The 72,089-nt window shown below is 29.3% G+C and overlaps 1 protein-coding gene and 3 long non-coding RNA genes across 5 annotated transcripts; 3 read left to right on the top strand and 1 right to left on the bottom strand.

Annotated features, from left to right (window-relative positions):
• The first annotated feature begins 28,486 nt into the window (after positions 1-28,486).
• LOC107448257 (uncharacterized) lies at positions 28,487-37,072 on the top strand. The gene is made up of 3 exons (XR_015433108.1): positions 28,487-28,962; positions 36,363-36,534; positions 36,664-37,072. It is a non-coding gene; the product is annotated as an uncharacterized LOC107448257 (long non-coding RNA).
• A 542-nt stretch (positions 37,073-37,614) lies between these two features.
• On the bottom strand, positions 37,615-41,366 carry LOC147811034 (uncharacterized). The gene is made up of 5 exons (XM_087162201.1): positions 40,653-41,366; positions 40,490-40,517; positions 39,628-39,998; positions 37,771-39,068; positions 37,615-37,669 (listed from the first exon to the last, which is right to left on the bottom strand). Exons 1-5 carry the CDS (start codon positions 41,364-41,366, stop codon positions 37,615-37,617), a joined length of 2,466 nt encoding a protein of 821 aa, XP_087018327.1.
• A 10,309-nt stretch (positions 41,367-51,675) lies between these two features.
• Positions 51,676-55,578, top strand: LOC147811033 (uncharacterized). Its single transcript, XR_015433107.1, has 2 exons — positions 51,676-52,546; positions 54,723-55,578. It is a non-coding gene; the product is annotated as an uncharacterized LOC147811033 (long non-coding RNA).
• A 2,556-nt stretch (positions 55,579-58,134) lies between these two features.
• Positions 58,135-65,396, top strand: LOC147811032 (uncharacterized). 2 transcript variants are annotated; one of them, XR_015433106.1, is made up of 3 exons: positions 58,135-58,310; positions 60,947-61,033; positions 61,950-62,055. It is a non-coding gene; the product is annotated as an uncharacterized LOC147811032 (long non-coding RNA). The 2 variants fall into 2 exon arrangements; XR_015433105.1 differs by lacking the exon at positions 61,950-62,055 and adding an exon at positions 63,574-65,396 and having other exon boundaries at positions 58,140-58,310.
• Positions 65,397-72,089: the final 6,693 nt, after the last annotated feature.

Genomic DNA, 72,089 nt, shown 5'->3' with positions numbered 1-72,089 from the left:
GTCGGACCGAGCAGGAAAGCAGACACAGGATTTAATTAAATCTGAGTAACTTTTATTTGAACATTCTTAGTTGAGTGAGAGCGAAGAAGTGATGTTTACTCCATCAGCAAACAGTCTTTCTGGTAGGGAAAATCTTGCAAAAAATCCTAAAATGTCTCTATTTAGGGAAAAGAGGGAAATCTCAGAACTTACAATTGGTTAATGAACTTGCTCGAGTGATTCCCACGGCTTAAAAGGGAAAAAAGATCTTTATTTAAATATATGCATACTTTGGCTAAAAATAGATTTAGAAACAGGATGTGGCTTTTAAAAGTGTGAGAAAGTATTTCAAATAGAATAATTAATTAGTAATAAAGTAGGAGTTGTTTTATAGCAAAGAAACTAACATAAAAAGATTAATAAAAGCTTTTTATGTTACATATATATATATATATATATATATATATATATATATATATATATATATATATATATATATATATATATATGTAACATAAAAGCTTCAATTAATCTTTTTATGTTAGTTTCTTTGCTATAAAACTTCATCCTAATTAATTATTCTAATCGAAATACTTTCTCACACTTTTAAAAGCCACATCCTGTTCTTAAATCTATTTTTGGCTCAAGTATGCATTTAATTAAGAGCAGGACATTTTTTTCCCTTTGCTCTGTGTGGGAAACATTCGATCTATTTCATAATCCAATGGCAACTGCTGAGATTTCCCTCTTTCCCTAAATTAAGACATTTTACGGATTTTACTTTGCAAGATTTTCCCTAACATATAACCAAGGAGCGCAACTTTTCATGTGCACTTTTACTCACTCTCATGACTGCTGTTGTCTAATAATTAATAAATATATTTTGTACCCTCCTTCCCGACCTATGACCTGTTTTAATCCTTCCACTCGGCAACGACGTTATATATATATATATATATATATATATATATATATATATATATATATATATATATATATATATATATATATATATATATATATATATATATATATATATATATATATATATATATCATAATAAATAAAAACAAAAAAACACGAAGAAAATTACTAGTTGATGTTATTTACACACTCCTCTCGTTAGTTCTTTAAAAAACATGATTAAAAGAAAATTAGGTTTATAATACCCTTAATTAAACAAGAGTAACAATTGTTACAGTTTTTACAATACTTTTTCAACTCTGACACTCTTTTCATGAGATAACTTCCTTTGCCAACGATTTTGTCCCTTTTTTTTTGTTAGTTGAAACCAGCTTACGCATTCTTGTAATTTTTACATTTTATCTTTGAAATTTCAATCTCGAAAGACATGCATGAAGTGACGCCTAGTCCAAAGAATCTAAGTTAAATAGTTGTAAGGCCGATTATTACGAAAACAATTAACTACTCTGGTTCAATGAAACAATTACAGTAAAACTTGTGTAAGTTGACCACTTCATGTGCATTGTTTTAGTGGCCAACGTAGACAAGTGGTCAACTTATAGAAGGGGTGGGACATTGTTTACTTTTTCGTTTCTTACAGGTTGCTATACATTTAAATTTTTTATTTTACTTGACTTAAAAATTTGATTTAGCAAATGGCCAAATGAATATCTCAAGAAATGTGTTTAAACCTAAACGAACTTCAATTTGTTACACAGAAATAATTTTAATATTTAACTAACTTTTTAAAAAAAATTATTTTGTTAGTTATGCATGTGAAGTGTTTAATAAAAATAATTTCTTAAAATATCAGAACACGAAAACATTGAAAATTTTAACAAAACAAAATTATTTTAACACTTTAAAATTTATTCTGTTATTACTACACATACAAGCCTATTTGCTCACTATTGCAACTGGAAGAGCAACTTTTCAACTAACACACCTGTTTTCAATGAATGAATGAAAGAAATGGTCAAAAGCTGACTCCCTACAGTTTCCCCAGATGGTCAACTCACAAAAAGGTTTAGATTAGCTTTTTACACTATTTCACCAAACAAGTGAAATATTAACATACATTGCAAAATGACAGAAAATTTTCTGAATTTTTTTTTCTGGTCAACTTATGAGGGTTTTAGAATAGAATTTCATAATACTCCTAGACAAAATTAACTTATTTCAGTGGTCAACATACAAGATAGACAGGTGGTCAAGTTACAAAGGTTTTGCTTCTTTATTATGTAGGAAAATTTCCGTTCTTGATAATTGAGGTCAACTTATTCAGGTGTAAAACTTACAAGTGTGGTCAACTTGGCAGGTTTCACTGTATAAATAAATCATTAATATTTTTGTTTTTTTATTACGAAATATTAGGAGAAATTTGTATACATAATTTCTTCAAAACGTGTGTTAAAACTATGATTATAAGTTATTTAAGAAGAAAAAAGTCAAATGGAGTAAAAGAACAATTTTTGAGATGATGATTCTGAAAATAGCACGCTTTTCAAATCTTTTTACAATTTTTTATTTTAGTTGTTGTTTAACAAAACAAGGCATATCGAACATTTTCCTGATATAGCAATATTTTTTTGAACTGTGCAAAAGTTGAGAAATCATACAAACAACTTTTAAAGAAAATATTTTCAACTTTTTAAGACAAAAGGGTAACTTAAAAGGGTTAGCGCACAAGATTAACTTTGAATGTTGAATTAAAATTGCATGCCCATAGTTTTTTGTTCATTTAAAAAACAAAACAATCTGTTAAATTTTTCCCCTGTGCGCACATACGCATTTACTTTTCATTACTCGAATAAATAAGAAGCAATAAAAAAAATAAAATTAATAATTTATCTTCATTTTTCGTAAACAATAGTATTTTTAGTAAATAGTCAGCTGTTCTGCTTCGAATGATATTGTGTGTGATCAGTGGAATATTTTTAATTTCTTAACAAGATTTAATTCTCAGATAGCTGGCAATAATTCTAAGTTTTCTTTCAATAAGAACTTAGCAATAATTTAAAAAGTAATTTTATTTTAAAGAAAAACATAAATTAAAGTACTTAAATGATTGATTAGTATATTATTGGAAAAAAATATACATAATAGAATTTAAAAAAAATTGCATTAAAATTCAATAAAAAAGTTAGAAAAATAATTCTGCGAAACACGCACAGACAGGTAATTTACAAATTTATTTTAAGATTAAGGCGATATATAAGATGTAAAGAAGTTTTAAAAAACTCTACTCTAAACTCAGCTGCACGACAGCCCATGGAGGGCCAAGGCCTACTGTGCCCACCTCAGTTTTCTGGACCTAGGGCTCTGGGGTGCAGGAGCAGCTGTTCCGGTCAGGTGGTCAGCCGAACGCGGAACCCCCAGTGTTTAGTTCCCAATCATGCTTGGTATTTATTTATCGACCCACTGAAGGGATGAAAGGCTGAGTCAGCCTTGCCCGGCCCGAGGAACGACATCGCGAAGCGCTACCGCTCAGCCACCGGGCGAAGTTTTAAGATGATTAAAAATGTTGACTACGCATTCGTATTAATAATTATAAAATATATATTCAAGAAATTGATAAATATATTATTCCAAATCTATGCATACGTATGTATATTATTGAAATTGTATCAGTTATTGAAAAAGAAAATCAAAAATTAAAAAATAATCACATTAAGTAAGCACAATCTGGTGCATAATCGTATTCTATCAGATGCACGCCTTTATAAAACTAGACATTCGTTGAATAAAGTGTTTTTTATTCAAAATGTTTTATTCGTAATTTCTTTACTGAATTACAAATAAATTATTAAATGACTAAAAAGAAACATCGTATTTTATAATTTGAAAGAAATAAAAATAAAAAGATTAGCAAACGATTATTAGCGAAAAAAATATGAATGAAATTTTACACTACGCGCGCGAAGTCAAGTTCCTCGCAAGTTTATCACATTTTAATATTAATCACCCCATTTAATCATTTTTTTATTGTCGCCAAATTATTTTTTTAAAAATAATTAATTTTAATTTTTTTCATATTCTAATAAATAAAAACAGTTGAAACTTTAGATTTTTCAATTGAAAAATATGTAGATTAATATGGTATAAAAAAATTCATACCTTATAATTCAAAAATTTTTCATCCTCACTTTAATTAAATAATAAAAAATAATAAATAAATATTAAAAACTATTTTTTTCATGAAATTATCTTTGGGTAAATGAGTTTTATGAGTGGGTACAATTTTTTTTTGAATTGCTTCATTAGTTTTGAAAATATGACTGAAAACGCAAAAAGCGAAATTAACATTAAGGGATACGAACTTTGGATCGCTCTCCTGACCAAACTATGGGGACCACATTTCCCAGATTGCGGCTACCCCCTATATTTTGAAGGTCAGGAATCCAAATATGTAAAAAAAAAATACATGTTTATTCAGAGAAAGTACGTTTTTGTGTCTGATTTCGTAACTTAATTAATAGTTAGCACTAATTAATTAGCATATTTGAGGTCACCCCCGGGAACCATTAAGATTGACACTTAGATCGTGAAAATCCGATCATTAGAACAGAAGTTATTCAGGGTGATATATTTTTTTTTTTTTTGCTGACTGTACAACAATCAATAAATTCCTAATATGCAAAAAAATTATACAATGTTTGATCATTAAATGAAAATTATGACACTTTTATGCACTCCTACTTTTAACAATTTTCACAGAATTTTAAATTGTCACATCGAAGCTATGAGGAGTAAAAGTCTCACTCTCTTTTTTAACAAAAGACGCAAAAAATTTTTTAACCAAATAAAAGGATGCCAATTTTCAGAATATTTTACAGAAAATTTATATCCTTACAATCTTTTAGTATTAAATGTAAAAATATATGTATATCTTGACAAAAAACTGACAACATTTAACAAACTTTAAAATGCACTTGAAAGACTGTGGGAATCGCGAATCAGTTGCTGAAGAGATGGAATCGGGACTTTTCTGAAAGTCCAACTTACACATTGTTGAAAATTTTCACAATTCTAGGAACATATTAATTTAATAAGAATTTTTAAATTTTAATTAATCTTGTATTAATTTTTATATATATATATATATATATATATATATATATATATATATATATATATATATATATATATATATATATATATATATATATATATATATATATATATATATATATATATATATATATATATATATATATATATATATATATATATATATATATATATATATATATATATAATATATATATATATATATATATATATTTACAATATTGGTGAGAGGTAGTACACAGCAGAACTCTTTATTATGCCTAGTCTCTACTGCCGTCATTAAATGGCGGATAGTCATAGGAGTATGTTAGTTTCTATCTTGATTTTCAAATCAATTTTGTTTAAATGTGAAACTCAAAAGCGCAAAAAATATTGAGAAAATTAAAAAAAAAAAAAAAAAAAACATTTTTGATAGAACAATAGCAATAAAAGTGTTATGGTTCGAAAAAAAATAGCATCATATACACCGAAGAGCCATTACATTATGACCACACTCCATCTATAACTGTAACAGTGAGAAAATCATATAATCAGGTTAGGTTAACATAAATTGAATTTTAAGGTATTAGGTATTATTAAAGAGAAAGGGGGGGGGTTAAAACTAAATTTACGTTAAAGTGGATTTGAAGGGAAAGTTCAGGGTTAGGCGGTGAAGTATAGTGGTAGTAGTTTTAAGTAGTACCGCAAAAACCGTGATGGACTCTTAAGGTCAATTAATAGGTTGACTAAAGCAAATAACAAAAAGGACTAAACATATTATGGGGGAGGTGTGTGTGATGAGAATCAAAATATTAAAAAAAAAAATGGAAAACAATAAGTTATTACAACTGAGCTAGATCTGGAACAAAGTAAAAAAAAATACAAGAGGAAATTAAGTTACTCATCCATTATGGATTGCTGAGGATGTTGGAGAATCAAGGCATGAATATGAAAAAACACGGCAAATGGGGGGGGGAGATATAAAAATAACTAACACACTAAAAAAATGAAAGCTGACCACATATTTTTGATGAGATCAAACAATTAAAGTATCTTTTGTATAAAACAAATCACAAATTTACAGCAGCATTATTTTTCTTTGAAAAAAAAAGAAATTCAAATATCTCCATTATAAAGAAAAGAGACGCCAACACTTTTGACGCAAAACTAATCAACGTGGTAAATAGTACATTATGCCAAAAGAAAAATTACATCTACTATAAGGCATATAATTCAAGGGAAACTAAAATATTAAGTTTAAAAAAAAGGAGGGGAAGAAGCAACAGCAGGGCGTATGAAACTTAGCAAAAAAAAAAGGGGGGGGGGCGAAGGCCTAAAAAATAAAAGTTGTGCGGACACATAGGATCAGTCCGAAAGCCTCCCCAAAGGGGAACTGAGAAAAGACGCTTTTGAAAATTAGAAATTTTGAGAGGAAACTGACCAATAAGGGTCCAGAAAAAGCCCTAACCGCAAGACGGGAAGCCCCGTTTAAATTTAGCGAGAAGAAAAACTTTAAAAAAAAAATAATAATAAAAAAAAAACACGATGGCTAAGCAGCCAAAAAGTAAAACATGGGGGAAGTTAATTAAAAATTGAATGGCGCTTAAAACAGCAAATCAAGGTAGAAAGAGGTGGTAAAAGGCTTAAATTAAATGTAAAAGAATCGTTAAACTAAATAAAATACAAGGAAAACAAATTAAAGAAGAATTAAATTAAATTTAAGGATAAAAAAGTAACATAATATATTGTTAAAAAAAACGATGTCACAGAACACTGTGACATATTACCAAACATCGCTGGAAAAAAATTTCGACGAAGGAGGAAAATTTTTGGAAAAAAAATTAAAAATTTAACTAAGAATGCTTAACTTGAAATCTCGCATTTACGAGGAACGTTGCATTACAATAAATTTTTAACATATTTAATTTCAACATTACTTATCACCATTTAGTACTAATGTCATAGGTGGTTTTGAAGAGAATATAACAGATGTAAAGTAGACCCGGCTTACAAAGTTTCTCAAAGCTCGTAACAGTTCATGTTTTGAAGAGGGGGGTGGTTCAGTTGCACAAGGAGGTGAGGCTAAACACTGTTGAGTACAACAAAGCACGATAAATAGTCTACAGGTCAGATCACACCGAAAACGTAAACTTGGGAGCAGTTAACAGTTCGATGAAAAATGGTATGATTTGAAACAAAAATTTTTTTGGGTGAGTAGATGTTGGACGTCGCTAAGGCGTTCGACAGAGTATGGCATACTGGTCTTATTTGTAAAATGATACAGCAAAATATTCCTGACGATCTTGTTCATATTATTAATAATTATCTAATCAATAGAACATTTCAAATTAAAATTAATGACCATTTCTCTACAAGGAGAAAAATACAAGCAGGCGTACCACAAGGCTCTATTTTGGGGCCCATTCTCTTCCTCATATACTGTTCAGACTTCCCAGTTAACAGGGGAGATATAAATATTAAAACAGCCTTCTATGCGGACGATACCGTGATTCTCAGCAGATCCATAAATGTAAATACTAATGCAATTAAAAAACTACAAAACAACGTAAAAGATATTGAAACCTGGTGCAGCAGGTGGAAGGTTAAAATCAATAGCTCCAAATCAAACCTACTCATTATTCGTAAAACATATAGAAGGAAAATTATCAACTACGAAAAAATTTTATTATTCAACGAAGAAGTTCCCAAAGTCTCCAAAGCAAACTATTTGGGTATCACTATAAACTGCACCCAGCACCCTAAATTGGAAATATCACGTCTCCAATATACTTAAAAAAGCTGAAGCTGCTTAACAAGCTTTGAAACCCATTTTAAATAGCAATAGCAAAATGGCCTTAAACACGAAAAGGCACATTTATCTAATGTGCATAAGACCGATACTCAGCTATGCATCCCCGGCCTGGGGGACGCTTACAAATGCACAAAGAAAGAGACTCAGGGTTTTCGAACACAAAACCCTAAGACGAATCACCGGGGCTCCCTGGTTTGTCAGAAACAACACCCTTTATAATGACCTCAAAATCGACAAAATAGATGAGTACCTTTTTAAACTCAATGCATCCTTTTTTAAAGTTGCCAAAAATTGCTCAACTTGCGAGTTCAATAAGTTGTTAGACATCGATTTTATTGATATTAATAAGAATTTCAGCCCGATAACCGCCTTTGTCTTAAGCGACTGTGCTCTCTCTAAGCATTTCGGATAATCCCCACTGCCCTAGATGAACTGTGCACTCTACACCAATGAAGCCCGGCTACCGGGGGGGGGGGAGGCGAGGGAGTGCACAGGGAGCCTTCCTCTTTTGTAAATAGTGTATATATTTTTTCATTATCTTCATCTTCAATTTGTTCCCTTTATTACGAGTATGTATCAACTTGCGATTTATCTTAAGGTATAACCCAGACCTGATTTTTTGATTATCAATTATTGTTCCATCTGAGATTTAACTTAATGTTAACGCCTCCCTTCCCTTCCACCACATATTCTTCAATATAGATGAAAGAGCAGATATCCATTCCTGGATGGGTACTGTGGAAAACTTGATTAGTTAGTAATGTATAAAGCGAGCAAAGAAGCTTAAATTACTTTATCCAGTAATAACATAAACAGCTCACCTTGAAACATTTTCATGATGGCTGGGATAAGAGTAGCTATGCAATCAGTTACAGCAACAGGGCTGAAAGCCCATATAAATCAAGACTGAAAAAAGTAAAAACTGGTAACAAATAAATTTCATTTTTTAGCTTTTTTCGGGAATATTAAAAATCCATAACTACCATTTGTGTTTAACGGATGCAATTTTAATATTGAATTTCTCCCCGAATATTGTAATAGTTCTCATACCAGTATTTTTTCTTTTCAGTCTCACTTTCAGGCCTGTACAGCAACTAAAAGGTCAGCTGACTTAAGCGTATAACCTCAGTTTTTTTAAAAGTACATGATAGATAGAATAAAGAGATGCCCAAATAGTTACCACTACTAGGAAACCATTTATATTAGACAAGTCTTACACTTGATCAGTGTTCCAATCATGATGTTATCATAAAAGCAGAAATTATATTCATTTATTATAATTTCTGTAAACAGTTTTATATTAGTTAACTGTTACATACCTGCCAACTTTCACACTTTCTGAGAACGGATTTTCGAAATACTCAGAAACACATTACTCAGAAATACATTTTAATTTTAACCAGATTGGAATCCTCTATGGTTCATATGTTTGTATAATGGTGGTCAGTTATAAAAACATAAACAGAAATATTATGTTTTTATATATTTCTTGTAATTATTTATACATAATGGTGGTCAAACTAATTACTAATTATTACTGTAATAAAACAATTTTAATGAAATAACATGAGCTTCGATACCACTTGAAATATGAAAATAAAATCTTCCGGCGAAACCGGAAGAGTTGGTGCTATGCTATTATAATAAAATATCATAATACATCGTAAGGAAAGAGATACAAATGTTCTAAATACAGTTTAAATATAAAATTTTACGTAATGTTTGAATCATTAAGTAATGCTGTGATGTAAAATATTTTGAAATCAAGTTTATTCAATGAAAAAATAAATTGAAAAGTATACTAATGTATACTTTTCAATTTATTTGGCATAGCAATGAAAAGATGTTCTGGGTAAAAGGGAAAACTCGCAGATATCATACATATGATGTTAATAGGATTCGTAGGGTCCTTGAAAAGTTAAAAAGTAGTGACACTCTCATTGCGCGATTAGGATAAAAATGTTAAAAAAATTTATAATTAGCCTACACTTTAAAATTAAAAACCTCTTATTTCACAGTTATTACTTGAGAGCCGCGTTTGCTTAGGGGATAGAGCGTTCGCCTTCCAATGAGGTTGTAACGTAACAGTGTGACAACTGAGCTAAAAGCATCAATTCCTCGAGAGGTAATGCTAAAATGATGTTGCTTGAGAGACACACACGAGAAGTGATGTTCTTTTTTTGTTGTTGAAGAAGAGAGTTTTTTTTCTGAGAAGAGATATTTCGTTTGGGTAATATTTTGTGATTTTTCGTGTGAATGTTTAAATAAAGTGTTTGGTACAACTCACGTCTTATTTCTGGTTGTTGTGACACAACAGAATTTTACTGGTGGCAGCGGCGGGATATAGTAAGAGTAGTTGATTTAAGGTAGTCAGTGATTGTATATGTAGTTTTTTATCAGTTGTAAATTATGGCTTTTCTTAATAAAGCGAAAAAAGTGGATTTGATAGAATTGGCCGACGAATTATGTGAATCTGTTCCACCTCAAGCAAATGTTTGTGAAATTAAAAAAATAATTCAAACTAGTAAACATTATGAGGTTGAGGATGTAAAGATGTGTTTGACTCGTATAACGGAGGAGAGAATTAGGCGAGAAGAACTTGAAAAACAAGAACGGCGAGAAGAACTTGAAAGAGAAAGACAAGAACGAAGAGAAGAACTTTAAAGACAAGAACGGCGAGAAGAACTTGAAAGACAAGAGCGGCGAGAAGAACTTGAACGGCAACATCAATTGGAATTGCGTAAACTCGAATTAGAAGCAAATTCTCAAATTCAGCACCAAAACAGACCGGTATCAGGTGAAACAAATCATAAAATACAGATTTTACAAATAACACCAAAATTTAATGAAGGTAAAGATGAAAAGTCGTTGTATCTGATAAATTTTGAACGTCGAGCAGAAATTGCACAAATTCCTAAAGATGAATAGGTGCCTTACCTATTGAGCGTAGTACCACCCGACATTTCAAATATGTTGGCGAGAGAGTCTCCTAATGATGCCAATAACTACGACTTTGTAAAACAATTGATTCTTAAACAATATAAGCTTAATGCAGAGGAACTCAAACAAAATTTTTATCGACATTTTAAATCACCTGAAAAATCTTGGCGAAATTTTGCACAAGAATTAAATTGCTATTTTAGCGAATGGGTTTCTGAAGTAAAAATTACCACTTTCGATGATCTTAAGAGTTTGATGGTTACCGAGCAAATGAAACGTCATGTACCAAATGACATGAGAGATCATTTTCTTGAAGATTGGATGGAATTGAATTCTTATTCCAAATTAGCCGGAAAATTGGACGACTATGAAAGTTTAAAAAACAGTTTCAAGGAAAAGTCTGTGTCTTATAATCGAAGTAACCTTGGATAAATATGATTCTTGGCGATCTCTGAACCAAAGTGATACCAGAACTGAAGAAAAGTTGACTTGGCAGAAAAATAATGTTAAAGAAAATGTTCGCGAAAGAGAATTTGAAAGAAGAAGACAGCTTAGATGCTATGAATGTGGTTCTTATGATCATCTACGCCCTCAATGTCCCAAGGCGAAAACAAATTCTGAAACTGTGGCTTCGCTTCACGTTTCGGAATCAAGGTTTCCTGATATAATGACACCATATACGAGCATTGGCGTGGTAAATGGCGTTGGTATTTCAATACTACGAGACACTGGCGCAACCTTGGATTTAATTCCTAGGAGATTTGCAAAACCTGAAATGTACACGGGTGAATCTGTTTGGATAAGAACTCCAATACAGGAAGAATCATTTTGTTTTCCATTAGCCGTAGTTGAATTAAACTGTAAGTTAGGAAAAGTGGTTACTAAGGCAGCTGTATTAGGTGATTCTCTTGATAAAGGGTATTATTTATTGGGTAACAAAACGGCTGCTCTATTGGAAAATTCGTTTGAAGTCCCAATGATAAGTGCTGTAATGACTCGAAAACAAGAAAATATGAATGAAAGGAGGGAAGTAGAAAATGAAGATAATGTACAGCTCGGTATAGTCGATTCCAATGAACACGTCGTTACTTCTGATCAAACGGCGAAAAACGATGACTTACTCACTGAAAAGATTCGTGACTCCAATTTTCCTGTTCATTTTCCTGTTTATTTTCCTTTACTGTTTTATTTGCCTATATACCGATAAACAAAACAGTTTTATGTCAACCTATATAGATCAGTTTTGACAAAATTTTATGTATGTTTTTTTGCCATTTCCTACTTTTGCAAAGAAAACTCTGTGGAAGGGAGGAGTTAGACTGTAACGTAACAGTGTGACAACTGAGCTAAAAGCATCAATTCCTCGAGAGGTAATGCTAAAATGATGTTGCTTGAGAGACACACACGAGAAGTGATGTTCTTTTTTTGTTGTTGAAGAAGAGAGTTTTTTTTCTGAGAAGAGATATTTCGTTTGGGTAATATTTTGTGATTTTTCGTGTGAATGTTTAAATAAAGTGTTTGGTACAACTCACGTCTTATTTCTGGTTGTTGTGACACAACAAGGTGAACCGGATTCTAATCCCAGTAGATACGAATTCTGCAGCCGACTTGCACCGACCACAGTGCTGACGTGAAATATCCTCAGTGGTAAACGGTTCATGGGTTAGTGTCCCCTTGCCGTCAGGCAAACAGTGGGAGATTCTCGAGGTCTTCCGCTCATAACGCTAATGTGGGTTAGTTCCATCAAAACCTTCCACAGTTAGCCTGACGGCAAGGGGAACCCATAATTAGTTTACCACTGAGAATATTTTACGTCAACACTGTGGTTGATGCGAGCCGGAAGCAAAATTTTTATTAACCAGTCATCGCTAGGATTCAAACCTGGGTCATCTCATTGGGAGGTGAACACTCTATCCCTTTGAGCCACCGCGACTTTTTGATTTTAAATCAAAAAATGTTATGAGCTAAAATGAAAGCAGTTTTCATAAGGAATTTAATGAAGAAAAAAAATTGCCCGGCACTTTTAAAAACATGAGTTATGAAATATTTCCCACTGTTTATTAGCCTCCATTTTACTTAGCAAGTTTTTTATTGCATTTTCAATTAATATAATAATCTAAATTATTTTCTATTATTATAACTATCAATGATTAATAATATTATGCTAATTCCAATTTCTATTTAATTGGAAATTGTTTTTTTAAGAAAATTATTTTTACTTAAGTCGAAACACATAAACCCTTTTTTAATGACCACTTTTTAATCTGTTATCATAACAAAAAAATATTGCGACTGAAAAATTTTCAAACACTTGTGTTCTTTTTAAATGTCGGATGATTTTTTCGTCATTAAATTCTTGTATAAATTCTTAGTTTAAAAGTAATTTAATTTTACTTCAGCATGAGGAAGAACATTTCTAATTTAAAATTAAAAAATTATTTTACAGAATTATTATTTTATTTATGACATTTAATAGCATTCCTTTATATTTTCTCTAAAAATAACTTACTATTTCACATAATACTTGAAGTTTTTGTTCAATCTCCTTTAATGCATCTTGATATATTTTCTTCTTTTGATATAATAATATACATAATTTTCTACTGTTATTATCTATGATTAATTATATTATGTAAATTTCAAACTTCACCTGTTTATAACTAATTAGAAATTGGTGTTTAAGAAAATTATTTTAATTCGTGTCTACACACATAAAAGCCTATATAATGAGCACTTTTTAATCAGTTACCGTAACAATGCCAAATTGGGAGAAGTTTATGGGAGGTGTAATGGGCGTTAAATTACCAAAGAATTTAATTTTTCTTTTTTGCAAGCTATTGCGAGAAAAACTACTTTTTTCGTAAAAAAAAAAAGCATTCAGCATTGAAAAATATTTAAAAACTTTTTTTTTCTTTTCAAATATTGGACGATTTTTTTTCTTCGTCTTTAAATTCTTTAATAAATTTTCCATTTAACTCTAACTTCATTTTACTTCTGCGTAAGAGAGAACAGTTTTTATTTTAAAGCTTAAAAATTCTTGTCATGGTATTATTATTTTATATATAACATTTAATAGTTTTTATAATTTCTTCAGCTACCTCAAATATTTTTTCTATTTCCATTAAAGCATCTAGAGTTATATATATATTTTTTTAGGAAAAAAAATTTTCAAAGAAATTCAACAACTTGTAACTAGTGAATTTTTTTTAAAAAAAATTTTTAGATCATTATTATTCCTAACTTAATACAGATACTTATGTTAAAAAAAACTATTAACTTTCATATTTTCCTGTTGCGGTCGAGAAATTTCAACTCAGCTATTAAGATTAGACCTCTAAAATCCATCTATTTTTTTCCACTTTTGCTGGCCCTGTTTAAATTCTTTAAAGATCATATGAGCTGTGTATGAATAAAAATGTTAATATAAAATAAGTTTTGTTGTGAGGTTTGTTTTTATTATCTCGCATTTATAGAAATAATTAACATTCCTATCCAGAGCCGGATTATACCTTTCGTAGGCCCTAGGCATTACCGTTTTTGGGCCCTTCCCCCACTCCTCCCTTCTTTTCAAAATGCTAAAATTTTCTTGCATATTTTTTTTTTTTTACATTTTTATTAATATGGATTTTAATTTACGAATTTGTTTATCGAACTTTATCTGCAATACCGACATACTGCCGATATTGCAGTTGATATCGATAATACCATTATGATTAGTTCGATCGATAACTATGTAAACACTTCACGTCAACAATACAACAACAAACCAGCAAAGAAAACAGTGAAATTGATAGTGAGATTAATTACAAGAAATATTTATACAGTAGAGAACCAATTATCCGGGATGCTCGGGACCATCGCTATCCCGGATGTCTGAATTTCCCAGTTTTCTGGATCGACCAAAAAGTGTCGTTAATCGATGTTTTATCGAACCCGAATTACAAGGAAAAAGTGTAATGCATAAAGTAAGAGAAAAAAGAAAGGTACTCCTAACTTTAAAGAGAAAAAAAAAATGGTAGAAATATAACATTTAAAAGAATAAAAAATTTTACAATTTTAGACAAGAAAAACAAGTTTAAAAGATACAAAGTTCTCATATTTATTTTTTAAAAATAATAACAATTCCTAAATTAACTAATAGAAAAAAAACCAAAGATTAAATAACGCAATATATTTCATACCTAATTATACGGGGAGAAACAATAAAATAAAAGGAAAACTTATTAATCTAAATAAAAACACTTGAAAATTATCGAACCGAAACGATAGTTAAAATAGGCACTAGCATAAATATTAAAATCCGGAACAAGGCAAGATCAACGGAATTTTAAAAAAAAGACCTAATGATAAAATTTATGAATAAAATGAATTTATTGAGTGCGAAATTTATCGTGAAAAGAAAAAAAAATCAAACGTAGTGGAATCAGAAAAACAAAACTGCAATCTGCTTCATAAAATAATCCTATGTTTAAGTTAATAAACAATTCTCCTTCTATTTTATTTTTTTTGTTGATAAAAACAAGATTTTTAATTACAGCAGATGTGGGTGTTTCACCGAATGTCTCTGCTTCCCCCTTTTTATGGGCGTGGGGATGATCAATCACCGTATTCTCAACCAAGTCTAGGTTTTTATTACCTACTAGATTGGCACTCTTTTTCGCCCCAGTATATGCCAAATGATGATCGCTAAAGGGGAAAGTTTAGGAAGGAATGGCTCTTTCTTAAAACACAACCGGTATATTCGCTTGTAGGTATACCGGTATACCGGTATATTTGCTGATAATTTCAATGGTTAAGACAAAAAAAGAAACTAAAGCTCAATCTGAAAACTTTCTTTTAAAGTTTGTATCATGAGCCCCCTTTTACCTTTTTTATTAATTTATTTTTTTAATTAATTTATTTTATTGTACTTGGTTTTGTTTGTTTATTACTTAAAAAACAAGATTTTATTTCTAAAATGACATTTAAAATGTTATATCTTAAAAACAAGATATTACGCTGATCAAGGGTCCTCTCCACCCGATTTGATTGATTTTTGTTTCTTGACATGAAAGTTTATTTTTTTATTTTAAGTTAAAACCATTCACTTTGTAACTTCTTTGCAGACATCTTTGTTTCTGAAGAAATATAAGTATTCTCCTGTTTCATTTCGTACCGGTAATGAGCTTCCTAACCCGAATTAGCGCACTTTATGAAATAAAGTTTTCTGTATTTTTTATTCAATTTATTTTTATAAGATTCTAAATAGAAACAATATTTAATGTGCGTAAACATCTTGGCTTAGCTATTAAAAAAAGCATCAAAAATAGACTTGTTTGAAATTATAACAATTTTAAGCAATATTATTTGAATAATATTGCTTTTAAGCGTATTCAATGTCGCAGTTGATTATTGTTAGAAATATAAAATAATTACAAAAAACTTTTATCAGACTCTAATACTTTCACTTCAGATAACTCAAAAAGGAAATTGATTTAACTATGGTTAAGGAAGTGAAGGAGGAATTATGGAAAACTGATTTAATTATTCATAGTTGCAATTTAAAGTTTTCTACACATGAAAATCTTGCTCTGAGTTTAATAGAAAGAACAATTTGTCTATTTAGAAATGAATATTATTCCTTATTACAAATTAAAGAAAGCTGATATTTAATAAAAATAATTAATTTCTGCTAGTTTCTGACTGTAAACAATCTGAACAATCAATAAAATAAAATTCTCATGATATAATAAATTACCCAAAAGAGCTCAAAACGAAAAGTCATGACCAATTATTGCTACTAGGTAAAAAGAAAGTAGGTAAAGAATCAATAAATCACAACTGAGAAACACTACGAATTCATTCTCTAAACTGGAAAACATATCGACACAATTAAAAAGCTTAATGGAAGAACCAGGTAAGTGACATTTTTAGGAGAAAATAATGAATGAGAAAATATAACAAAAAGTTGTTGCGTCAATATGAATAGTGGTTGCTTAAAGGATTCGTTTTAATCATCAATCAATTTTTTTAAACTTTAATTTTAATTTTCGCATCACTCAACCACATAAGTTTTTAGTATACTTACAAGATTTTTATTTCAAATATAGCGCAGGTAAATAAAATAAAGTAACGAATTTTATCCCGGATTCTAATAAAAATTGGTGATGAAATAGTTCGGATGCAACATTATTATTATTATTATTATTATTTTTTTTTTTTTTTTTTTGTTATAAGAATATGATTTACCTCGTTTTTCCACCTAAGTTTTTCAATAAATATAGCTTTTGTTTAATAATACATCCTTATTGGTGGCTTTACGTTATGAAATAAAAACTCGTTTTGTGTAGTTCATTTTATAAGAATAAAAAAAAAATGCATTCAGCATTGCTTGGTGTGATGCTGTTCTTCATGGCTAACTCATAATCTTTAAAATTTACCTTTGTCAAGTAATTATCTTCGATATATGTCCCTTTCGAGGGGAAGTAAACCACTTATTTCTAAGGTATCGGTAGTAAAGCTAATTAGCATTGGTGTTTTAATACTCACCAATTATATAAGTATAATATTTTATACATATATTAGCATATTTAGTACTAATTACTTAACCCTTCATAAAATAACCTTTGGATAAACGAATATTATAATTCAATGCATTTTTTTTTTATTTTATTTAAAATGGTTTCGAGACATTTTAAAATACGCATAAAGTTAAAGTACGTACAAGAGTCCAACCATATTTACGAGATAGCGGCTACCTCCTTTTTCAGGGGATCAAAAATCAAAATCCGTCAGAGAAAATGTATGTTTATTTGAAGAAAAAATGTTTTTGTGCTTGGTTTAGAAACTTAAAATATCGTCTGCCCTTATTAATTAGCAAATTTGAGCTCACCCTTCAACCGAGCCATTTAGGTTGAGTCTTAGAATATTAAGATCCGACTATTCGATCAAAAGTAATTCCGGGTGATGGTTTTATTATGCACTGCACATATGCATATTTATTTTTATATGCATTTAAATATAATTGTATTCATAAAACTTAAAATAGACAAGCAGTTTTTTAAAAATAATTACCGTGATCTGCACTGACTATGCTCATGACTAACACAGCAGAATTTTTTAGATTATTAAAGGACCGTTTGCACTGAATGCGATTTTTTTCGGATCACATCTTTAATTAAAATCCTCAACACTCACTAATCACGTTGCCGCTCGCGTGCAAAAGTGCATCCAGTGAGGATGCCGTTGTAAAGAATAGTAAGGATACTTTTAAGAATTTTAATTAAAGATAGATAAAATTCGTAAATTAATTTTCCTGCTGGATGTGAATAATGAAACATTTAGTTTTAAAATCGTTATAGTTAAAAATGCACATTAAGGACACATTTTTTTTAAACAAAATACATGCAATCGTAAATTTGTTAAATTTTCCGATATGATAATTAAAAATAAAAATCTTTTTCATGAAAAAAATAATTATTCGTAGCATTTATTACGAATTTATATATATATATATATATATATATATATATATATATATATATATATATATATATATATATATATATATATATATATATATATATATATATATATATATATATATATATATATATATATATATATATATATGTAGTATCTAAAATACTAGCTTAATAAAATTAAAAGGATCTTTTGAGACTAAACTCAAAAAGAATTATATCTATCTGCAGATAAGCTTATCTGGTCTCTGAGAACATTAAATTTCTCTTTCACATACTTAACTTGACTCTTCGCGTATACATTTAGTCCCGTTGAATGGCGAGGAAATCTTTATTTATAAAATGAATCCGCACCACACTGTAAAATATCTTAATTGAAACCGAATTCCCATAAAAATCAAGACGTGTTGAGATATTAGTTCATCTCCATCTGGTCTTAAGATCTTCCAGACGCCGGTTCTAACATCTGGATTATTTGGGTCACATGACATGAAGGAAATTATATGTAACACGTAAAAAAGTGTACACTTATCTTTTAGATATGAAACTGTAAGCATCTATCCAGGAGGCGATATTCCACTATGACTAACTCTGGGGCACTTCTTCGCCAAACTGCGCGATAACTGCTTAATTGTTATACGCGCATATCTACGAAAGAGTCTGTGGCAACCCTTCACTGTAAACAAGGAACATCGTCTTTTTAAACTTGATTATCGTTTTTATTTTTACTATCGTATTTATTTTTATTTAATTTCCCCCTTCTATTTGAGCTTAGTGTTGATAAAAGATGCAAAGAATAATTGTTTGGTTGAATACCTGATACATGCAGAAAAGATGCAAGCAAATATTTGGTAACCAATTGCGACTCGTAAATTCTATTTCGGCCAAAATACTATACATTGATTATAGTTTAAACAGGTTTTTAAATTAAAGCATTCTATTTGCAAGTTTTCCAAAAGATATTAAGTATAATTACCACTTTATTATAAATGTTAAATTTTAATAACGTAAGAGAATATACCTCTTAGAAACAACTTTTTACCATGCTATTTCTTTTTCCATTTTTGCACATTTTTTCCCACAATATATAAATATTTATTATAACATTCGGAAAAGGAAATCAGATGGTTATCAAATTTATAACTATATTTAAAATTTAATTAATTTAATATGCTTTTATATTTAAAAATTAATAAACACTAAAAATTTATTATGCATAAATACAACTGTAAGATTACCCACCACTAGATGGCGCTACGAAATATGAACGAAACTTAAGAATTAATTAAAAAAGAATCTCTCTCTCTCGTTTTGGGAACGAGAGAAGCGTTTTTGACGATGTCATTTACAATTATTTTTATATACTTAATTTTATGTTTGTGATGTAGCATAATTAGGTGTTTAAATAAATTTGTTTTATGCCAAGAAAGGTTTAGCGTGAAAATTATTTCACACTATGAAAATTGGAAAAAAATCTGCAAGTTTTACTACAACCCATGGATTTTGTTGCTCAAAATACATCAATTGATATCGAAATGTATTTATGTTCGACCAAATCGAATATATTTGGTTTTTGAGGCAAATAAGCAAAATAATTTTTGCATTATTACTATTAATTCTAATTTACCATATCTTTTTCACTTCATAAATTTTAAAAAAATTGTAGTTTCTCAGAACATAATCGAAGACAAATGATTTCAAATGTGTTTTATAATTAAAAATTCAAGATAATCTAAATAAATGAAAAAAATTAAAAAAAAGCACTTTTAAAAGAAATATATGTGCATGAAAGAAAAGAATTCTCATTTCATTTAAATTTTAGTACATAATCATTAAAATAAAATGTACTCATTGAATTGCAGCATATTTAGTATTTTTCTCAACATTTTGTGGTTGTCTAAATGCTACACCATATAATTAAGCAATATATTTAATTTGTGAATCAAGTTCTGTTTAAAAATGTTTACTCTTTAAACAAAATTAAACGTGATCGCACCCTAATTAGTGTATAATTACAATATTTTATGTTTCACCTAAAGATTTAAAAAATGTGACTGACCCAGTTTGAACATTGTAGGTTAATATATGGGAACCATACTGCCCAAAACAGAAAATATTAGTTATAAAGCAAATTCACTTAAGAAAAAATGCTCAAAGACTGCTTACAGGATATTAACTTTCTACTGGAATGAAATTTTGATAATTTCATATTAAAACGGTGAGACTATACTAAGAATCGATGGGTTTTCTTTTCGAGGAGAACCATTGTTTCTTGCTGGTAAAAAAAGTTGGTCGAAATTAAAATAAAAACTAGGCAAAATTTAAGACACTGAAAGTAACCATAGCGAAATAATTCGTTATTTTTCTGTATTGAGTTTTAAATTAAATTAAAATAAAAATTATTACTAAATGTATTAGTTTATCCTTATTCACCATTACAGTAAATTGGATTGTATTTAACTCATTTTGAAGACATTTTTTATTCAGATTTTAATTACTTTTTATTATTAATATGACTAGTAACTAATAAGTAAATATTTAAATAATTGGCATAGATAAAATTGTTCGTATTAATTCAGGTCTTATTTTTGATATTGATGAGTTATTTTTTAAATTGCAAAGAAGAAATCAAGAATAATTTTCAACAACTGATTGAAATATGGATATATTAGCCGTAATTTTTTATAAAAGGTATGGTAATTGTTGTTTAGGTTTAGTGCTAAACTTCTTGATATTAATTATTTTTGTAGCAAATTTATAAAAAAAAAATTCAGCATTTAGTTCTAAGCGGAAATATGATTCTATAGGTGAAATCATAAATGGTAGAAATGTTTATTTATAAATATAATGAAATTGCGTTGCGCCACGTAAATACAAACATATAGTTGTATAATTAATTACTGCTCCATTTTTACGTTACTTGAATTAAAAAAGAAGTTTCGTTATATGAAACAATTAACGTGAAACTAAAACATACGAAAAATACAATTTATATATCTTAAGTAATTTTATTGTTCATTTAAATTAACAAATTTTTGTACAAATGAGTTCCACCGATCATTCCATAAACAAACACTACTTGCACTCGTATAAAAAAAAAAATAATAGCGGTTGAAGTTTAATCTCGTACGATTCGAGAAAGCGTGAGATTCATTGATTTGGCGGGTTAAGAATTCGCACACCAAACAGTGCCAATTGGAGTGCCCCAGAGTTAGTCAAAGTGGAATATCGCATCCAGGAGCTCTGCTCCCTGTATATATAATTTGTAAATAGATTCCTTATTCTTAATCTCAATAAAAGCATAGAAAATGCATTATGTTGTCATCCTTATATAAAAGATATTAAAAATATTAAAATATGACTGCGAAAGTTGGAATCAGCAATATAATTCATGAATGAAAGCTACGACTAAAGAGTTTACGAGAAAGAACGAGAACGAGCACTACATCAAAGCCGGCAGGATTTCTCTCTGCCCAGAACCCAATGGAATGGCAAGCGAATTTAAAGATTATTGCAAAGAATTTTTGCTTTGAATGAATGAACTGGAATTAAGAGATGCAACATTAAAAGTTTGATGAACTCCCGTTATCGGCCCCTTCTCTGCTTGGGACGGAAAGTCGGAGGTTCCTTTTGCCCCCCTGAAGCCCGATGGAGATCCGATGATGAAATTCGCCGCCCCTATAGAGATCTGAGGGTGAACTTCGCCGAAGGAGGGATGACCTTACTCGCTAAGTATGCTCGCTAAGTGATCTTCGCCGCCCCTGTTCTTGATGCGCCCTAGGAAAAAGACTGACTCTCGCAGGAGAAAAATGTTGAAGAGTGAAGGAGGAGGAGAAAGGGACTGTTTATTGTATTTCTAATACGGTGCGCTCGCGTTGTTGAACAGATGAAGATCGGTAAGTTTTGAAAATGATTTTGTTGAATTAAGTGTATTACAAATAATAGTTTTATTACAATAGTGAAGATAGTTATAAATGGAAATTATATTTTATTATGGAGTGTGTTGCAATTTTAAAAAGTATATAGAGTGTGTTGGTATTTTGAAAATGTAATACTTTGATTTTCTTTTCAATTGATTTTGATTTTCATTTCTCTTATTGCAAAAATGAGTATCTTATTTTTAAGTTATTGATAATTATTGTTGTGAAAAATGGCATATTTATGGAAATTAGTTAAATAGGAACTGGTAATTTTAGCGAATGAATTAGAATTAGATGTAAATGAAAATAACACAGTTCCAGAGATAAGAAATAAAATTGTAACGCAAGATAATTATGACGAATCTATAACTAAAGAAATAGTTAATAGAATTTTAGAAGAAAAACGGGAGAAATCAGAATTACAACTTTTAAGAGAAAAGGTTTTAAGTCTAGAAAATAATGACAAAGATATATCCTATTTAGGTAAACTAGTAAAAGCTGATTTAATTGTTTTGGCAGATGAGTTAGGAATATTAGTAAGTGATACCGAACCAGTTTCCGAAATCAGGAAAAAAATAATATCAGATGAGAATTACAATGGTGTTTCTACTGTTTAAAATGGTTTTAAAGACGTATTTCCACTAGTTATGTTGTTAGATATTTTTCTTAAATAAATCTTAAACGCAACTTAAAAAAAAAAAAAAAAAAAAAAAAAATTTAAGGTGCTTTGGTTATAATTTTTTTTTACACAATCACAATTTTTTTTTACAAGTTATGTATTTTGTTCTATTATTCTACATGAAAAATATTTAATTTTGAACTAGATTAATCAAAGTTTCTATATTGATGGACTAAGTCCTAAATTTTATAAATTTTGTTGTATGCTGGCCATACAAAAACTGAAAAGACGTCTTCAGTAAGTTTTCAAAATTGCTACTTTACCCATCATTTGGATCTTTTTTTGAAATAGTTCAAAGTTTTTTTTTTCAAACTACACTGGTTATCATAAATTAAGGAAAAATCACAAAAATAGCGATAACTCTTTCAAAAGTAAGCCAAACCGTGCAAAATTTGCATATGTTGTCCACTAAGAGTAGCTGAGTAAAATTGCAATATGCAAATTAGTGGCGCTGCACTCGGCTTACGTCATCTGCCTGGAGCATAAAAGTCCAAGTTTGAGAGAAAGCACACAAATTTTACTGTGATTGCGACATTGAAAATCTGAGATAGCCAATTCGTAATAATGACCTCTAGGCATCATTTACCTGAAGAACTACGATGGAGAGCCATCGGGAGACTAGAGGCAGGGCAGAGTCAATCAGAAGTGGCCAGATGGCTAAATGTGAGTCCATCTGTGGTTCATAGACTTTGGAGGCAATTTCAAACCACAGATTCGGCATCTAGGAGGTTCAGTCAAGGACGGCCAACTGTTACGACCAGTGCCGATGACCGATATTTGACATTAAGTGCACGCAGGAATAGAACCGCTACTCCGACACATCTTAGATCCTCTCTTGCTGCAGCCACCGGAAGGTTGGTGTCAACGTCAACTGTGCGCAGAAGGCTCCACGAAGGTGGTCTGTATGCGAGACGACCAGCCATTTGCGTGCCGCTCACATCACGCCATAGGAGAGACCGTTTGCAGTGGGCCCGACAACATGTCCACTGGACGTCAGATCAATGGAGGCCTGTTCTCTTTACGGATGAGTCCAGGTTTAGTCTAGAAAGTGACAGTAGACGTTATTTGATATGGAGAGAACCTGGGACCCGTTATCATCCATCAAACATCCGTGAAAGAGATGCATACGGAAGAGGCAGTGTCTGTGTTTGGGGAGGCATATCCTTAGGAGGGCGCACATACCTCCATGTCTTTCCAAGGGGAACCGTGAATGCTCAGGTTTATCGAGACAACATCCTTGATGCTTATGTGCGCCCATATGCCGGGGCAATTGGTGATTGCTTCCTGTTACAGGACGATAATGCAAGACCACACAGAGCTCGCATTGTTGATGATTATCTTCAACAGGAAACAATTACTCGCATGGAGTGGCCAGCTCGATCCCCGGACTTGAATCCTATCGAGCACGTTTGGGATGCTCTAGGGAGGCGTGTATCTGCCATCAATCCGCCCCCTCAGACCCTTGCCACGCTTGCAACTGCTTTACAAGAGCAATGGCTCTCACTTCCTATTGAACTGATAGACCGCATAATTGAAAGCATCACACATCGCTGTTTGTGCTGTATTGCTTCTAGAGGCAATCATATTCCATATTAAAGGTACTTTTTCTATTGCAAACCGATACTTCCAATTTGTTTATTTTATACATGTGCTAATTTCTATACTACTATTAATGTCTGATAATTTCTTTTTATGTTGTTTAATACCTTACTATGTGTTGTATATTGTGGGTAAGTTTCATAAAATTCCATGTGTAATTTCTTGAGTTATCGCGATTTTTGTGAATTTTCCTTAATTTATGATAACCAGTGTATTCTAATTGTTTTCTTATCTAAACGTAAATTTGATTTTTTAGATAAAAAAAAAAGAAATAATTATAAATAAAAATATTCACCATAATTGTATTTATACGTGATCTTATGTATATTAAGAATTAGAAAATTTCATGATTAGGTTATTTTGGTTTTACTATCTACTGGCTAAACTATTCTTTTGGTCAATTTTCTTAGTTTTTTTTTTTACAAACAAAAAAAAAAAAATTTGTTCGTCTTTCCCAATTTTTATTATTTAATGTTCTCAATTTTTGTGAATTAATGTTTTGATATAAGATTTGGCAGGCTTATTTGATTGGTTTTGTTACCATTTCCCTAATGGAGTATCTGATAATTTAGTGTTTATTTGAATTATTACAAAAAAAAAAAATATTTAGGATAGTGAATTTCCTGAATCGTGTCTGGTAATACAGATGCCTCAAAAGTTTATTTGGGATTACTTTATTAATATAATTGGGATAAAATATGTCCTGATTGCTCTGGGTAATACCTGAGCTCAACGATTTTTCGGGAATGATTTTTTAAGAGGTTCTTCCTGATGTTTAACTTTGGTTAATACGATAGTATAAATGAAGTACATTGCATCATTGCAAAAGCCCAGGTTCAAACCCTGGTCCACTGTTAATTAAGGTTTTATTCATTAAGGAATTTTCGTCTTACTTTTTACTTTTTTTGCTGGTAAATTAAGCCCGAATTTTTTTTATTTCTCCCTGGTCAAAATAGAACCAGAAGTTAATTTTGATTTTTATATTCCTGATCAAAAATGAATCAGAAGGTTATTCCTGGTCGAAGAAACCAGATGATAAATTATGATTTCCTGGTAAAAGAAACCAGATGATATATATAATAAAAAAAAAATAATGATTCAAGTGAATTATTAAATAAATTAAATTGTGTAGATGCTCTATGGGAAAAATCATCTGCGTAACCTGTTGAATAATTTAAATATATATACTAAAGTAAATGATTTTTATAATTTACCTTCATTATTTTAAAATAATAATAATTAAGTACCTTTTGAGGTAAAACAACTATTTTTTTGCTTTGTTTGAGAACATTATTTCATTTGTTAAGTGTATTTAAAATTTTTTTTTTTTTAATTTTATGAATATTTTCTTTCGTAAAACAATTTTGTTTGTTACCATCATATTTTTTAAAATTGTTGTTATAATAGTACGTTATTTACAAAATCTTTTATAATTAACGATGCTTTAATTATTTAATGGCTATTTGTATAAACGAATAAATATACAAAAGGTCACATGTTGAACTATAAAAAAAAAATTATTATACAAGATTCTTTGTATACATTTTCCTACTCAATTAATATATAAATTGTGTTAACTAAATCTTTAAATGCATCATCAAATTTATATAATAATAATAATTTCAAATTTAATAAATTAATATCACTACCAATCATTTTTTTACTGTGTTTATCATGAATTTTGCGAATTCTTCGTAAATGTGATTGCTATGAATAATATTCAATGTACTTAGCCATACACTCTGTCTTTACATGTAATTTTTAATATACTTTCAAATCAATTTATCTTTAATTTTATGTTGTATAGAATTTAAAGTACTTGACATTTCATTTTTTTTTTGTTTGTTTGATCACAATCAATATTTTTATATTTTGCATAAATTGCAATAATTTAATGAATGTATTTTTATGATTTATCATTTAATCGCAATTCCTGATTTTGGTATAAATGTTTTCTTATAAGCATTTATGTGTGAAATGGACAATTTCCTATTTTATTCCTCATCATTTCATGCTCTGAGGATTTAGAAAAGAAGAATCTCCCCTCTTATGAATAACTTTTGAACCCCATTTTCAAGTCCCGTTTTTTTGGAATCAAAGACGAGTGTTCAAGGACACTGTCCCTTACGATAAGGTCATAGGATGAAGAAGAAGGCGCTGCAGGGGGTGTCCAATTTGAATTCCCACGCAGCATAAAATTCCACTACTTGTTCTGGAGTGCATCAACAAGATTTTATTGCATCTTTGACAGGATGTTGCAAAGATCCTGGTCGATTCCTGTTTCAACACCATGGCGATTTCGTTAATTGGGGAAAACACCTGCAGAAGGGAAACGCTTCCCCACAATGTCCAAGGTTGAAGGGAGAGTCCTGTGGAGGAAAGGATCGAATGACGAGATAAGATTGTGCTTTTTGTGGAGCCACCTGCAACCGAGAGTGACCATCAGAACCCTGCTTTTTGTCTTCAGTAAGACAGTGTCAAGAAAATCCCCCCACACTTCCTAAAAAAAAGTGAAAGATATTTCTCTCATCTTCCATTTTCAAGCTGAGACGTTTTTTTTTTTGGGAAAAATAGACTTATCAATCACACAGTCTTTAATGTACAATACTTGTTATTCTCAACTTGCAATTTAATTAATTGCGATAATTTTTTTATCAGTAAATGAGATGTTTCTTAGATAAGATGTTCTTTATATATATTTTTTGTTAAACCTTATATTCATGAATATGAGAATAATTCTTAATTTATTTTACTCATTTTAAGCACTTAGTTTTGTGTCAGCAATTTGAAAGTTATATTGCTAATTAAGGAACAAATTTTTTTCTCCAATCCTTTTATCACAATGTCTAATTAATTTTTAATTTTATTAGAGTGTATGGTTAACATTAATTCTGTTTAGCGTATTTTTTGGTTCACATATTTTATAATCAATGAATTCAATGTATGATCATTTCAAACATAGTGCGTTCTAAACGACGTTTCCAATCAAAATATCATAATTATGTTGATATTACTAATTGACAAATTGTTTATTTATTGCAAAAATGCAATCAAATTTTACTTTTGATTCCAATTTAATGTTATAATTCCTTTTATGTCATATTAATTGACAATTATTAGTAATTGTATTTACATACTTTTTGTTTTATTTGGCCTTATTCGTTTTTTTCTTCCTCGCTTTAGTTGCGTCACAATATGTTTGAGATCCATGTATTAAAATTTTTTTTAAACTTTTACTGATGTTTCCAATTTGTTGCCCTTAACAATATTTGCTCACCATATAATCACTTGTTATTAGTGTTGAATTAAATTGTTTATTTTGTGTGTTCATATGAACTATTACTGCTGTTTCTGTGTTTTTCTTTCCAGTGTTCGCGAAAGAGTAATGTGAACACATTGGATTTTCCGCCTGTGACAATTGTTGTTAGCTATGTACAGAAATTCAGAGCTGTGTACAGAAATGGGTGACTCTTTTTACAATTTTATATCTTTTTCTACTTTTACTTTTTAATGCCAAGTTTTGAATTTTATTTTGCGGTCTTATATTCAAGACAAGTTTAAAAAAAAATTTTTTTTTTTCTTTTTCGTTACTTTGTTTTTTAAGCAATTTTTGTCTTCAAACTTTTCGGAAAATTTTTTTTGTTTGAGGAAAATTCTTATATTTTTATTTTTACTTGATTTTCGTTTGAATTAAAATTTTCTTACGACTTCGAAAATTTTATAAAAATTTCCGGTCTGTCCGGGTATTGTCACATTTGCACTTAATGTAATGTGACAATTTAATTTCGAATTTATCTAAGCCTTTAGTTTTTCTTTAAACGTTATTCCTTTTTTTCAATTTGGCAATTTTATTTTTAACTTTCTTGTTGACCTTTCTCATGGTCGTTGCGGTCATCGCACTTCCTGTGGGGAAAGTCAACCAACCCCTCTATTCACGCCTTTCTTTTTCTTCCTTTAATTTTAGGGGGGCTAACTAACCAATCTCTTTCCTTTAAATTTCAAACTCTCCGCCTCTTTAAATTTAATTGGCCGTAATTTTTCTGGTCCTATACCAGTTAAGGAATTTTTAAGTCACTTTTTTTCAGGAGATTCTCTGTTGGTTTTTCCTTCTTGCTGGTTCCTTTTTTTCCGAGATGCGGACTTCGGTCCGTATCGAGGGATTTCTTTTTATATTTTTTCTTAACCTTTATTTTAAATTAAATCCGTAACTGTAATCAATTTCTGTAAAATTTAAAATCAACATTTTATACCTTTAATTGTCTTTAACATTAAAAGCCCTCTCAAATTTAAGTCTTCTTTTCATATTTATTTTTAACGGTTAAATTACTCGTTCTTTTATATTTAACTTTATGCATGACGCCTTTGGTTTCGTTAAATTCTCTTGTCACCCATTTCTATTAAAGGTGTTTCTACTGTTTAAAATGGTTTTAAAGACGTATTTCCACTAGTTATGTTGTTAGATATTTTTCTTAAATAAATCTTAAACGCAATTTAAAAATATGTGTTTCATTTCGTCTTTTCTTGATGATTGTCTTTATCTTGTCCTCCAGTATGTGTGCGGTGAGTACCTTTCATTTATTGTTATGGGCATGCATAAGTGTGATTTATTAGTTTCTCTTATTGGAGACATCAGCTTACTGTTTAAATCATATATATTGTTTGGATATAGCATGACTTTATCGTATTTATCATTAATCTCTTATTTTCTTAGTTTTCACCCTTATTCTAAATTTGGTGATACCAAATTATCCAATTTGTTCAAACCTCACTTTTTGTGACCCTTTGAACCTATTGGGTTATTGTTATCCCACATTAGCATTGTACTACCACTTTCCTTAACGATCACGCTCCCCTTAATTTAATTTAATTACCCTTTTATATGTCGGCCTTAATTTTATTTATCACGACGTTTCAATCATTTAACTATTTTTAATCATGACTATATCAAATTATTAGTACATATACCAAATATTACAATCTATTAATTATAATTCATAAATAACCTTACTATCTTATACGCACCAAAATATAATTTAAATTCAACTCTTACACTCTTCTTATTTTTTGTACTTTTTTTACTTTTTTTTACACAACGCAGGTATCAAAATAACTTGTAATTGAAATAGAGGAGTAAAATCACATTTTGAAAGACTTTTTGAATGAAAATAATTAGAATTTCCATTACGCACAAATGAAAAACAGAAAGCGCTTTTTACAAACTAATTGAACGCTAACAAATAATAATGAGACTATATCTCAACAATTATTATCATTGTCCAATTTCTTGTGCTATGTATGAAATTTAATGTTTTGGGCAGCTCAGATTGCTCACTAAAATTTTATTTATTTTATTTATTTAATTTAATTTATTTATTTTTTATAAGGACATAAATTGTGTTTTTTTTTTATTTCAAGTATTTAAATTTCAGAATAATATAAAGAATTAATTTTTAAGAACATATTAGTTTTTTTTTTAAATTTTAAAGTTTACAAATTATAAATCTCTCAAAAATTCGGAAAAAAAAATGTGTTATAAAATTTGCGAATTTCCGATTTTTCTGCAAAGAGACAGAATGTTATGAATTATTACAACTTATAAAAATCAAATAAAAAAAGGAACAAATTACAATAAAGAAACACCACAACTCACTAGAGGTTGTGGATATAGACTAAAACTAGTTATTAGACCAGTGCTGTCAATACTAGTCACAACTGAACTAGTATTTCGATTTTTGGTTTCGATTTGTTGAGCATGCGCAGCTAATTCGTGTGTAAGAGGGAAGGTGTAGTTTACAAACATATCACTGGCGAGATTTTTGACTTCATATTGCTATGCCAAAAATCAATCTTATGTTAACCCCTGTGCTTGTTTTCGATGTCAGTATACCTACATCAGGAGTTCCTTTCATTCTGTTGGGGTGGGGGTAAAGACCACAGGTGGTATGTTCGGTGAAACACCCCTAGAACCGTGATTCCACACCAAGAAAAACTAGCAATTGATACCGCACTTCCAAAGAATGAGAATTTATTCAAAAGAAAAAGATTTTATTTTTATTAGTCGATGTCAAATAAATATATTTTTCTCTTTTCTTTTTCTGTTCACTGATATGCATGCAAGGCAGATGTCTTATATGTCTCGCCTAAAAGTTTCTCCCCTACCTGAATGATTGATGGAGTGGGCGGAGGGGTTCTATTGAAAAACCGCACCTGTTCCCGTTGACCATTACTCGCCAAATCTTTATGATGCCAACGACGATAAAGGGTCTCAAATGGAAAACTGATTTACCTCGATTTTGAGAGCCATAGTTGATTAATTCTTCCTTTAGTGGGAGAGTGAAACTTGTTGAATTTTTCGGATGCGCAAGGGATTTTTAGGGATTTGAGTTAAAACATTACACGACAATTCCGAGTGTTTTTGTCATGGGTACCGTTCAAATGACGAGGGGGGGGACTCCGATGCTAACTTTTTGAAGATTATCTATACATATCGTGTGTCTTCGTGCATTTTTTATACTTAAATTTAAAGGGCATACTGCATTGCATTATCCGATTGAAAATGCTGGGAATAATCAAACTGTAGCATTTGCTTTTTTATTTATTTTCTTTTGAAACCTCAAAATGATAGTAAAAAAAAAATCAGTTAACCACAATGATAGTTATTTATGGAATTCAAGTGAAGATGCTACCGTTCATAAAAGGTGCTTTATGAATAGTAACATGATATTACCATAAAAGATGCCTTATGATTAAAATTTTCTTACTATGTTATATTCAAAAAACTTATAAACATTAAAAGACTCGATTAAAAAACTTTTTTTACAAAATAATAAAGAAAAGGATTTTAAAAAAAAAGATATTTGTGACACTTGAGTATTATAAAGCAATGCTTTCAATTTTTTTCTTCTTTTTTTTTTTAAAGAATGCTTTCGTTGCTGTTGATTCATTTGTCGTCGTCGTAAAATGTAGGCGAAAAATTACAAAGGTAGCATATTAATAATCTTCTGACGTAGATTCGAGACTGGTGTCCGCTTAAAAAAAAATTTCTGATGCTCTAATTATAAGCAAATATATATTTAGGTATTTTTTAATTATAAAAAACACTCGAATAGTTACTAAAAATTCGTTTAGATTATCAGGAAATAACTTGTACATTTTTTTTAAAAGCGTTATTCGAAAGTTTTTTTTATTTTTTCTAAAATTGTATCAATAATTCTTACTCAAAAGTACATCAATAATTAATTTTGTAATTTCAATAATGAATAATTGTTTTTCAATTTAAATCTAAATATGTGCACATTTGAAGATTGTTTGGATTGTTTGTTGTCATGTTTAGAAAATTTTAATTTTAACGCAGAAAAAACAACGGTGTTTCATGTTGTATTTCGCAATCATAAATTATTAAAATGCTAAATATAATATTTTCTCTTATTTTGACTTCAATTATTCTAAAATAATGAGAAAAATATAAAAATTCCAGTTAAAAAATTAACGATTTAAAATATTGTAGTGTAAAATAAGTGAAAGAGTAAGAGTGAATCAGTACAGGAATCAAAAGTATTAAAAATTAACAAAACAAAAAAAATTCCTTTATGAGCACCTGTTATATTGGGTATGGGTTGATAAGGAGTTGAATTTCCAGTTTTGTTTGTAAAAGAGGGGAGAGATAACACCACTATCTTTATCACTTTTTAAGGTTGGCACCAAGATTTATTTGCAAACAAAATGGCTCAGTTTGAGTACGTCGAATCAATTCGAGGTGGTAAATTAGTTTTATTTAATGAATTTTTATGTCGAATAAGGATGAAACACAGAACGAAAATCTATTATAAGTGTATTTCAGATGATTGCAAAGCTTCCTTAATTCTAGAAAATGATCATATAATACGTCATAAAGCTCAGCATACCCATGCGTCTGACAAGGCGCGTGGGTATGCTGAGCTTTACAACTGTACTGGTTTATCAAAAATTGTATAGCATGTAATTATTAAAAAAAATATATATATATTTCAAACAATGTCAACATCTTTGTTTTTTCATTTGTTATTACATTTTGCTAATGTTCTTTTGTATCGCCATTTTGTTTTCTTTAATGCTCGTCCAGATACTTTATCCTCTTTTAATAGTTCTGATTGTTCCACGCAGTTAAACTTTGTCTGCAGTAATTACTTCCTTATAAATATCAGTTTTTTTGGATTCATTAAATTAAAAAGTTCTTTCAGATGTTCTGAATACGCGCCCGTGAATATTCCCCGATAGGCCATTATTTTTTTAATCGTTTAATAAAAGTCGTCAAGTCAAATTTACCAAATATTCTAAACTTAAAGGGGGGGGGGGGGAATATTGATCCTATGTGGAATGGAATTAATAGTAGTTTACATATTCTTCAGATTATTGATTATACAAGTCAATCAATTAAAAATTCTAAAATTGAAACAAATTACAGTTTGTGTATACATTCAAGACTATTTTTAATGCTTACGAACCTTTACGAATATTTTGTGCATTAGAATAATCTCTAAATATCTCCCAATAGATAAAAATTAAAAAAATAATCAGAAATTATTAATTTTTGAGGTCTTTTAAACCCTTAAGATGGACACTTTGTCAGTGATCATTTGATTATAGTCTATCAAAATTAATTTAATGTGACTTTAAAATATTCTTAGAGATAAGAATGATTTACTGTGGATTATTGATAGACGCTCTACTTCCACATGTTTGTGCGAGTAATTATTCAACAGAGAATACAACTATTGAGTAACAATAATACATACTGCAGACCTGCCAACTTATAATCCCTTCCATTATCATTTTTCCCAGTGGTATTAAAATGGAATTAAAACTTCAATTTTAAGCAAACAAATACGTTGTATTTGAAAAAAATTAAGTTGACAACCATGATAATAACGCATATTAATATATAAGCTTAATTTTTGTAAGAATAGTGGTGATCAAAATCATTTAAAAATTAAATTTATAAAAGAAAAAATAGTATATATTTACTACCACTTTAAATAGGAAAATAAAATCTCCCGCAAAATCCGGGAGAGTTGGCAGGTATGATACTGCCCTACAATGATGGGCGAGACACTTTCAGATTTTGACATTTTTATTAATTTCTCAAGAAATACTAAGATTATTTTATAACTTTAGAAATACTTAGGTCATTCGTAGGGTTTAATTTAGCAATAAAAATTTAGTCGTCCAAGGGCCACATTTAATTGTCATTAAATTTAATATGGTAGACAAATTTTAAAAAAATTGAACTTTACAATTGTATATTTTTTTATAGTAAACATGAAAACTTAACAAAATAATATTAATAGAATTAGTAGTATAATATCAATAGAATTATCACTCAAGTAACGCAAACTCAGTTCTTAAAGACCTTTCACAAAAAAATTAGTTCTGAAATTAAGGGTTTCATTGTCTTCTGAGTTGGCTTCCATGATTAAATAGCAATCATATGGTATATCTTTTCCCTAATCTACATGATGATTAGTTTGGAGTGGAGACGTGATTTTCATTACTTTTTAAAGAATGCATTAAATTCTTAATCACCTGTTTAATATATAATAAATATATAAAAATGTTAAATAAATGAAAATGTTAAATATATAAAAACATTTCTGAAATGAATCCGCGCATGCATAGTCTGAAAAAATACTTTATCTTGAGAGATTTTTAACAATTTTTTATATAAACTTAAAAATAGCAATTTCAATAGTGATTGAAAATGGTTCCGAAAATTTCGTTGATTATCTGCGGAGTTATAGCCCAAAAAGTTGCAAGAAAAAAATTACTATTTTATTAAAACTTTAAGTATGGAGGAGTTTGCAAATAACAACCAAAGTTATCAATGCAAATTAAACTCTTTTATTTCATCTATTCATCATCAATCTTTTTTTAATCTTTCATTCAAATTAATTGCTTTATTTTTTGGCATAGGGTGTTCAAAAATACTTGTTTTCGTTTGTAATTCATTGCTGTTCTTTGAAAGCTTTGAAACATTTTTTTAAGTATGAGAAATTTCATGACCTAAACACGACTACAGTACTTCTTGAGAAATAATTCTAATTGGATTTAAACTACTTTCTTTTAATTCTGCTATTCAAACTTTTTTCAATGTCTCCTACCTCATAAATTATTGGTCCAGTTTTTATTAGATTTTTCCATGATTCAATGTTATTTTGTGACATCTAATAAAAACTAAAGGTTCAACTTTACTTTTAAAAATGTAGTTTATAGACGTTGTTTATTGGGATATTCTATATGTAAAAAAAGTTTACTATACTTTTTTTTTCTTTTTGTATAAAATATAATTTCATTTAAATTTAAAAAATTTTTTGGATTGAGTGAATTGATTTACATTCCTTCATTTCGTATGACAAAAACCAAATAACTATATTTAATTTATTTTAGTAAAAGGTAATTTTTCTGAAAGCTGAATTGTCGAAATTTCTTGAATTGTCGAAATTTCTGAATTGTCGAAATTCTTTTCTGAATTGTCGAAAAATTTTTTTGCGAAAAAGAACAACTAAGTTTTAAAAAGAAAAGCTTCAGGATCAAGATTTTTGAAAAAGTAAGAAAAAAACTTTGGATTTGGGAAAAAAGGAAAGTTAATTATAAAACCGCATTTAACAATGTTGTGCTTAATAATAATAAATAAAATTGCCGTGAAAATATTTTGTTAATACCATTAAAGACTATTGAATGATTTCTCAGTTCTGTACTCAACATGAATTTAATTTAGTTCTTTAGTTCGCAAGTCTGTATCACGGCTTGAATATCAATACATAGAAATAGTTTCAATCATTATCCCATAAAATCTTGAGAAAAATAATTATTTTTTCTAATTATGTTTTTTCGGTGCAGTTACTATATTATGTTAAATTCTTATATGTGTTGCATTTTCAAACCTCATTCATACAGACGATAAATTTTATGGTTTAAAATTATTAATCATAATAATAACATTGTGATCGATTTCATTAAATTTAATTGACGTAATAATTGTACTCAATGAAAAATTAGATTTGAACTACAATTAAAAAAATTCTTAAGGACTTCAAATATTTCTTTAATGCGATTGTTAATAACGACTTCCAATGTTTTGAAAAAAATGTTCTGACAATTGAAATTTTATTTAATTTTATAGTTTATTTAAAATTGCAGAAACACTACATAAATCTATTTCAATTCGCTAGACAAGATAAGCTATTCATGAAATGGCGGTAAGTCAAGGTACAGCTTTTTCGCTTCTTTCATTCTTAGAAAATTTTCCCTCTGATAGCTAAGACCTTTCCCTCTCATGACTAAGACTTCCATTTCACTCTTGCGGAGAGGAAACTTCATACCAGGAAAAATAGTAACCTTGGTATAAGAAAAGCGCCAAAAGAATATAACTATATCATGCCCGGGAGTATTAAGCCAAGTCCGTTCTAGGGGGGCTTTTTAACGCACCTGAAAGCAATTATCCTTATCTTGACAGCTGAAGTTTGGGCGAGGTCTACAATGAACCGCAAGGCATTTACCCCACCTCCCTCGTAAATCAAGCAGAAAACGAAAACAGCATGCCATACCCTTGAGTTTGATTGACGGCCTAAGGGAAAAAATAAAACATTCCTCCCTTCCCTGCCTTCAAGGTCACGGAGGAAATGACGTTTCTCTGGGTAAACGGGGAAAAAAATTTCCCATTCCTTACATTTTCCTCTACTCAACTTCAAGGATAAGTCCAATTTCCGCTTTTTTCGTTCTAGTTTAAAATCGTTCAGGGAAGGAAATTAACATTGTCAAAAGTAAATCATTTGAGATAATTTATAAATAAATTTGCAAGGTAGGTAAAATGTTTACTAATAGAAAAAAAAATGATTTAATACTATTTTAATAAAATGTTAGTCACGTTTTTTCAAACGAGTCATTTTAGCAATTAACCAATGTTTTTTGTATATATTTTTCAGGATCATAAATTATAATCAACAATTGGATTTGCATTCATTGTTTGGTGATATTAAATCTAAAATGGCTGACGGTTATTTAAGAAAACATGAGTTTGGTCACCTAAAAAGAAAGAAGAAAAAGAGAAAAATTTAAAAAAAATGAAAGGATCGATTTTAAAATTTGTGAAACCTTGTAAGTATGCCACTAAATACTGTTTTTAGTGATTTGAAAATAATTTGAAAAAATGTCAAGCAATTTAATCTCAGTGTTAAAAACTGTGAATTTCTAATTTTTTCTCTTTTTATAAAATGTACAATTTAGGTGATGCAGAAAAAGGAGAGCAAAATCAGTTAAATATTTCGGAAAACCTGATTTCTGATGCGGAACTTCACGAAGAAATGCCAGGTCCAGAAAAGTTGTCACAATTCGAAAATATAAAAGAAATTTCAAACAAAAATTCTTCTGTACAAAATGCAACAATTCACTCGGAAAAAGTTGATTTGATTCGTGATTTACAAACACATTTTAGTTCTGATCCTGCTGAATGGAACGTGACTGTAGATCTGAAACATTGCATTGCAAAAAACCCTGTTTCTCAAGATTTAAATTGCGATTTCAAATTTACTTGTAGACAAATAGGTGACAAAAATAGGCATGTAACTAAAGACTTATTTTTTCGAAAGTTAAGTAAGGATGAAATTATTAAAAGAGATTGGCTGATTTTATCAAAGTCTACAGGTAAATTATACTGTTATGTGTGTAAATTATTTAGTTCCGAAATTTCACAAAATGTTTTTCAGACTGGTTTCAATGATTGGAAAAATGCTCATATTTTAATTTCTTCTCATGAACAATCGAAAAATCACATTACATCGCAAGTAAATTTAATCAATTATCAAAAAACAATTCAAGTAGACAAAGAACTGATAAGAGTACAAGAAGAAACGATAAAATATTGGACAAAAGTTTTAGAACGAGTTTTCGCTTTTCATCTTTAATTAATTCTAAAGGGTTAAATACACCGAAGATTTATTACTAATTTTCGTGAATATATTCTTTTTCTCGTTTTCTTGAAGGTACAAGAAAACTACTCAATAATAATTACCAAGGGGTAAGTAACAAAAATATATTTATATCTGAACATGATGAATACGGTACAATGGTAGACATTCCTACAACTACATTACAATGGAGATGTTCTTGCTTTTTACAAAATCTTTGTTTGCAGTTACGGTTACAATCTAATGATAAACTCCGCCATCTATCGGTGGTTCAATAACAAGTATTTCTACAAACTCCCCACCATGGACAGGGACGTCCATAATATCTAGTAAGATTAAAGGAAAATGACAAAGAGAAAAAAAAAACATTAAAGTTCAACATGAATCAAAATTTTAAGCATTATTTAAAATTTCAAAAGGATATAACAGTTGAACGGGACGTCTGATCCGACTTCCATTAGTCCTTACGAGACAGCTCCAGACTTTGCCATCCCGTCCAAGGTAGACTTCTTCGATTACTCCAAGGCTCCAAAGTAATTTATTCTTTTGGGCTCCTTCGATCAAGACAACGTCCTGGACTTGAAGGTTAAGTTGATTTTCTGAAGTTGTCAACCAATGAGCAGTTTTTAAGAGAACATACTGTTCTTTCCATTTGGTCCAAAAATTTTGTAAAAGTCTCATCTGGAACAGTTTTCTTTTGATTAAGGGAGAACGATTTGAGTGTTCAAAAAGAGTCTCGGTGTAATATAACGGAAGATCGATTTTCTTCTGGGGCAACAAAAAATGAGCAGGGGTCAAAGGTTCGGGTTCATTGAAGTCAGAATAAACGAAGCTTAAAGGGCGTTGGTTTAACACTGATTCTATATCTGTTAAGATTGTTGTTAATTCCTCAAAAGTAAGAAGAGATTTAGATAGAGTCTTGCGTAAGCATTCCTTCACAGATTTCACTAATCTCTCATAGAAACCTCCCCACCATGCAGCTCGTTCCATGATAAATTTCCACTTGATCCTTTTATTTGCTATAAAATTTTGAATCTTTGGATCTTGAATAAAGTTAAAAATAAATTGAAGTTCTTTATTTGCGCTTTTAAAGGTTTTTGCATTATCGCTATATATGGTTTGGACAATTTCTCGTCTGGAAATAAACCTACGCAAGGCTCTTGTTACTGCGCAAGTAAACAAACATATATAGGCTTTTTCAGGAGTGTTCGATGTTTTAGCATATATCGGACCTGCAAAGTCCACCCCGCAAACTGAGAATGGTGGAGATTCTGAAACTCGATCTTTAGGTAGGGGACTGGTTATTTGCTTAGCAGGTAGAGCTGAATATTTGCGACATATTATGCAACTCTTTATTATTTTCTTTATAAGCTGCCGACCTCCAGCGATCCAAAACCGATTTCTAATTTTAGGAAGGGTGGCAGAAACACCACCAGGAAATATTCCTTCGTGTTCATTTCTAATCAACAGTTCTGTAAATTTACATTTATTAGGAAGTAAGATAGGGTGTTTTTGTTCAAGATCAAATTCCGAATTTTCCAATCTGTCTCCTATTCTTAAAACCTTTTTATCATCCAAAAAGGGGGCAAAACTTCTAATAGAAGAATTCTTGTCAATTTCTTTTCCACTTTCTAAGGCCAATATTTCTGAATGATACGCTTTTCTTTGCTCAAATTTGACCCAAAACTCTTCTGCTTCTTCAATTTCTGATGATGTGAGTAGTCCCTAAGTGGTAGATTGTTTTCTTATCTTTGAAATAAAACGTCTAATCCATGCTGTTATCCTCAAAAATTTTAAAAAGCAACTATAATTCTCCGGATTAATTCTTAGATCATTGGAAGATGTACTAAAGCAGAAACTTGGAATTTCCTCTTTCTTCTTTCTGAATTCCAAAAGATTTTCTTCCGGGGATGTTTCAAAAGTCTGAGGCCAACTGTCAACACGTTTTTTGAGGAAAGGGGGTCCTTTCCACCAAAGAGTGTTGTTAATCAATTCGGATGCTTTCAGTCCTCTCGAAACTAAGTCTGCCGGGTTTTCTTTGCCGGGGCAGTGGAACCAATGTTCAGGATCTGTTAATTGTTGAATCTCAACAACGCGGTTTTTTACGAAGGGTTTAAATCGGTTGGGTAAACCTCTAATCCAGAAGTAAGTGATGGATGAATCAGTCCAAAATTTTTGTGTAAGTTTAAACTTTAAGTTTTTTCCCAAATTATTGCTCAATCGAGCAAAAAAGGGCAGCCATCAATTCAAGTCTGGGTAATGACAGACTTTTGAGGGGAGATACTCTACTTTTGGATGCAACAAATGATGTATATATCTTATCTGAATTTGTAACAATTCTCAAATACGCGACACAGCCGTATGCTTTCAAACTAGCATCAGAAAATATGTGAAGCTGTATATCCTGTATACTATCTCCAAGAGTATCCCTTAAATAGTAACGTGGTATTTCAATGTCTTTTAATTTTTTAACACCATTGCACCAATCCTGAAAATCATGAGCAATTTCTTGAGGGAGTTCTTCATCCAAATCAATTCCAGCGCACCAAACTGCTTGAATTAAACACTTTATGGTTACTACAAAGGGGCTCAAATATCCTATTGGGTCGAATATACGACCAGCAGCTTTCGGCGAAAATCTTTTTGTGTGTCTCCCTTCAGATAAAAATTTGATAAGATGTTCAGTATAAAAAAAAAAATGTCTGTGTCACTATTCCACCCTATCCCAAGTACTTTATGCTCAGAAGGTATTAAGCATACCTGCCAACTTTTACGCATTTGGCGTAAAATTTTATTTTCATATTTAAAGTGGTAGTAAATATATACTATTTTTTCTTTTATAAACTTAATTTTTAAATAATTTTGATCACCACTATTCTTAAAAAAATTAGGCATATAATATTAATTTGTGTTACCATCATAGCCGTCATCTTAAGCATTTTCAAATACCACGTATCTGTGTGCTTAAAATTGAAATTTTAATTCCATATTATTACCACTGGGAAAAACCATTATGGAAGGGATTAAAAGTTGGCAGGTATGTATTAAGTCTGAATTTTCTATGGTGTGATCAATTTGAATGTTATTAGTTTCCCACAAGTCCATAAGAGGTTTCGAATTTGAATTCCATTTTCTAAGTTGCATACCCGCATCTTCAAAAATTTTAATAGCTTCCTGAATGAAACGAAAAGCTTTATCTACATTATCCTCACATCCTATCACATCGTCCACATACAACGATTCTCTTAAAAAATTTATTGTTTGAGGATGAGTTTTTTCATAATTCTTCAAATGAAATTTTATAGTTGCCGCAAGAAGGAAGGGACTAGAAGTAAGTCCAAATAAAACACGAGTAAATCGATAAATTTTAATCTTTAGTTCATCAAAGGGAGGTTCCGTCCAGATAAATCTGGTCGCATCTCGATCTTCCTCCACAATTTCGATATTAAGGAAAGCTTGCTTCAAATCTGCAACAAAAGCTATCTCTTTCCTCCTAAAGTTAATTAGAATATCAAAAATATCATTAGTTAATTTGGGACCAGTGTATAAACAATCATTTAGCGAACAGGATTCAGCTGAGTGAGACGATGCATCATAAACAATTCGAAGTTTTGTAGTTTGTCGCTCTTCTTTAATAACCGCCCTGTGGGGAAGATAAAATATAGTTTTATCATTTGAATATTCAGCGTCAGGAATTTCTTCAATAATACCCTCTGCAAGATATGATTCTATGGTTTGTCTATATTCATTAAGTAACCAAGGGTTCTTTTCGAATTTGTGTACAAAATGGTGGAGTCTCTTAAGGGCAACATCATAATTTGATTTTAAGTTGTCAATCAATTCTAATTTCCAGGGCAATTCAATTTTATAACGTTTATCAAATGTAATGGAAGACTCAAACTCTTGAACTATTGTTTCTTCCTCGTTATCAGTTACAGGCGAATCAGGCAAAATCCCAATGGACTCAAGATCAAAAAATTGTCTAATTAAAGTCTCATCACCACGGTTAACAACTACGTTCATAGTAAGTAGATTGTTTATTTTATTTATGTGCCCATAAATACACCAACCGAAGATTGTTTCTACCGCTACCAATTTATTTTCGAGTCTATGAATTCGGCCAGTCACTATATCAAAATAAAAATCCGATCCGATTAAAATCATAACATCTTTAGTTTCGTTTTGAAAATCATCCGCGAGTTGAACTGTATTTAAAAATTCGTAATCCTTAACAATGTTTTTGTTTGGAGAAGGCAGCTGAGTTGCACAAATAGTGTCAGTTTCTGCGGCTTCTATATCTATTTTATAATTAGGATCTTCCCTATTTCTTAATCGGATGCTAACTACATTAAACAATTTAGTTTGGGGTTGCTCTGATCCAAAAGAATTAATCGACAATTTTTCTTTTCTAATTACTGGCAAATTTAATCTTTTTACCAATTTATTTGTTATGAAAGTCCGTTGACTTCCATTATCAAGAAAAATCGTAACATTTTCTTGTTTGTTTTTATTTTCCGCAATGATTGAGCAAGTTTGTAATAAAATGGGATTCGAATTTTGTTTATGTTTTAATTTATTCTCGCAAGAAGAAATGGCCGAAACAATTTCTAAATTTTCCTTAGAATTTTCTCTATCGTTTAAAGTTTTTGATTGTTTATTTTCCTCTAACTTAAAGCAAATAGCTTTTGAGTGTCTCCGATTACAAAAAACACATTTCTTCTTACTGTAGCAATCAATTAACCGATGATTTGGTTTTAAGCAAAGAAAGCAGAGTCTCTGCTTAATCAAAATATTTTTTCTTTCTTCTACTGTGAGAGTATCACATTTCTCAGATTCATGGTCACCCCTACAAAATACACATTTATTAATTCCCGTTGCGGTCGCGCATAATTCATGAGCGGATGTTATTTCTTTTTGTGGGTGCGTCCTTGATCTTAATTTATCTTCCTTTTGATAATTCGAACATTTTATATTTGTAATGGCGGTGGTTTTTACGCGACTTTTTATTTCCTCACTTAAAAATTTTAGAAGGGCTTTATTATATACTAGAATCAAGGTAAATCATATTTTATTAGGGAGAAGGTGAGGTTTACATCTTGTTACGTTTAAAGCTGAACAACAACTGACTAGCGCGGGATAACAAAAGGTGGAGTTGAGTTGAGTCGCTGCAAGGCGCATTTACACTGAAGATAAAATACATGACAATTCTCTGGCGCTTAAATAAAAGGTTAATTATGAATTATTAAAATTTAAGAGTCAATAACGAATAATTAGAGATTTAATCTGGTGACTGGTCTTTTTTCCCGAGTTGATCTCCTTAACTGCATTGGATTTCTCTGGGTTACAGGACTAGAAACTGGAAGAGAGGAGGGTATGGTGGGTGTAGAGCTGGATACAGGAAGAGAGGAGGGAATGGTGGGTGTAGAGCTGGATACTGGACGAGAGGAGGGCATGGTGGATGTAGAGCTGGATACTGGAAGAGAGGAGGGTATGGTGGGTGTAGAGCTGGATACTGGACGAGAGGAGGGTATGGTGGATGTAGAGCTGGATACTGGAAGAGAAAAGTGTACTGTCCTGGGCCTAGAAAATTTTAAAGAAGGAGTTATTGATTTTTCAACTTGACAAGCTCTTAATTGGTTAAAGTGACGCTTGATCGCATAACCGTCGTCTAATTCAATGAGATAGTGAAGTCGTCCAAGTTTTTCAACAACAGTTCCATACTTCCATTTAGCAGATGATGTATAGTTGCGAGACTGTACTCTTTCTCCTAACTTGAAATTTTTGTTAAATTCTGGCTGCAAGGCATTATTTTTTTTGTCCTTTAGTTGGTTTGATTAAGTCGAATTCACATCTTAAGTTTCTACCAAATAACATTTCTGACGGAGTTTTTCCATTGTTAAGTGGTGTTATTCTGTATCGGAAAAGTAGTTTGCATAATTTACTATGGAGGGAACCTGGATGATAATTCATGCATTTTAATTTCGTTTTTAATATCTGGACATAGCGCTCTGCTTGGCCATTTGTAGCTGGATAGCCTGGAGCAATAAGACGCTGTTTAATACCATTTGACTTACAAAAATGTTGGAATTCAGCTGACTTAAAAATTGCGGCATTATCAGAAACTAAAATTTCAGGCAATCCATGACGACTAAAAATTTCTTCTAAATAATAAATTGTGTTTGATGATGTAGGAGATGTCTTCATAGCAAAAATCTCAGGCCATTTTGAAAGTGAATCCACAACAATTAAAAATTGATGCTCCATGAAGGGTCTGGCATAGTCGATGTGCACGCGTTGCCAATTTTTCTCAGGTGTTTCCCATATGTGAAGAGGTGCTTTCGCTGGATTTTTTCTTACATCACAGCATTCACGGCAACTTTTAACCATGTTTTCAATATCGGTGTCAATGTTTTTCCAATAGCAGTAGTTTCGAGATAGAGCTTTCATTTTCACAATTCCTATGTGTGTAGAATGTAGTTGCTTGAGCATTTCAGGTTGAAGAGATTTAGGAATGATAACTCGATTTCCTCTAAATAGGATTCCATCTTGAATGGTTATACTGGGATCAAACTTGTTTCCAATAACAATATCGTATTTTATTTTTTTAAGATCAGGATCAAGCTCTGTTTCTGTTTGAATTTGTTTTGCTGTAATTGTTTCAGTTGAAATGTAATTTATGATAAATTGCTGGAGTGCTTGTGATTCATCAATACAGTTGACGTAATTAACTGGTAGTGGAAGAGGATTTCTTGAAAGGTAATCAGCATTTGTATGCTTTTCAGATTTCCTATGTATAATTGTGTAATCGAAACTCGAAAGAAATTGAGCATATCGAAGAATTCTTGAAGCAGTCATAACTGGGAGGCTTTTCTCTGGATGGAAGATAGCGCAAATGGCTCTGTTATCGAGAATCAAGGTAAATTTTGTGCCAAAAATATAATCGTAAAATTTTTTGCAAGCCCAAACCACAGCTGTAGCTTCACGATCCAATTGACTGTAATTTTTCTCGGCAACCGTGAGACTTCTGGAAGCAAAAGCGATAGGACGCTCTATACCGTTTGGCATAGTGTGTGAAAGAACTCCTGAAAGTCCAAAAGGGCTGGCATCAGTAGCTAATGTTACTGGAAGAGCTGGATTGAAAGGCACTAGAATCTGGTCACTGGTTATAATTGATTTTGCTTTTATGAACGCAGATTCACATTCTGCAGTCCATCGGAAACGTGCGTTTTTACATAAGAGTTTGTTTAGTGGATGAAGTAGGCTGGAAGCATCTGGAATGAACTTAGAATAATACATGACAAGTCCAATGAATTTACGAACATCATCAACGGAGTTTGGTCGAGGTGTTTCGGATATAGCTTGAATTTTATCAGGTGATTTGTGTAGTCCAGCAGAACTGATAACATGTCCCAAATACTGAATTTTTTCCTCGAAAAATCTACATTTGTTAAGATTAAGATGCAAATTATGTTCCCGTAACTTTTCTAATACTTTAATTAAACGTTGCTGGCAATCTTGTTTATCTTTTCCTTGGATGATAATATCATCAAAGTAGGCAATAGTTCCATCCAAATCTTGGACAAACTGATCAATAAATTTATGGAATTCATTTGGTGCAGTTTTTATTCCGAAAAATAATCTTTTTGCTAAGTATGTACCTCTATGAGTAGAAAGAGTCTGATATTTTGCACTTTCTTCATCGACTTTCAAATGTAAATATGCTTTGTGGATATCGAGCGTACAGAAATATTTCCCATCGCGTAATTTATTGAAAATGTCCTCAATTCTAGGAATTGGGGGTCTGGCATTTTGAAGCTGACTGTTAATTGTAACTTTAAAATCTGCGCAAATACGAATTGTGCCATCATGCTTTGGGACAACTACTAGGGGTGTACCCCATTCTGATACGTCTATTTTTCCTATTACACCTTCCGCTTCTAATTTATCTAATTCTTGTTCTACTTTTGATTTTAAAGCATACGGTACAGTACGTGGTTTAATAAAAATGGGTTTAGCATCTGGAATTAGCTTTAGTGTACAAGTATAATCAGGAATGCAACCAATTTTAGGTTCAAACACATCAGAAAAAGAATCAATAATTTTCTGTATAGAAAAATCAGTAGAAGAAATGCTGGGTTTAATACTTGTATTTTGTGCAGAAATAATGTGAAGATCATTTAAATTAATATTCAAGTTTCTAATCCAATCACGCCCTAATATAGAATTTTTCTTTATCGAAACAACATACAAATCTTCAAAGCTAGATTTATTTTGATATGATACTTTAATCTGAGCAACACCAAGAGGTTTAAAAATTTGTCCCGTATAACTTCTAAAAGATACATTCGTTTTTTTTATCGGAACATTCAGACATAATTTTTTGAATTCGTCATTATTTATTATGCTAACCTTACTTCCGGAATCGCATTCGAAGCGATGTTCAATGCTATTCAATTTAACTGGAACATACATTTTGTCATCATGATTGAAATCGTTCAAAAATACATCATAAATTTGATTTACGTTAGTACTTAGTTCATTAGAATCATCTGTTATTTGATTTATATTTCGATTTCTAGATCTATTTCTGAACTGTTTTGATATACACACGTTAGCTAAATGACCTCGTTTCATGCAAGATTTACATCGTAATTTATTTTTAAGAAAACAATCTTGAGTTTTATGATTTGTTTTTCCACAATGTAAACATAATCCCTCTAATCCAAGTTCTTTAAAGTTAATACTACTTTTATTTTTCATAGGCGATTTTGATCTACTTCTGTTTTGTTGTTTACTTTCGTTTTCGGAATTTCGAAAATTACTGTTGAATTTTTTCTTTATATAGCCACTTGATATTTTATTAATGAAATTAGGATAATTACTCTTATAAACTTCTTTATTTTCGATTTTAGCAGCTTCAATTGCTAAGGCAATTTCAATAGTTTTATCAAATGTAGCATCACCTTGTTGCAATAATTTTTCACGAATATCGGCATCAGCTAAACCTCTGATAAATTGTGATCGTAATAATAAGTTTAACATAGATTTAGAACAGTTATTAGAATTACATTCAGATTTGAATTCAGCATTTTTTGTTAAATCTTTCAATGAAGAAACGAAAGTAGAAATCGACTCACCTTGATGTTGATGTCTAGAAAAAAATTTATGTTGTTCGGTAAGAACATTCGGTTTCGGTGATAGATGCTTCTTTAAAAGCAATAGCAGTTCTTGAAATGTTTTTGTCGACGGAATATCGGTTGCAGTAAGACTCGAAAGCAGCTGGTATTGTCGTGAGCCAAGACAGTTAATTAATACGAGTACCTTTAATTCTTCTGTTTCTGGATCATCTGCTGACAGTCCTTTAAATTTGAAATAATTTTCAAGTCGTTGAGAATAACAATCAAAGGATTCGACAGCGGCATCAAAAGGATCGAATGATAAGTTTTGAGTAGCGATGACATCTTTTGCGCTTCGTTTCGATTCTGGTGTTGATTTTACTGATTGAACAAATTCTTGAAGAGTTGTAATTAATTGATTGAGTTCCGTCATTATTATTCTTTTATCCTCGTCGCCAAATTATTATATACTAGAATCAAGGTAAATCATATTTTATTAGGGAGAAGGTGAGGTTTACATCTTGTTACGTTTAAAGCTGAACAACAACTTTACATCTTGTTACGTTTAAAGCTGAACAACAACTGACTAGCGCGGGATAACAAAAGGTGGAGTTGAGTTGAGTCGCTGCAAGGCGCATTTACACTGAAGATAAAATACATGACAGGCTTTTAAATCCCAATTATCCCCCTTTTCTTTCCTACTAAAGTCTAAAGTTATTTCCGATGGGAGTACCTTTAAAATTATCGGCGTTAATAAATTTCCGTAAGATGCCGAATCAATTCCTAGCGATTCTAAATTTCTAATTTCGATTTCTACTCGATCGAATAATTTTCGCAATCCAAAAGTATCAGAGTTATGTTTTATTGGTGTAATATTCAATAATTGGCCTAAATGAGCATTTATAAGCAAGTTTTTCTGTCCAAACCGATCTTTCAACAAATTATGGGCTGCTTTATAATTATCATCCGTTAAAGAAAATCTCGAAATTGCTTTTGAAGCTGCTCCTCCAACAAAACTTTTTAGATAAATTAGTTTTTCAATATTTGAAAGATACGGATTTTTATCAATTGAATTTTCGAACTGGCCGATAAATTCCAACCATGAATTTGGATCTCAGAAATATTTGTTTACAGTTAATTTCGGTAGTTTTATCGTGCATTTGTTTACTTCTGTTTGATTTACAGTCTGAGAGCTTAGTTACACCATTTAAATTAGTACTAGTTGAGGCAGTGGCACTAATTTGTTGAATCTTCTGTTTAATTTTGCATTTATAGTTAATCAAATCTTCTACATATGTTTCAGAGGTTTCAACTTCCTTTTCGATATCTTTTACATCTAATTCTTTCATTATCTCTTCATTTATTAATTTTATGTTCAACATTTTCTCACTTAAGGCCCTTTCTACGCTGAAAGACAAGTCAAATTGAAGGAGCTATGGGTGGGAGAATGGGAGGAATAGGCGTGGACATTAGTGGACATAGGGGGTGGAGATATACTGAGCGACCATGGAAGTCCGGGTTACATTTTTTGGCAAAACTCAATATTTAAAGGGTGCGCCAAAAATAGATCACACAACTACACTTATTACTTTTTCACTATTTTTGGTGTATAAAACGGAGGTAGTGTGATTCCTTGTTACTCCTCTTATTTATTTAATTATTTTTACACCATTCATATTTCCTCATCATTCCAAATATTGGTAATATCAAATAAAATTTAAAATAATGTATGACACTGTCTTTTATTCCTTCATATTAGGAATGCCTTAAAACATTTACTCTGCTCTAGAAAAAGATTTATATAATAAATATTAATAGTCTAACTAACAATAATTTTGTATAAAATGTTTTGGGTCTTTCAATCTTCTTTCTGCGTATCCCCACCAGTAAATAAATATTGCAGCCTCGATATCATTTTGAATTTTCTTTCACTCACGTAACTATGCAATATAGCGTGTATATAGTCATTACATCTCCGAATATTTCAGACCATATTTTACTTAAGAATTAAAGTGCGCAAGGGTTTTACTAAACCGGGGACAATTAACTTGATCCTAAAGGTATATTCAAAGGTTTATTTTATATTTCTGACGTTATTGAAAAATGTGAAAACTGTATTTTTCATGATTCACGGCGAATAAATCTTAATGTCTTTTTCTACATTCTCTTGGAGTTTCAATAGATCTAAAAAAATACAACTGAAAAATTAAATTATAAACTTTCAAAAATTTAATTTTAATGTATGCAAAATTTTTTATTTGAAAAAAAAAGTAAGTAACTTTAAAATAACACAGTAGTCATTTAATGATTAAAAGAAAATACAACATAATGTGAAATTAATATTTTTACAATGTCTGAACAAAATAATAATTCATAAAATCCAAGTTTAAATAAAATATAAAAGATAAATAGCGTAATTTCTTAAATGTGTGCTCCGTATATTTTATAAAACAATGTGTAATAACAATACTATAGACTAGTTTCTTACATGTTATCAGTTATAAACCGTTATACTAGATTTCTTTTTTGTTAAAGCTATCTTTATCATTTGAAATAGTGCTGCAATTCTAAGACAAGAATTTTGTTTTAAATTTTTTTAAGCAGAACTAACGTATAGTTACCATTAAATTACAATTGACAAAAATCAAAGAACAAGCATTTTATCAGTGACCTCTACAATTTTTAACAATCACAGGTGGTACTTTAGTAAATGAATAAAAGGTAGCATATTCTTTCAATTGTAAACATTAATAAGTTTACGAGCAAAACAAAAAGCAAGTAAAAGAAAAAAAATCTATATATCTAACTGGTTCGAGAGGTCCTGGCTAACAAAATTATATACTTACTCTAGCTTTTGAATTGGATTCTTCAAAAATTCTTGTAACAACGAGTTAGAGGATGATGTTTTAACATGAGAGTTATCTTAATTTTATTATCTGCTGGGTCTTAAAAAATAGTAGTAAAAAATATATTTTAATATATCATTTCAAAATTAAGTACAATTAATTTCCTCTAACTTTAAATTAATAATTTTATAAACTTTTCTGCATTCAGGTATAGATACTTTAATTTTGTAGATGAAAATAGATGAAAAAAAGCAAACAAAACTGTTAAGCGAGTCTCGCTTTTTATAAACATTGCTTCGTTTCATTAGGAAAAAGCCGAACATTTATTTACTAAAACGAGTACACTATTGCGGTAGTCAACCTTAAAACCGAAAATTAAAAATTTTCTTTCGTTTTAATTTTTTTAATTTTATTTTTATTACAAAAATTTTAACGCATCCCATAATTAGCAACACAGAAGAAGTAAGAACCACTGAGCCTACATAGTTTTCAAATAAAACAGAAATCTTTGTACAAATTAAAGAATTTTTGATGAGTTGGGTTAAAAAGTGTTTGATTTAAGTACTTCACAAAGCAAAAGAATAAGTAAAGCAGTTTATACAAAGTAAAATATATCATAAAAACTAGAGGAGAAACATTCAAGTAATTTTCTCTAACGAAATCATGCTTTATTAATACCCAAGTACAGATCTCGGCAGTTTTCAATTTATCTCTTTTTATTAGATATAATAATATCATTTTGATAATAATGTATTTTAAACAAACTCTACGTATTCCATGCCTACTTTTCCAAATAAAAATGTTTAGCGGGTAGTAAAAGGGTACCCTCTTTTCTTTATTATTTTATTCTCAGACTGTAGACAGGGTTAGTCCTACGTCATCAACGACGTCACTAGCTCTCCTCGTTCCAAACTTTGTTTTGAACGGAGCAAACAATATGGCGTTTCTCATGTAGTTAAAAGTGGGTCAACTAAATCTTTGAATATATTAATATAGAGTCGAATTTAACCACTGAAATGGCAAGAAAAAGAGTTACATATATTAATATTATGTTAATCTCTTTTTATGATATTAATTGGAGTAGCTTATTAATTGTAAATGATTATGAAAACTTTTCGTACATATGATTGGGAGAATTTGTGTTTAATATTTACCATATAAATTGTATTTATAATCTGGAAATCGGAAATTTGTGAATTTTATTATTTGAAAAATGTTATTTCTAATTTATGTTTAATTTTTCTTAAAATATGTATATTATATTAAATAAATTTTTTTTTATAATATTGAGACAACTTATTAATTGTAAATAATTATGAAAACTTTAAAACAAATTAAAAAGTTATGTAAGGAGCATGAATAAAGTCAGATAAATTAGTGAAAATTATAAAACATTTAAGATACAAGCTTTTAAAATAGCTCAAATTTATTGGTAAATTTACTTAATGATAGGAAATAAAAAATTATATGAAACCTAAACAAAAGTTTGAGAGTTGACAGGTCTTAAAACATATTTTCAACTTATTAAACTGTAGATATTAGTATTATGAAATTAAAAATAAATTTGGATAATGGTGACTTTTGAATGTTACGTTCAACATAAGCCAAAGCACTGTAACAAATAAAATATTATTATGAAGGTAATTTAAAAATTCTGATTCAGACTGTCAAATGCAAATTTTATTCCATAAAAAGTGATAACAGTAACATTTGCCAAATATAAAAGCTGTATAACTAAATATGTATACATACATACATTAATTAAAAAAGAGTTAAGTTTCTCAATTAAAAAATTTCTTAAAAATTTGAATTATATTTATTTGAAATGCATGTGAAATTAATATTATTAAATAAGTAAAATTTAAACACCTATGTGAATACATAGATTAATAAATATGAATGTTAAATAAAAGTTTATGTATGGGATAAGTATGTTTTAAAAAATTCTAAAAAAATTCATGTTGCACTTTCTTATAGAATAAAATAGGAATCTGAGATTTTAAGATAAATTCATATATATAACACCTAAAAAAATTGTTCCTCTCACATTTTAAAATGAAAATTAGAAATTTTAAAATAATTTAGCTATTCTATGTATTAAAATTCTGGAAACTATACATAGTATTGACCCTTTTAACATAACACTGCACTTTAACATAGCACTACACTAGTTACATTAAGAAATAATCTAATATTAATTATCTAATAATAAGGTATCTTAATTTTTTCAAAAAATTAATGCATAAAACTACTGTTAAAAACTGATTAATAATGATGATGACAAATACAAACAAGAAAAAATCTCAAGTTAAAATAAATCTGAGTTTAAACTTAAACTCTGTGCAGATTTAACTATATGTATACATATTAAATAAGTTAGTTACATAATTTATTCCTATTTAATAGTTAAAAACTAAAGCTTATGAGAATTAGCAGCAATAATCAGAAAATCTTAAGCAAACAAAGTTTACAATAACTACAAATGTAATCATCAGATATAATTTAATAAACAGACATTAGTATTGATAAATACAATCCAATTATAGATTGATTAAAAACTAATTTCTGAACGTTTTAAAACAATGCATGCCTTTCCATAACTAAAGAAAAAAATTTGATGTAGGTTAAGAATATGTAACAAATTCTAAATAAAATAAGACATTATTATAAACATGAAACAAGAGTTAAAAATAGTACTGACGCTTAAATTTTTATACATCAAAATTAAAGATAACCATTTTGAAACTTTTTTTATAGCATTTAATGCACTTAACTCGTAAAATCTACTGAATACCCCGTATAATGAAAACTACATAAATTAGGAATAAGTCCCTTAGAAGCGCTATATAAATTTATTTATTTCAATAATAAACTAAAAATCTTGCCGTCTTAAATTCATATAGGAAATGCCATTGAAATGGTTCGTTCGAAAAAATGTTTGGAACGCGTTTGGAAGGAGGCGGGGTGAAATACGTCATCACTGTCCCTGTCTATAGCTTTTGTTTAAACAACGCCAATTGCTTTGCGAAAAAGTTTGTAGGGTCAAGGTGGGTTGACACGATCAAAGTACTTTGATCAAAGTAAGCGCGCGCATTTACCAGTAGGGAAATATTTTTAGGGAAATGTGACGATTTAGAAGAAGTTGTTTTTGTTTACAGGGAATATGTTTATTTAGAACCTTTTTTTTTTTCAAGAAATCTGGATGTACTAATAGGATTTGAAAACTTCTCTATATTATCGGGTAAGTGAGAATTTCTTCGTTTTAATCAACTATATGTGATTTTAAAATGAATATTACGTTTTCTATTTTAAATACTACTAATTATATCACATACTAATATACGTTATACTAATGTATATATGATATCTTTGTGTAGTTAATAGATTATTAGAAGTATTTCTGAACTGAATAATCCGAAATAATAACAAAATATGTATTCCATGCCTAATAGTTCATTTATTCCCGATCTGTTTGTGTATTAATAATTTTTATTAAAGTTTATAAAATATTTAGTTGAACTGTTTTTTAGCTCTATCATTTTATAGTATAATATATTGCTCAACTTTTATTACTGTGTAGATATTAATACAGATTATTTTCTGTCAAAATTTTATGTAAGTAATTGTTGTTTTTGGTTACTTTCTGTCTATATTTAATTAAAGAAAAATAGCTTATAGAGAAAATTTTGTGTTATGATAAATGTGGAATTTTAAAAACATGGAGATCCATATGTCTTATTTAGGATTTAGAATAGTTGTTAATTCTATATTAAAATTAAGTCATTTTAAATTTTTATGCATTTCTAGCTTAATATTAAGATCTTTTTATATTAGTTTGATCTTTATACAAATTTGCTTGAGAGTTTTAAAATGTCCGTTTGTTTGATTTTATCTTTTTCGCCAAATGTTTTATTTGACCACATACACTCTAGCTTACTTGACACTAAAATAGTTATCATACAAAGAATATCTTATTTCCATGTATAATAATCATTATTTTCATGAGTATCTTATCTTGATGAACTATAGAAAGTTTTGTTGTTGAATAAAAATGTTTAATATTTCTTTAGTCAACTTCATTTTGGACTGTTCGTGATGCTTTATGCTATGCTACAGTTATTAAATTGAAATCCTATGGACTTGCTTTTATTTCTATTAACTTATGTAATAGAATAGTAAATTTTTTTTTGTTCAAAGTACATTATTTGCTCTAAGAAAGAGCAAAAAAAAATTTCTTTTTCTCTTTCTGGAAACATACAATATGCAAAATCTTAAATAATTTGATTAAAATGTGCTAGTTTTACGAACATAGATACAATACTTAATATATAATATACAGTGTGTTCTCTAAACACCGCTTTTGATATGTATTTTTATAATCCTTATCAAAAAGGAAAACAAAAAGTGTGTATGTTACAATTAGTATAAAAGTATTGGGAAAACATATGCACTATTGAAATCTGACTATTTGCAGTTAAAAAATGTCGATGTAATTAACATCAAAACAGGTTTAATTGGGTGTTGAAACTTGAAGATGTGTTTTTTATACAGTCAAATGTGTCTTGTTGTATATTTCTTTTTTCTTCCAGAAAAGTGATTTGTCATTTTTCTGTGTTTATTTTTTCCTTCCTTAAATACTAATTCGCTAATACTAATTTTTTGATAAGGTATTTGAAAAGACATATTAAGAGCAATCCTCATGAAATACCACATATATAGCCCAGGTCTCATTGTGCTCATCAAATTCAAGTTTTGTCAAAGTAAATTGAAACTTTTAATCTATGCATTTTATAAATATTGCTTTAATATTAATGAAGAGTTGATACTAATTTTGTTACTTGATTGTTCAAAATATACAAATACTTCATTCTCCTCAAAAATATACAAATTGGAAGTAACAGTCAGCACAATTCAAGTGCTCATTAATAGGCAGTTTATTTTTGAGTAGTAGGAAGTTATTTCTTTTCAAATTTAGTAAAGTAGTAACTTTGTGTATTGTGAGTATAGTTTAAATTCATTTATTATTTTTTCTAAATGAATATTCCATAAAGACAGTTTAATTTTATGTGGTGTAGACCATTTTGAAACACTATTACTATTACTTTTAAACAATTTTACTGAAATATATTAAAAAATTCAGAATTTTTTTGTGTTTTGTTAGAATTTTGTGAAAATTTTAAGGGGAGTAGTCGAAATTGTATTCGGAAAAAATTTGATATTATTAGTTGATTGTATTAGGAGAAGTTGATGGCGTAGCAAATGTTAATCACTAATTCCGTAGAAGACACACAAAAATCGAATGATAATAATGTAATGTAGCAGTATAAAAAAATTAAATCAATTGTAAAGAAAAGATTTATGAACCTTTTATTTATTTGTTTTTTTTTTTTGAATAATGTATTTTTTATCTCTTACAGGTTGACAGAATTTATTCTTCATCTCCTCTTCTGCATTTAAAATAGCCTGTATTATATCACAGCCGGAAATAATTACAAGCTTTCATTTTCTAAAAACCATAAACAGAAGTAGAAAGAGCAGTAGTGAAAGTGTTCAGAGAAAAATGTTTTGACCTTAGGGAGCTTTCATAATCATTTATAACTTTTTATCTTAATTTACTTAATTACCTTAATTAATCTTAATCTTATCTGGACTTTTATAATCTTAATTATGTATTACTTATTTTTGTTCTAAAAACTTTTGGGGGTTATTGTGGTAGCAATTTAAAAAAAAAAAAAAAAATTCTTGTACTGGATCTTTTATTGGGTTAATAACATTTTACTATGGCCTATTCAAAACTGTTATACAAAAGTTTTTAAATATATTTTCTAAACATTAAATCTGAGGAAATTTGCTATTATATATTCTTTGTAGATTAAAATTCAAATTATATTTTCATTATTAAACAGTTCAAGACTCTTTCTTTAAATTTAAACTTCTTCTAATTGTTTTATTTTGTAAAATTTTAATGTTGATACTGCATAATGTATATGCATGTTACATAAAATATTTATAAATCTTTGTGACAGTTTTCTTCAATCTTTTTGTTCTTATTCTCTTCTTTTTAAGTACTAGAAATTAGTCAAAATAGTTTATGGGAGAAAGCTTATAAATTTCTTCATTCATAGTTTCAGTGTATTCCATTAAAATTATTTCCTTAAACTAATATGTTTAATTTACTATAAAAATTATTTCATTCAATATATTGTTCTTTCCCATTTCAAATGATTTGTAATCCAATGATGTTTTTACCAATAAAATTTTTTAAACTAAGAACTATTACTTGTATGTTGCAAAAAGATAAAATTGGATTTCAGTGGAGTTGTATAATAAATTTTTAAATAATATATTTTTCTGTATTAGATGTAAAAGGCTTCAGCATGCAAAATTTATAGAAATCAATACTTTTCTTGATGTAAAAGTTACTCTATAAATAACAATAATAAACGATGTAGGAATCAAATAGCAAATGCCTAAAGTTATTGAATATCAAATAATGCTTCTAGAACTTTCTGGAAGCTTTTTCTCAAGTTGCTAAAGTTTCTCATCAAATATCACTGAAATCCAAATTTATTTACATTTATTGAAACAGTCTTTTCGTTTTAACTATTTCAATTCATAATTTAAAATCAACAAGTCTAATGGATTACCAGTAGGACCAGGTTTTACTTTTGATATATGACGAGGGATGTCAGAGAAGAATGCTGAAAAGTTAAGGTTTATTTATGTATAGTTTATTTTTCTAAAAAAAAAATTTTTTTTTACTCCTATATCTATTTACAATATCAGTTGTTAAAAAATTTGGCTTTAGAAGAGCATGATATAGCATAAGCTTTTTTATAAGGAGTTTGATAATAATTATTACAAAATAATAGCTTGCATAAGGAATACAAATTAAAAAATTTGTTTGAGTAAGTTAACATTCTTTAATGATGGTAACAAGTGGTATATATATATATATATAACACAATAAAAAACATAAAAGATTACGAGAATAATAAAGAAAATTTAGAAAAAATAATAGCTTTATTTGCTACACAAAAGTTGCTAGTACATAGAATTAATAAATTGCATCAAAAATACAGAGAGAAAAATGTAATAAAAATTCATGAAAAAAGAAGCTATTAAATGAAAAAAAAATTTAATACGTAAAAAAAAAAACATTTTTATTAAAAAGAATAAATTAAAAAGCCGGAATACAAAAACAACGAAAAAATGTAATATATATCTTTGTTTTCCGACTTTTTAAAATTTTTTTAAATAAAAATGATTTTTTTAAATATTTAAAACTATTTTAACCCAATTAATTTGAATAATTAATCCAGTAAAGGTATAAGAAGATTAATGGAAACTCCTTTAGTGCTTCAAAAGCAATCAAACTGGTTTTGACATTCAAATTTTTGCATACATAGTGATTTAAAAATGTGTATTTGTCTTTTTATTTAAGACATATTTCAAGGTAAAGCGAAAGAACTATAATAGCCACCTAGGTAGACCATTTATTGGTGAAAGAAAGGACATACAGATGGAAAAATACACATGCTAATACCAACAAAAGATAATTCGACTCCTGTGCCCTTTGCATTCAAAGTGTGAAGCCCGCATTAGAAACTAAATAAGAAAGAAATATGGAAAGCTACCATCACTTGGGTGCTTTATTTACATTGCACAATGGGCTACTGGTGACGGTCTGGGAAACATTCCTGAGAATGATCCGTAGACATACCATCGAAATTTTGATCCTCCCCAGAGGGGATGGCTCCCCTGCCTTAGTAGCGCGACGATCTGCTCGAGAAGTCGAGCACTTTACAGTAGAACAGCTTAACGAGGACCAATACCGCTCGCCCTGGGTCCCTACGCATTTTGCTCAAAGTGGTCACTCCACTCGTTTGATGACCGCAGCCAGTGATGCTTGATTGAGGCATTCTACTGGAAACTGTGTCTTTACGATCAGTTCACAGCGGGACTACTAGCACAAGTATTGTACAGAATGTAATGGAAATGGTTCCTCAGAGATCGCTAGCACAATATTCAAAATTTCGCTTTATGTGACCCTCCAAATTCACCTGCTATTTTTCATACAGTGAGAATGGGCTTGAGAAATAATTATTTTGAATTTTTTCTGTGATTAACTTGATTGTAACCGTGAACGTGAAGTTAGGATCGAGCTTCCTCACCCCACGAAACTGGAAAAATTGTATTTAACGCATCTTTGAAATTGACCCTTATCATTTTTAGAATCCTCTTAAGCAAATACGTCATAGATAACAATCAATTACCGATACCCACAATTGGCACAATTATCGCTGTTTGAATCAAAGTAGAAATTAAAGTTGAACACCCATCAAAGTAAATTACGTCACATCAAAGTGAGAGACAATTACAAATACAGGGAACTTTTTATATATTGACTTAATTTCAAAAACAATAATTTTCCTCTTTTCATTAATATAATCACAGGGTTGGTTAAACTACTTATATCAATGTCTAATAAAATATGATTTTATTTTTTAAACCTCATTAAATAATTTTAGAATTCAAATGAATTTTAAAAACACAGAGGCCGAGATTATTCATTTGATATATCATACTCTCAATAACAGTGCGTGACTTTTTTTCCCCTTCGCATTTTCCCTTTTCCCTAAAATTTCGATGTTCCCATTTTTGTTTTATTTACTTTTATGACTTACTTTGATTGCGCGCGCTTACTTTGATCAAAGTAAGATTGATGGATAAAAGCTAGCGTCAAGCTCACTCCGCCCAGTTACCAATTCCTAAATTGACCAAATATCGTGGAGATCACGGAAATTATTTTTAAAAACGCACTGTCTTGGATGCCCGCCCTTTTATAACCCTAAACTTTGGCGATCAGCTGAAATGGGTGATTGCCAAACGAAATCTATCGCCAACTGCTTGGATGCCCGCTTTTTGTGAACGTGATTGAAAATGGCGAAAATGTTTGAGCTGGACGTACTCGGAATGATTAAGCAATGAAACGAATTCGCTAGGTAATTCATATTTTTAATAGTAAATTTACTATATTATCTACAATGTTCTTTCGAATGCAAAGAGCTGCACCATTTACTCAATTAATTCAAAATGGCTTGGATATTTTTACTTGCTACCCATGTATTGCAACTACCTCACTACTGAAATCAGTTATTTTGCATCTATAGTTTCCTGTCATATCATAAACAAAATTATTTTTCAGAGCCACTTTCTAGATTTGATTGAGCTGGATTTTATATTTTGTCATCATGAAAATTTTATTTACAGGTATTTCTTATTAATTAAAGATTTATAATATAAATGTATGTTTTAAAAGCATTATATTTTAAAAAATCATGAGATTTTGTTAATATTAAGAGATTATACTAAATTTCCTGAAAATGCAAAGATTTAGAATTTAAATTACATAGTTTGTTTTCCTTTATGTGTAAAATTTATGTATTTTTGAAAATCATAAACCAAAAGAAAAAATTTTCATTTATCAAAGTTTTTCTATGTTTCCAGAAATCTTTAGTTAGATTGTCTAAAATTTGCAACGCAGTTTAGTAATGAAATTTCTTAAATTTAAATGAGTTGATTTACGTTTATTTCAGAAACATAATACAAAGAGATTTTTTTTCTAGAAAATATATTAATTAAATTTTATTTTGATAGGAAGCTTTTGTATTGAATTTTCTTCATAACAGGGGAGAGTTCTTAAATCATATTCATAATAGTTTTGTTTCAATTTTATTATAAACTTATGTTAAAAAGAAATTCTAAATATGAATCTGTAAAGAAACAGAAAAATTCTTATTTTGAATTTTGGATAATATTTATCATTTTCGTTCACAATTACTGCTCTTATTATTCTTTTAGATTGTCTAAACTATTACATAAATTATGAGCATGCATACTATAATCAAGAAATTTTATTCTATATGTATCACATTTATGTGCAAAACAATTTGTACACATAATTTAATTTTTATTTCAAATGCATATAAAATTATTATATTTCTTTAGAATATAATTCATATTAACAAATTAATGACAATTCAAATTAACTTATTTAGATTTTAATTTGAAATTAAATTTTTCATTTACTACAAACTATTTATATTTTTTTCTATCTATAATTTTTATTTTCTCAAAATTCCAAGATTTTTTACAGTTAATGCTTAAGTCAAAAACTACTATGTAAACCAAGCCTTGCTTATTTCTTCTGTCGCCTTTACTCTTTTTACTAGGGGATTCCATGGTGACATATTTAACTGTTTTCTTAAATGTTTAACCTTATTGAGATATTGATGTTGTCGCAGATGAATGTATTAGCAAAGATGGCATTCATTAAAACTGACAGGACAATATTCAGTCTGTGAAGAATGCATGACAAAGTTGCTAAAAAGAAAGTGTATGTATACACGACTTTATGTTTACTTATATATATGTTAACTAGATTCATGAAAACATTGTACTCTTGTCTTGACATTTAAGCCTGATCACCACAACTCAGCCCATTCAAACAAGAGAGAGTAGTCAAAGAACTGCATCAGACTTAGCACTTTGATGCTGTAAGGAAAAATATTCAGTAGAAAGTGTTTTTTTCCCTGATATTCTTCTTTGTACTACTTTACACAATGGAGAAAAATGTTTAGAGGCAATAGAATGTTGAATGTTATGAGTTAATTTAAGTACTAATTCTCTCACAACGGTTGTGGTTCTGCCCCTGAGAGACAGAGGGAAGATCGCTAAGAACATTGCCCCTGAATTATAAATACTCTTTCACTTTAAATATATTTGGTATATACTTAATGAATAATGAACTGTTTCAAAGTAACATTATACAAAACTAAGGAGAGAGAGATTACTGTAATAAAAATTTGTCTATTGCACAGAGATTCATCTAATTTTATTCTTTTTTTAGCTTAAATGACAGACAGATTCAAGAGGAGCCAATACGAGTATTTCAGTTAGTATCAGTAGTTAGTACTATTGCTACTAGTATGTTTTTTTTTTGTTTTTTTTTTTTTGATTATTCGACTAATTGTATATTAACTGTGGCATTTTACCTTAAGTGTTTTAGTTTTTTTTCTTCAACTATATTGCTGTAGTATTCTGTTTGCAAATTAAAATTTTAATAAAATAATAAAAGTCAAAATAAATGTCCTTAATGTTTATCAGTATTTGTCTTTAATCAAATGTAGGTTAAGAAAAAGTCAATGTTTTGCTGGTTATTATCTTCCTCTATTATTATTAAACAATAAATTTATTAATATATTGTTTTTTATATTTATTATTTTAGCATTCAATCTCTAAAAATGGTGAAAGATTTTAAAAGTATTTAAATCTTACCTCTTAATAAATGAATTATCATGCATAAGTATTCAACATGGTTGATTTTTACTTATAAAACTTTCAAAGTAATGTAAGGTCTCTTTTTTCTCCCTAAATGAAATATGGGCAAAAGAGGAGAACAGAAAAAAAAGCAATGAAAAGTTTATAAACTTTTATTATTAAACCATATTTTTGTTAATATTGGTTTGATGCTGTGGTTATTTTTTAAAGATTTGTATTTTCTCCTTTAAGGTTAACATAGTACTTGTATCAGAAAGTTAGTTGTTTATGTTATTTTTTTAAAAAATTTTTATTTCAGCCATCAGTCTGTTACTGTCTGATCGGAAAAACCAGAATTAAGTTTGCAAGTTGTGTGGTATAAGAGACAGTCTAAAAGAAATATGAGGTTTGTTTTTTAATATTTGATTCTATTTAAATTTTACTTGCTGATTTAGTAGTATTAGCATAGGGGTAGAAATGGAAAAAAAATAATTACTGGTCCATAGGACCAGTAACTAAAACATTTTACTAGTCCGCACAAAACTTTACTGGTCCGTCTACGCGTTCCTATTAGCTGCAAATAAAAAAAAAAAAATTAAAATTTTTGATTGAAAAAATCATGATTTTTTTTTTAAAAAAATCTTACATTTTTGATTTAAATCGCATTTTTTTGATTAATATTAATTTTGTATAAAAAATTTTTTAAAAAAAATTGCAAATAAGCTTTAAAATAGTTTTAAGTAACTCAAATACACAAGTTGCATAAATATACTTAGAATTTAAGAAGGAAATAAGATTAATTATACTACTTACTAAGATTAATTAGAAAAGAATATTTTAGCAATCAAGAACTATGATTTTTACTCAATTTTGAAGTAATCACAAAATTATTAAACTATACATAATCATAATGTAACAAAAATAAACAATATGATTGTTTTAGGACATAAAATATAAAAATAAAAAATAAAGGAGAAAAACATCTGAAATTAGCACGAATTATCAAGATGATTTAAACAAAGCATTTAGTAATATTAAAAAAAAATTGGTAATTTGTTTAAATCTTTAGTTATTTATAATTAGTCTTACAACCATAGCATTTATTATTCCTTTTGGCTCTTATTTTATAAAATATATTCTCAATTATAATTTTATATAAAATTAAAATTTTTTATTTTTTTTTAACGGAGATCGGCTGCGGCGGATGGTGGTCCGGCGGGCCACTGTTTATTATTTTATGCTGGTCCGACTCCGATTTTATTGGTCACGGACCGCCGTTAATTTTGAGCCCTGCATAACACAAATATTTATCATGTTTTCAGATAAACTACAGTTACATAGTTTGGGCATAGTTATCCAGTACCACAGTTTATTACTAGCAGTTCAGATGTAGAAACCATTATTTCTTTCTCTTGAATCTAAAATTCCAGACATAGTAATTGTATAATGACTAATGATAAAGTTACAGCTATTTCATTCAATACAATTTCCCATGTGCTATGTAAATGGCACACTCACAGGACCTGGCAAAGATTAACTTCAGTTGTTTATACAAAGCGCAAAATTGCTGTTCTGCTGTTAATCTCTTATTTTGTAAAAAAATTATTGCCCACCACATTTCTACAACTAGTCTCTTTGGTAGGCAGTGCACCCGCCAACCAAGCAGTTGGCTGTGAGGTCATTTATGTCATATGTAAAGAAAATAAATTTTTTTTTAAAAATTTGTGCTATGAGTAACTATTAAATGTTGTGATGTTATGTCCTATGGTTGCCTTTTTCTTAATGCTGTTAGTATTTATGTCTAAACTCTGATGGGTTCTGCAATAGAAATATTAAATAAGGTTAAACAGACACTACCCCTCTCTTTTAGACGTAAGTAACCTGACTAAATTGGAAACCAGCAAAAGAATTGAAAGTCTGAAACCAAGCAACAAACTTGTCATAACAATAATTTATTTAATTTTAGCAATTTAACTCTCATTGACTAAAACCCATAATAACTATAATACATCTGAATGCTGAAAGATTGAATTGAGAGAATTAGTTCAACCTCATGACAAGTTAGACATATATGGAGGAAGTGAGCCAATTTTTTATTGTTAATAATGGGAGCTTGGTCAACTAGCAAAGCACTAGAGAGATTGTCTAATTGTGGATGTGTGCTCCAATGTTCCGTTGACTGTGTCAACATGAGTGAGTCTGTGAATGTTTTTTTTTTTTTTTTTTTTTTTTTAATATATGTATATATGTAATTGCATGTGTGCATGCTTAACACTTTTCCAGCAATTAAAAATATCTTAAAATGTATACTTTTGTGTTGAATGTCACTCTGTTACTCAAGTTGATTCAAGGTAATGTATGCAATCCTTTATAGATTTACAATTTAAAAAGCTGTGCTTTTAGTTATATACTTAACCATTGATTGAAATCTTCACAAGGTATCTTAATTGCAATACTTATTAGAAGCAACTTGTTCTCTTCTAGCTTTTGCCTGGATTATATATGGAATTATTCTTTACTTATTTAATATAGTTTGTTTTTAATCTAAAAATTTAATTAGTATTCAGATTGCAGCTTGTTCTTCTACTGATGATCCATATTTGTCCCGGGGAATAGTCACACAGCATTGTCTGCTTAAAGCTTTTCTGTGAGATATGTTTACCAGGACTATGTTTCTACAATGGTTTATGCAGATTTTCATTTACTTTGAATAATATCTTTGTGCCATAACATGATAACATTTCAGTCATTGATTTTGCAATATGTAATAAATATAATTGTATATTTTTTAAATTCATAAAAAATAATTATGCTCTTTATTGTTTGGCATGGTTTTCAGATATTAATATAATTGAAGTCTTAGATTAAATTCTGACCCACTGCAGAATTTTAAGGTAACATGATTTCTATTTTTTTTTTTATCAAGAAAATGCTTCTATTTTACAGCTGGCTAACCAGACGATAGTTATAAAGAAGACTTTTAGCTGCTCCTTTCCTCAGGATGTTGCTACTAGTAGTGGGCATAGACCTTATATGATGGCACCAGCAAGCACCTTCATAGAGTCAAGCTGGCTACCAATACTCTTGTCTATTGTATAAGAACAAAAAAAAATGGACATGCTTCAAATTGTCAGATCCAACTTTATAAATTTTTTTTCTTCCTATTTTGTACTTTATACATATGCTTATCTCTTAATTACCACTTAAACATAGCTGCCAACTCTACTGGATTTTCCAGTAGACTACTGGATTAGGCCAGTTTCTCCTGGTTTACTGGTTTCATTAAAATTTCTCCTGGTTTTTGTACATTTTAGAAAATTCCCTAATATTGAAGAAATTTCCTAAAAAAAATCCTTATTGAAATAGAATTTTCGTGCAGATTATTGCTTGAATATTTAAATAAGTATTAATAATTCATAATGATGCAAACCTCATTTATAAAAAATAGTTCAACACTTTTTTTTCTTTGTTCAAAAATGTTCAGGTTATTTTTATTCAGAACTCTCTTTTTAATTTAATTAAAAAAATATTTTAACTATCTTTGATGAATTAAATGCCTATTACTATTCAAAATTCTGAGTAAACATCTACTGGATTTTTTCCTATCAGTGTTGGCAGCTATGCTTAAAAAATAAATAAATAAAAAGGTAAAAATAAAGATTATCAAAAGAAAAAGTAACTCATTTATTTATCATTTCTTGAAGATACATATTAAGAGAAATACACTATTTTATAGAATATCTATTCTAGGTATTTAATTAACTTTATATACAAGCTATTCATTTATTTATCATTTCTACTATATCACTACAACTGTTTCAGTTTAAATGATTCTCAAGTTAGAATTTAATGCTACTATATTTAATTAAAAACTTCTTAAATTTAGAAAATACGTCCTAAAGTATGTTAGTAGAAAGTATTGACCAATAGAAGCTAGCACTTGACTTGAAGAAAAGCCGGAGTTACGGGAAAACTTTTATTAAAGGAGCTCAAGGATTTTGTATAACTTTGATGATTGTTCTGTCTCTAAAAATTAAATATTGTGCCCTCTTTCCCTGTCTAAGACCTGTATTAGTATTTATCCTTCCTCACGGCAACGACGTTAAATATATATATAAAAGAATGCATTAACATGAGACATCAAAAAGAGCAAAATATACTATAAGAAAGAGCCAGAACAGATATAAAAAGTTATTAAAACTGTTAGCTCAAAAGGCATAATATAAAATTTATCATTTAATTCAGTCATAAAAATATTATACAGTCGTATAAACTTGAAATATAATATTCTGTTATTCTTTAAAAACATTCTAATTTATAAAATTTCAAACACAAACAAGAAAAAAAATAATAAGATTTTTTTTTTTTTGAAAGTGACTGACTCAATTTTAACTGTTAGTTCTTAAGATGACTTTTAATGATGTGCGAGACATTCCGTAGATTAATACTTCTCGGAAATATTTTTTCAATGCCCACCACTTCGGGCAACATCTGTCCTCATGGCACGTAGCAGGCATTATTGTTAATTTCTGTTCTGTTGGTCCTATTAAGGTGGATCAGCGTCATGCTAAAAGGACAGATAAATTACATCTTAGAAGAAAGAATACAGTTTTCCACTTGATTAAAAAAACAAAGCACTATTAATTCAGGTTATAAAGTAGCAGTAACCATGTAAGATTAAGCAAATACAAATAATTCATATAATGAGAATTAAACGGTTTAACTCTATTTAAGTTGATTTAAAATGAGGTCCAGAATCCCCTAAAACAGTATTTGGCCAAGGGCCGTAACTAAGCCGGGGCCCCAACGGTCAAGGGGGCCCCATATTAAGGGACCACGCGACATTTTTTCAAAACAGTTTATATATATATATATATATATATATATATATATATATATATATATATATATATATATATATATATATATATATATATATATATATATATATATATATATATATATATATATATATATATATATATATATGAAAGAGATTGTGTGAAGATTTGCTGAAATCTTCTTTTTCGTAGTTACAATCGACTTTAATATAGGGTGAAAGACTCTTTCCGAGAATTATTTGGTAGACGGAAAAAAAGGTCCCGGAAATAAAGGTACGGAAAAAAAGGTCCCGGAAAAAAAGGTACCTGGAAAAAAAGGTACGGAAAAAAGGGTCCCTGGAAAAAAAGGTCCCGGAAAAAAAGGTCCCGGTAAAAAAGGTACCTCCATAGGGAAAATCTGTAGGGATATTTCCCCTTTCGCTTTCTGGGCAACATGAATGCTTCTCGCTGTTTCAATGAATATTCTTTTTATCTGTAATAATTCAGATTAGATCATTGAGGTAACGAGAAGGGTAAGGGGGGGGGGGACTTATAGGCTGGTTGTATTACGCTTTTTTTTTTAAATTTTATTTCACTTATTTATTCTTCTTTGATTATTTTTTAAAGCAGGAAGATACAATTTAAATTTTTCAATAATATTTTACTTTTTTTTTAAATTTTTTTAAGCGAAAAATGTGTTATTTTCTATTTTAAATTATATTTTGTGAAGAAGTTGCTAATGTGGGGCTTAAAGTAGCCAATCGGGGAAGTTGGGAGGATTTATGTGTTGGATGGTTATTCGTGATTGGAGGTGTAAGTATTGGTGCCTTTTAATTAGAGTAGCGGTATTTCTTTTTTTTATAAGCTGGGTATGTTTAATTTCTCTATTTATTTTATTTTTTTAGGGCAAGATATAATATAAAATATGCTATTTATTTTTCATTTTAAATGATATTTTTTGAAAAGGGTGTTGATATTTATATGAGCCGATTAAGGAAGGTGGGTGGATTTCTGTGTTGGGTGTTTATTCTTTAATTGTGGAGAAAGGAAAGTATTGCTCTTTTTTAATTAGAGTCACGGTATTTCTTTTCTTAGAAGATGGATGTATTTAATTTATTTATTTATTTTATTTTTCTAAGGGGAAGATGCATTTTAATATGTTTAATGTAAAAGATGTTATTTTTTTATTTTAAATGATAAATTGGAAAGAGGGTATAGATATTCATATTAGCCGATTGAGGAAGGTTGGAGGACTTTTGGGTCGGATGCATTTTTTCTTTCTTTTTATAAGATTTTAAATTGTTATAAGAGGTTTCGTCTTTTATTTATTTATTTATAGGTTTTTTATTTCTTATAAGAGATACGTTTATCTCTATTAACTTATTTTATTGTCGAAAATTCTGATTCGGATGGTTGGTGTCATGGAAATATTTTAAGTTCATATTAATTGATATTTAGTTTTGCTAATTGAGGTAAAGGAGATAGAACATTTAAGCACAATGTTACTTTTTTCCCCTTCCTTTATATGATAAAAAGACTATTTAAATTTTTTTTGTTGTTTCTGTTACAGAATGTGTGTTATTCTTTATTTAACTAATAGTTTATAGAAGTAGTTGACACGTCGCTAACGTTATGAATAGTTTTCTTGCCGTTTCATAATTTTGATTCAGATTCGTTAATTAGTGCAAGTAGGAGGAGGAGGGATTTGATGCAAGAAATTTTTTTCATTTCTAAGAAGGAGTTTCTTAAACTAGATATTTTTTTGTTAAATATATTTCTTTTCTTAATTAAACAAGGATTTTTTTAAAACATATGTCAGTTTTTAAGTAATTAGTGGAGATACAATTCTCTGCAAAATTGTTTTCACCCTATTTTAACAGTTATGATTCATTTATTTTGGTAAAATGAGGAGTCTTTTACCAGATAGGTAGTCTTTTAAGGGATTATTTTAATACTGAATTTTATTAAGAATATTTTTTTGTTAATACATTTCATTTTAACACGGTTAAGATTTAATTTAAGATTTCGGCATAAAAAAAATTTAATTTCAAAGAACTTATTCAAACACGCGTTATTTTGCGCTGATAAATGACATTAAATAGCCTGTAACACATTTCTCAGCTATTTTTAGGAAATATATAAGTAAATTTCGCTTTGTTTAAAATCTATTATTTATTATTATTTCTGTTAAGAAATAATAATAAATAATAGACATTTCTGTTCTGTTATGTCTATTTTTATTCAGTTTTAAATATTTTTTTTTATTTCATTAAAGACGGTTTTATTTTTAATTCTTTTTAAAAACAGCATTCATGAAACTACATTTTTTAATAAAAAATCACTTTCACTATGCACTTTCATTATCAGAGAAATGTTTTTAAAAGGACGATTCTGTTATAATGGTCTAAAACAGGGGTTTCCAACTTACATGAGGCCGCGGGCCACAATTAAAAATTCAAATCAAATGGTGGGGCCACAACTTTATCATAATTTTATGAAGGACTTTTTCATGTTTGAAAGAACATTAAATATTATTGTCAGATTTTTAATAAGTTGTACAAAACAAAAGTATTGAATTACAAATTAAAATAAGAAGTAGATTTTTAGAAATATTTAATTCTTATTAATAATATTTTAAAAAATATTAAATAAATAATAAAAATTCGGGCTACAATAACTTAGGTTTTTATTAAAACTTACATAGTAGCACACAAAATATTCAATGAGAAAATTGAGATTTTTCTGCAACAACCACCAGAGAATAGATATTTACATTTAAAATTTACAAATGTGTGTGCAAATATTTTCGTCCAAAATGAGTGGTCTCAAAAAGTTAAATCGGATAATTTCTTCGAGAAAATTTCTGATACGCACATGCTAAATTATATTAACAAAATACAAAAAGAAATGAAATAAAATATAGCTACATACATGATTATTTTTGCATTTGAATAAATATTTTCCTGGGTGTAAAACCTGAGAAATAAATTTTTTTGCACAATTGGTATGTTAAATTTCACAGATACGAAGAAATTAGGTTTTTATTAACGAGAAAAGCATTTTAAACCTATATTGATTCTTTACGAAAATTGTCCGCAAAAAAATGACAACTAGTAAAGTTTAGTCCGCGGGCCACAAAAAAAGGCTTCGCGGGCCGGATGCGGCCCCCGGGCTGCCAGTTGGAAACCCCTGGTCTAAAACAAATATCATTTTAACAAAGTGAATAATATATATTATAAATAAATGATTATCAAATTCAATAAGGTATGTTACAGATTGAATCATGTTAGATGCACTGAAGTGTGCCTTTACCAAAAAACAAGCATTTGCGGCTATATTAAAATTTTTGCAAACAAAAGGAAATTGGTGTTACAAAAAAGGAAAGATGTTTATGTACTTTTTTGTGAGTCTACTGCTAGAATCAGTGCATTTCATTAATCTTGTAAATTTCTGAAGATAGCAATTACTTTGACGTAGGTGTACATTAGTGTATTGCAAATGGATGTCCTTGAGGTTTCTTGAATACACCTACAAGAATAAGAGGGGGTTTCACTCTAACAACCCTTTCAACCTTTTTCTAAGAATGTTTCAGCCATTCTTTGTATTTCAGTTTTTCATTCTTTGTCATTCTTTGTATTTCAGTTTCCAGCAAATCAAAGCTGGAGTGCATATCGCACATAGAAAAAAGAGGAGCTATGAAACTCTTCAAAAAAGGTTGAAAACACTTTGCGTTAAGTTTTTAAACCAAAATCTAGACATCCCAGAATTTTTAAGTTCAATAGCTAATAATCTAAGAAAGAAAAACATGTAAATTTAAAAACTAACTAAATTTAAAACCCCTAAAAACTCAAAATTGTCAACATACAAAATTTTCATTCATTACCAATTTCATATTAAAATCTGTATTCATTACTTTAGCTTATTAATTTTTTTGAATAGCTAAAAATGATACTACATGGCAGTTTTAAATAAAGCAAATTTTATATTTAAATATTCCTAAATGTAAGTTTTTAATTTTCTTTAACATCTAAAAGACATACCATTTAAAAAATTTATGAGATATTTTAACGATGATATGTAATACCTTTTTTGCAGAGTTTCATAGCAATGAACTATTTATGTTTTTGTATATTGTATATTTGTGAATTTGTATATTTTAAACATCGAAATCGTCATTATTTTACAAAAAAATAAAAAATTTTCCTCTAATGTATTCCAATCAAGTTATTTTTTAATTTTCTTGTGTTTTCAAAAAATAATGTCATAAAAAATGATGTTTATAAATATATTGTTGTAAGCAGAAACAAAGTTCTCCATATACGTCTAAGCTGAAGTTTTTAGAGGAATAGTTAAAAAAGTTGTCAACTACGTCATAAAAGGTTTGTGATATATTTTATTTTAAATTGAAAAAACTGATCTACTTATAAAACACATCTTATTTAATTCCACTTTATAAATATTAAAATAATTTAAATCCAATGAAAATGTAATAAAAATAATTACATATTTCAGGCAATATTACTGTATTATAAATTACTTTCTAGCAAATGCATAATGGATGCAAAATTTTTGTTCAAACTAATTGGAAATTGAATATAAATGAATCATAAAAAAAATAAAGAAAAATACATGAAAAAAAAAATCAAGCATACTAATTTTTTTTTATTTACTTATTAAAAAAGCAATCCTACTTTAATGAATGGTTTCTTTTTTTCTGGAAATTTCATAATTACAAATTAAAATATGTAAAAGACCAGATATTATAATACATATATACATTAAATGACTAATATATATTTAAGTATTAAAATAACATTCGATTCAATACGAAACAATGATATTTTTAAAAAAACCAGCTGACCTAAATCATGATTAAATCAATGAAATCCTGCTAAAAATATTCAATAAGGTTTGCTTCTGATAAGTTTCCAGCATTTTGATTCTAATTTGCTCTTAAATATAGTACATTGAATAAATGTTAATTGTGAATGTAAATAAATGTGAAAAAAATTCATTAATTATAATACTACGTTGTAATGCAACGTTAAATAACCTTTTACGCTTCAATTAGTAAATTAATTACTAAAGATGTAAAGTAATTAAAATGATAGTTGTTACTGTTTAGACAATTTTTTAAGTTGTTCTTATTGCCAATTAAATAAATAAGAATTATTATCTATTTAAAGAGAGAAATAAGCGAATAACACCACCATTACCACCAATCAAATGCTCAAGAGCCGCACCGGGTTCGAATGCCAGAGCCGGCGGGTCAATATGAAGATGCACTCAGTTCGCACTGATCACAGTACTAATGTAAAATATCCTCTGTGGAAGACAGATTATGGGTTAGAGTTCACTTGCCGTCAGTCTAACCGTGGATGGTTTTCGTGGTTTACACTATATGTAACGCACATGCTTTTAAGTTCCATTGAAAAGTCCCCACGAAGGCAAATTTCTCCCAATGCTTGATCTAGGAGTTCTCTTTGTCTTCTGGGTTGAGTTCACTTTTATAAGACTACGTAATTGAACATTAGTAGCCTTTTAAAAGCAATTAAGACATTTCAAATATTTATAATTTTTAGCAAATTTTAAAAAATAATCGAAAATAATTTTTAGATTTATTCACTAAAATAATGAAAATAAAAAGTCACTAACAGAGAAAAAATCTTTAAGAGAAATGGCACCGAAATTTGAAGTTTTTAAAACCCAAAATATAAAAAAGAAAAATATGCTCTCGAATTCGATAGCAAATGATATTTAAACATTAACCAGATAGTGGATATAGAATGCTCTGCCTTGTTTATTGCAATATCTTTTTAGATAAATTATAATTTTGTCATATTTTAGGGTTTAAATTATAAATTCAATAGTTAGGGGATATTATGTTTTAATAAATCAAAAACTTTAAAAAAAATCTAAATCAAAAACTTTTTCTAAACTTCATTTTTTCCCCCAATATCGTAAACAAGAGGTGGCAAACAGTGGGTCAAGTAAGACCGTCAATGCATAAACCGATTCACAAACATGCCATTGGTTAACTGAAACGGTTCTGTGCTATGTTATCAATTGTAACTTATTACAAAATAAAAAAAAGCGAAAAATGAAAGAAAATGACACCTGCCAAAAAATTTATATTAGAAGCGCTATAAGCGAAACACATTAATTTTACTCCCCCTCCCCTAAAAGTTTCATGTAGCCTGATAACACTTTTTCAATAGATAAGAGTCAAGATTCCCGATAGAATCATGATCTTAGAAAATAAATAAACAATTTTATTGAACATTTTCATATTTAATTAACTTTTTAAGAATAAATGCATAAATAAGAAACAAAAGTTGGATAAAAAGCTCTTTGAACACGCGCGACACGAAAAAAAACATGCACGGAACAGCAGAAAGCGCTTCAATCCAATCTTCTCATTTAAAATATTTTCCCCTACAGAATTTTCCCTACACAGGTACCTTTTTTACCGGGACCTTTTTTTCCGGGGACCTTTTTTTCCGTACCTTTTTTTCCGGTACCTTTTTTTCCAGGTACCTTTTTTTCCGGGACCTTTTTTTCCGTACCTTTTTTTCCGGTACCTTTTTTTCCTAGAATCGAATTATTTCCCTTCCTCAAAAGAGCAAAAACGCTTCACAGAAA

The sequence above is a fragment of the Parasteatoda tepidariorum genome, chromosome 4, assembly GCF_982258835.1.
Source record: "Parasteatoda tepidariorum strain Cologne lab strain chromosome 4, Ptep-v5.0, whole genome shotgun sequence".
Taxonomy (NCBI): domain Eukaryota; kingdom Metazoa; phylum Arthropoda; class Arachnida; order Araneae; family Theridiidae; genus Parasteatoda; species Parasteatoda tepidariorum.
The sequence above is the reverse complement of the archived record's forward strand: the minus strand, read 5'-3'. Positions and strand labels throughout refer to the sequence as shown.

Coding starts and splice junctions, on each gene's coding strand:
- LOC147811034 (XM_087162201.1), bottom strand. CDS start 41,366: ATGAACGTAGTTGTTAACCGTGGTGATGAGACTTTAATTAGACAATTT. Junction 40,518..40,652: donor CTAGTCCCTTCCTTCTTGCG/GCAACTATAAAA, acceptor CGTTTCATTCAG/GAAGCTATTAAAATTTTTGA. Junction 39,999..40,489: donor TAAAATTTTTGAAGATGCGG/GTATGCAACTTA, acceptor TTTTATCTGAAG/GGAGACACACAAAAAGATTT.